Source organism: Homalodisca vitripennis, chromosome 5 (assembly GCF_021130785.1).
Source record: "Homalodisca vitripennis isolate AUS2020 chromosome 5, UT_GWSS_2.1, whole genome shotgun sequence".
NCBI classification, from domain to species: Eukaryota; Metazoa; Arthropoda; class Insecta; order Hemiptera; family Cicadellidae; genus Homalodisca; species Homalodisca vitripennis.
Window position 1 is genome coordinate 74,714,878 of NC_060211.1, and position 72,089 is coordinate 74,786,966.

The window sequence follows — 72,089 nt, forward strand, 5'->3', positions numbered from 1 at the left end:
GGGCTGAGTGAAAGTTATTGTGTGTATCAAATATATACATATGGTAGCGAACGCCTAAAATGATGAAAGCCACTTGGGCTGGAGGTAAAAGTAAACTTTAAATGCCTGGTAGTCAAAGTGTTAAAAGACGCATAATTAAAAAAATAGGAATTTTAACAAAATGTCTGTAAAAGGGTATAAATTCTTGTCTTCTAAAATCAATATTTTTACTTGTTCTTGAATTTTAAATAATATAATATGACCCAGTTTACATTTATAAACTTATTATGTACACCTCAAATTTTCTCTATGAAGTGTCATTTTGAGATTTTAGAAATGAGCAATTCAGTCAAACTCTTGTTATAGTAGATTAGTAACTTCACACACACTCAGTGAGGTTATTTACTTAAGCAAACACCAACTGATCTGATTGCAGACATGAATGAGTGCAAAGATTTCTAGATATTCCAAAAGGTAGTATTTTAATCTCACCATGAGAGTAAAGCGTCTTTCAACAAGATAGTAAACAGCGGTGTTGTAGTTTAAGTGCTAGAAGCCCAATTACGTCCAGTTCCTGTTCACTGTTTTATGTGTCCTTGTGCCACAAAGACAATTTAGTACGTTTGGTGGAGCGGTAAATAAACCTATTTGAACCTAAGTGGATCTCCATAAACCAGTAACAATTTTATAGTAAATCCTAATTTTACACAATCCTACTTTTTAAAGTATTTTTTATAAATTCGTTATCACGGAAAATTTTATAAAAACTTTGTTTTGAAGAGGTTAAATTAAAAACGTAATTTAAAACCACTTTTATGTTGAATTAAAACAATATTTATATTGTATTATCCACCGTAAAATGCTGAAAACCTTTTGTCAGATCATTTGGTTTAATATTTGTCTGAGATTAGGTAAAGCATTAAATTTGATCAAATTCTTTCATTAAAATTAACCATAAAAAATCGAATTGAATCTAAACAGTAGACCAAGTTTGGACAAACTATTCCTTATGTATTACATTATTTCATATCAGAGAAGTTAAAAATTAAAACGTTTTGATTTTGATGTGAGAGATTTCTAAGAAGAACACAGTTAATGCTAATCAAACATTGTACGTAGGCCTCCAAACCCCTATTCGGAATATACTCATAACGCATTTACTCAAAATTTCACCAAGAATTTATTCTATAAAAATTAGAAATTCCCTTAAAAACAAAAAAACTATTACAAATAACCGGTTTACAAACGGAATCTCATATTCAAACCGGTTCAAGTATAATGCTACACCAAAAGAACTAAATTAATCTGCGCGTCACTTGTGCCTGACATTAGATAAACCATTAACATGAGCTGGAGTACGAGTAATTAGTCTGCTAGCGCAAGTAACCACAGCACCTCTGTTTACTGCCTTCCTGGAGCTCGTTTTACTCCATGAGATTAGTAAACATATATGATCGAGTAATATTTCTACCATATGCCGTGTCTATCAGTAATCCCGGACATTTACGTCTACAACCAAACAATCGATGTATGCCTAAATAACCGTATTACTTTGCCGAGCGTGTATGAAGCTACTGAGATCCGAGAACTGAATTGCTCTGTATAAGAAGACAACGTTTTTATCAAAATCGATAGAGCAGGGGTTCTCAACCGGTGGGTCGAGACCCCAGGGGGGTCGCGGGACGGGTCTGGGGGAGTCGCGAGATAGGTGATAAATGAAAAAAAACTAAAAAACTCAGGCCATATATACCATGTTAGCGGCGAATATCAAATGAAGCGACCATGTACTTATTTAGAATCTGAGTTGAGTCCGCTTTTTAAATACAATAAATATATTTAATCAATTTACAATTAATCATTACTATTTTAAAATACAACTATAATTAAAAAAAAGGAACAAATGGAGCTCTAAATGACTCAACATCGCTGCTAAAAAATGATGGTGCCTGCCGCGCCGCTTGTATCGTAACGTAGGCCTTATTGTTGTGAGACAAAATTTGTATATTCTAAAAAAGGCACACTACACAAAATACAGTGCAAAAAAATACATTTTTTTAAAAGTCCAGCAGAATGACTTAATGAGAAACTTGAGCTTGCTTTGAATTAACTAACTGTAGAATGTCTGGGGTTGATTTTTGTCAAACACAAAATAATATCATTTTCCAGTGCCAAACGATTTCTTGATTTGGTTTTTTAAATTCACCATTGTGGAAAATCCTTTTTCACAATTGTAAGAAGTAGAAAAAGGTATCAAAATCTTCAATGCTACTTTGGTCAATTCTGGGTTCCTTCTTTATACTTAACCAAAACTTGTCGGGACAAACATCGTCAAAAGTTAGTTTCAATGACTGATCACTTGATATATCTATCAGTTCATCGTGGAGGCCAGCATTCAATTCAGCTTTTTGAACAGCTTTTTCGGAAAATGGTTTTGTTATCCACACAGATCCACTTGTATCTTTAACAGGAATATAATCATTCAACTGCTTTATCAAGGCTTCAAGGTGTGATGATATGAGTAATGAGAGAGATGATGTGTCAATGGGTGTGTCACCAATACTTGAGACATACTCCTTGAGTTCTTGTGTAAGATGGAAATTTTCAAAGTCTTCATCTTTTATTCTTGTATTCCAAAGAGTAAGTTTTCTTACAAATGCATTTACTCGGTCTTGAGCATACAAAATAGTTGTTTCTGGTCCTTGTAGGGATGAGTTCAAAATGTTGAGATGAGAAAAAATATCAGCTAAGTAAGCAAGCTTTATTAATCATTTTTCATCGCTGAAAAAAATGGGAAAGTTCATGTTTACTGTCCATTAAAAAAAGCAACATTTCTGATCTCAATGAAAACAGCCTACTCAACACGTTACCCCGGGACAGCCATATCACTTCGGTGTGGAATAGCAAATGTTTGTGCAGGGCTCCTACCTATTCACACAAGTTTTCAAGTAATTTACTCTGCAATCGTCGACTCTTGACGTAGTTAACAACTTTGATAGCCTCAGCCAAAACTTGACGCAAGTCATCCGGCATTCCTTTAGCTGCCAAAGCTTGTCTATGTAAAAAACAATGCACCCAGTTTGCATTTGGCATTAACGTTTTCTACCTGGCAATCAATCCGCTGTTGTTACCCGAAAGGGCTCTTGCACCATCACTACAAATTGAAACAAATTTGTTCCAATCAATTTCAAATGGTTCAGTTGCCTCAATGAACACTTTAAAAAGACTTTTACCTGTGGCATGGTCTGGCAAAGATTTGCAAAATAATACATTTTCCTTAATAGAGTGACCGCAATCATACCTATTAAAACGCAAAAACTGAGCACAGTTAGCAATGTCAGTTGATTCGTCGCATTGAATCGAAAAAAACGTGCTTTCTTTTATTTGCATCTTTAGCTGGTTCTGAACATCTTTCACCATGTCTGATATTCGTCGTGACACAGTGTCATTTGATAGTGGGAATTTTTTAGCTTGTCAGCGTCTTGAGGATTAATCATATTTGAAACCATATCGATTGCGGCAGGAAGAATTCATTCCTCAGCAATGGTATGTGTCTTCCCCACTTTAGCAATCTTTAGTGCTACCTCGTACGAAGCTTTGAGGGCATTTTTGCTAACATCAGTATGACTTTTAATATTTACCTGTTGACTGCGAAGGGACAGCAGTTTTCTCTGGAAAAACTCGACTGGTTTTGTCTTTCAGCGCAGAATGCTTAGTTTCAAGATGACGCTTCATTTTTGAAGGTTTCATGCTTTCAACTGATAAAACTTCACTACAAATAACACACTGAGGTTTGTTTTCAAGTTCAGTAAAACCAAACTGTAGATATGCATTATCATACTTTCGGCATTTTGGTTTTGAGACTTCGGAACTACTTTTGCTACATGAAGCTTCTCTTTTTAAAAACTTATCCATTATTAATACTAAAACTTTAGTGTTCAATTTGAAGATCAAAGTACGCACTATTTCTCAAGACGTCAGGCAGTCGACTGGCACAGTGGCTTGTCGGGGGACGAATTGCGCCGTGCGATGGCTGCGCGCGCAGCTCCATGTCAGGCTGTCTCCGCGGCTTTAAATACACCACGCGGCATTTCTGTAAATACACTGTGCAGTCTTTGCCTGCTTTGATATTGAAGAATTGAAAACGATTACAATTACTTTCGTTACATTTATTACCGGATCGTTTATTAATTATTAAGAAATTAGTGCTCACTAACGTGTTTATATCGTTTTGAATAGTGTTTTTTTAATGTTTTTTAAAACTAATTATTGCTGTCTTTTTGCATACAAAGGCTTACTTTACGATGAAGGGGGTCGCCAAAATTCTCAACCTAAAGAGGGGGTCGCAGCGTTGAAAAGGTTGAGAACCACTGCGATAGAGCAATTTCTCGAAACAAATAAATGCAACCTCAAATGCGTTAGTTTTGGTGTAGGTCAAAATGGAAGGGTATATAATCTGTAAAGTATATAAAAGGATATTGTTTTTAATCTTACCCTTTAATCAATACGCTTAAAACCAATTGTCAGACAACTATATAAGAAAAATGAGAGTCACCATTTTAACGGTCCGGATACGATTAGCTGAAAAGTACGATATGTGAAACAATTTGTATTTCATATATTTAACCCTTTTAATATCCTCCCATTTAAACATCCAAAAAAATAGTGCATGTTAAGATCAATTTTCTTCTTTGAGATAGTTATCTACGGATTGTAAGACAATTTAAGCACTTGACGCAAAAATATCAATTTAAATTTGCTGTAGGCTCATAGGCAAAACTGACTTAATTGCATATTAAATTTCCAGAACTATTAAATGTGTTATGTAAAATGTTTTAGTTTTTAACAACTTGTTAAGTTTTAACAAGCCATATTCATGTCCTCTTTTTACTGTTTGCATAAAATCATGAACGTCCATTAAAATAAATAAACATTTATTTCAAATTAAGATAGCAGTTTGTTTGTTCCTCGTTCTTCATATCTCACAGGAATTTTTCATTGAAAGCAAAATCACAAAAGAAATTAAATGAAAGTCACAAAATCATCACTTTCTTTCTCACCAGAGTCTACCAATTTTGTGAAAGCCAGTTAATTTTAGGCTCGTCCAATGTATACTGCTTCCAGGTCACTGGCCCTTTATTTTTCAGGAAAAACAATGTTACGTGTATATTTTGTTGGCCATCTGTAACCGAGAGTCAAGACAAAGTAGCGGAAGCATTCACACACACGAAAGCAATATCGGTATAATTAGTATCGACCATTCTACCTAGTAGACTCTATTATCACCATTTACAAATAATGTTAAAATATTCTTAGACCAAGCAGGATTCAAGTATAAAATTTGCATCACTTCACAACAAGTGGATAACTACCGAACAGTTCAATTGTAGTTGTGCAGTTCTGTTGTGTCATTTGCAAAGTTTTCTCGCTCCTTTTGTGTGTCTATGTGAAGAAAACTACAGAAGAAAATGTGTGTCGTTCTTTGCCTATTGTTACCAGAACAATGTTTCACAACTACGGTTTTCTTTTCTTCGGTAGCCGTATTGATGAATCACAGTTTCCTTTTCAATGTATATAGAAATATGTTTTCTAAACATTTTACAGTGTTATTGTGTTATTCTGAGAATCTGGAAAACAAACCCCAGTGTTGTATACGTAAGTGGTGATGCGATATTTCACTTAAACGCCAAAAAATCGTTTTCTTAAAAAAATAGCAAAAATAAACCTTCCAATTTACTTGTATAGTGGATCCAAACTAACCAAACAATATAAATCAAAGCAACATCCAAGGGAGTTTCTAATTACTCCTATCTTGCTTTTTAAGTTATCTTACAACTTCTATTCCTTCGGCTAGCTGACCAGCATCATAAATCATATTCTCTTTCTTCTTCAGATAGTAACAATTTCCTTTAAATAAACATGGGTAAGCAAAAAAATTTTATTTGGAGTTGCATATATATTGCAATATATTTATTTGACTCTTACAGTTGAAATAAATTTGAAATGGATCAGTAATGAGGCATTAAATCTATGACATCTATGTTATTGGGTTTATTGATTGAAGTACGAATAGGAGGGAAATAAAATTATCCATTCTTCATGTTTTACTAAATATTAGTGGCACACATATCTCTGATTTGTGTCTACAGTTATTCCAATTCATTTCTAAAATAATCAGTTGAAAACATAATTGATTTTCCCTCGTAGTGGAATTTTGGAGAGTGAGTAAGACAAGCTGTTTATTGAAATATAACTACATTGTTTTATATTTCGAAAACGTGTACGCAAATTGTTTAACAATTAAAACTTTTTACAATAATATAATATGTACATATACATAAAATTGGGGGAATGCCCGTGGGAAGTGTCATGAAACTCTTAAAGAAAATCCTAGGTCAAAATTCATATTATTCTAAAGGTCTTTATTATTAGAACATAATGCCGGAAACGCCACATCATAAGATTTGTACATTATAAATTACGATTGTTTAAAAGAAGATCAATATTGAAACATTAAATGACCACCAATTTGTTTAGAAACCACTTTATGTTAAAATAGAATCCTTTGAGTACACACCCTTTAAGTTCCATATTGGAATAAGATCGGAAAACAGCAATATTCGATTGTAATAATAAGGTCCTTACCAAGTTATTAGGGATATTATAAATGTATAACAACTATTTAGTGGTAGTTAACCAAATTTATCTGATAGGTATCGTCATATCGTCATAACCCTTGTCACTCGATAGATTTCCTTGTGCGGTGTAAACCGGAACAATAAGAAGATACTCGTGATACCGCCTGAGTACTCTGAAGAATTATAATCTATTGATCGGATTGTTGCTTTCAAATAGCAGCTGTTTTAAATAATATGTGAAAACCATTTTTGGCCAAGAGTCGTTAGAGAGTGGTGAAAATAAAAATAAGCATTAGTTGGACTTTAGGTTTTACATAAATTATAGAAAGATAACCTCGTATATTTGTAGCTTTTTTCCTCCAAATTCTTCCAAATAAAATGGCTCAGTGACTGGAAGGGCTAATGAAATTGCATGACTAGTCTTACGACGTTAGTGGGTAAAATGTAAATTCTGAACCGTTTCTACCTCTTTTTCTTTACTTTACGGAATGACTAAATTTCAGCCAACAGTGTACAAGTCTTTCATCTCACTCTATCAAGGTACAAAAGTCCTCATAAATCTTATATATTTGCTCGTTATATACAGATAATCTTTTCAATGGTTTTATGAATTGGTTAAAGGTAATCAAATCAGAATGTAAAACCTTTACGTCATTTAAAAGCTCTTTAGTGAATCTACTCCTCCCCGCTCTCCATAATTGGTTCAAATTAAATTCTTTCTACTTTGACCACATGAATAGAAATTCATATCCAATACGTAACCAAAAAAGATGTATGATCTATGCTGACAGTATACTAAACCTCGATCTTTCTCCTAACGGTATCTGTCCCATGAGTCAAAGTAAATGAAATCAATATTCTCCTTGCCATTGTGATGCAACCTTTTACATCGAAGATAAATAAATGCTATTGTTAACGACCCACTCAGCTACAGCTACACCATGTTCACACTCGTATCATCATTCAGGTATATGGCAAGATGATTACAAATGGTGGAACAGCTTCATGTATTTGAATATTAGGAAGCTTTTGATATGTTTTAATTATGTTTCACACACATAACTGTATTATACATCATCCACACTGTTTTCATGGATAACAAAATACAATGTAAGCACTCCATACAGTTTTACAAATTTACTAAAAGTTTACAAAATTTCCTCCATAAGGGATCTTCTAATTTAGCGCCTTAAAATGTAAATACATATATTTACTTAGTTCCCCCCTTGTTGATCATTATAAAAATCGCTATCTACACTTAAAGAAGCTGATATAGATGGAAAATCACGAACAAGTGAAATTATTCGAAAGAATCATGGAGTTTTAATGGTGTTTTAACGGCAAACAACGTATGTCCCTCCCAGTGACGTAATCATACTAAAATTTAGCTTTTTTTCAGGATATTCTCATAGTACCTTGAAGTGAACCTATGAGTGATGTCAGAGTACTTCTGAACTACCAACTGTTTACAAAAAAAGCTGTCGTGAGGACGGAACTGTTGGAGCGCTACAAGCCGGGGGTTACAAGCCGCCAACAACATTCCGGCTCTTTAATTATACAAGTGGCGGGATAAATGTAGTAGTAGAAGGAATACCTTGAAATACGTTTTATTTGAAAAGGTAAATGTGTATTTACTTTGAACCATTCACATTACACACATGAAGCATTATTTACATAATTAAGTACGCTCTATTACTCCATTTTGCCATTGCCGATTTTTAGTAACATTTTAAAATCATGAATATATTTAATCGTTTACAGTTTCTAATATGCGCTTCAAATGTGAATATTTTTTACAAAATAGAATTATGTCACTTCTGTCTCATCCAGAAGAAAGGTAAATTTCACTTGTGGCTATCACCTCGAAATGTCAAACCGAAGATGTGTCATTACTTAAAACTTTTAATTTCCACAATACTACTACAACTGTAACACTGTGAAGGTTGGCATTTTCATATACTTGTTTAATTCTACATTTTTAAAAACTCCCTCATCTTGAAACCTTAAAAGAAAACACACGTTATAAGAACATGCATTTTTTTGTAAAAATGTGGACTTTATTTACTTAGAATCACTTCAAATTACGAATTTAAAGGTTTTCATTGTAAAATATTTAATTGAATAGTGCTTAAAATATTAATATTAAAAATATTAATATTAAATTTTAATATTTAATATTAAATATTAAAATATTGAAATTTAGAATTTTTTAAGATTTAAAAAAATTTGTGTTAATCATTCATTTTCATTCATCAATGGTGGGATTTACTTAAAAGTTTTGGATTATGAAAGCATACTCGGCAAAAAATACAAAAAACTATAAAATTCTCAGATCAGATTTATATTAGTATTAGTTAATAAATGTCAATTTTTACTTATGTTGTTAATAAAATTTTATAAAATTAGAATGGTATAATCTAGATACATTTTAATGCTTCAGAATAGCTATAGAACTTGTTCAATCAATGAATAAGTAATGTCTAATAAGGTTACTAATGCGGCAAATTTTTATCTGAAAATCTCAAAAGATGTAAAACATCCTTTGTAAATGGCCTAATAATAACACTAAAATGTATTTTTCTTTTAACCGGCACTATTTTAAACCCGAAATATTGACATAAAGGCAAAAAACTAAAGTTTTTTGTATCATTTTGGGATTATATAGAGAATAAGTCAAAATCTGTTTCTATACAAATGGGAATAGTCGCCGTCTTAAAAAAAAGAAACAATGTTTTAGTATTAACTGGCTGAAGAACTCATCCAAGCTAAGTGCAGGTACTGTCTCTTTAGTATGGACTTACTAACAACGACAGTATTGTATTCACAAACTCGCGTTATAATTATGACCACAAAAATACATATATTTTATCATTCATCAATGGTGGGATTTACTTATAAGTTTTGGATTATGAGAGCATAGTCGGCAAAAAAAATACAAAAAAGCTATAAAATTCTCAGATCAGATTTATATCAGTATCCTTCACAATCCAGTACTTGTGTAAAAGTGCGACTATCAATTTTTATTTACAATTATTTCTCATATCATCGTGAAAGTATATGATATACTTCAATTTTCAAAAAAAAAATTAATAACATTGATCACTTTAATTAGATTGGAACGTACTCTTTAAACTTAATATAAAACAATCATCCAAGCTATAGATAGTTATTCTTGGGTTATTAGTCTAAATATTTCTTATTATCACATTATTAAGGGCATTAATATTTTACAACAAAATATGGAATCAATGTTTTTTATATTGTATTTCTTTAAGTAAAACTCATGTAAATTATAAGTAACCCAAACTTTTTGCATTAATATTGTACGGCAAATGAGTTATATTACAAACTAATTAATATTATTTCGAAATTTATTGTAGTAAAAACCTTTAATAGAGGGATTCTGTAGAAACTTTTAAAGAGCCAACTTTACTAACGTTCATATCTATAGTAGTTAAAGACATTAAGAGTTTTTCAGTTTCTTTTATTTGGTAAAAAGTTGTATAGAACTTTTCGTTAAAGACATTCATAAAAAATAATCGTTTTGTGAATCCGCCTAGTGAAGCTTTAATATGATTGTATGTCTATTTACAATCTCCTCAGATTCCCCTACGATGGCCATTAAGAAATATTTCTATTTTAAAACATCTCGCTTCACTACAGTAGGTTTAAACAATAAATTTAGCAAGTAGCCTGTAACTTATTAACTGATGCTGCTTATTTTTATAATAAAGTTACTTTACGGTTTGAATTACAAAAATTGTTCATTGCCAAAAATCTATTCCTCCTTACATAGATTCACCTTTTTATGACGAAAATGAATCTTAATAATGTAGTGAAAGTAAACCATAACAACTTCTTAAATGTTTAAAATGTATTTTTTGTATAATGTATTATTTTGAAATAAAAACTATAATTCTATAAATTAATGAAATCTTTTAAATTTTTGTAATCGTTTATCATAACCATAACACCATCCCTATGAAGCTACAATCGAATATTAGCTTCATAAAATAAAAGAAAGATGAGTAGTTATTGGTTAGTAAAAACAAAAGTCAACTAGCTAGCTCAAATTCAAGACTTTACTAACTTTAGCTACTTAAACTGCAACTTAAAAAAACACCAATTCTTTTTACTATTTTGTTTCCATCCATTAGTGCACATTTTTACTTAATTGTTTTTTAAAGTATTTAATAATGCTTTGAAGTATTTATGTAATAAATTACAACTATACAGATCAAAAACTTTAAGGTCATTGAAGTTAATAAAATTACACAAAATGCACAGAACTGCCATAACTGGTCAATTATTTTCTACTTGCAAAATATAGACAATGATAGCTTTTTAATCACAATAACAAGCAACATCTAAGGAATAAAATTATTCAATTAAATATACAACATTACACAAGTGTTTTAATGTAATCTATCAAAGGAACAAGATTCAGCATTGTTTAAAATCCCACATTAGTATAGTGGGGAAATGGACTAAATGGACCTATTAAATCATTGAAGTATTGTTATGAAATGCTTGAACAATTAATTCAACATGGTGAAACAACATCCATTTCTATATAATTAATTATTTATCTAATAATTTGAGAGGTGATGTAAGTTTCTTAATGGATTGTTACCTTGTTTTAATGTTAGCTGTATATATTCAGCTTAGCAGTTACCCGCGGCTTTGCACGCTATTTCTATTATTTCCTTGTAACAGGTACGTCATAGAAACGTATAATTTCCTTTTTTACGGGCAAACTTTTTTAGACGCTACAAGCTACAGAAGAATATATTTTTTCACTCCATAAAAATGTTTAGACTTAATAATACCATTCAAGCAGTGAGTTTGTCTCTAAGCCATTATTCATATATGTAAATATTGGTAGAAGGCCAAGGTCATTTATAAAACGAATGGAAAAATATAACCTAAATATTTTCAGATTTTAACTAAATATTTCTGATATTATTAAACACTAACACTTTTTTGGGAACAGCAAACGGGGAATGTAGCCGTTGTGTGTAGCCAATCCTCAGACACCGAGAGAGTGATGGTTGTACTAGCCTGCCCCTCACATCTCACTGGCCACCAACTTCATTGTCAGCTTAACATTACTAATAACAATATTAGGAAACAGGTATTAATTTATAAATATAGTATATCATGTTTAAGCTACTAATATAACATATTTATAATAGCTGAAACTATTTTACACCACAAAAATAACTAGAAATAGAGAAAACTAATTAAGATTAAGTGTTTACAGTAACTACTTCGAATAATTGAACTTTATTGGTGATTAGAAGGGTTATAAAAAACCATGAAAGGCGATTTTTTTTCATAAAAAAATTTTAAAAAGGGCGATTTCACTCTAAATCATTACTGATAGACCAGGATTTTTCTTAATGAGTATAAAATAGGATTAAAGCTTTTCTGTCAAACATTACAAGCAAGCAAATAATTTTAAATTGTAATCAAATTTATTTTTTTTCTATTACTGCAATAGTACACTTTTAATATACTTAACTATATTATTAATACTAGTCTGACTTTCCCTCTTTCAATTTAATTATATTATTTGTAAGTGTTTTAGCGATAGTTTACTTTTTTGTCCCGATAAAAAGAATATATAACTTCCGTAAAACTGACAAGTTACTGTAACCAAATATAGTCAGATTTAAATTCATTTACGCTGTAACTCATTTATGGTTCCACAGTTGAGTTTATGTTGTTGCACTGACCAAGAATATAAACACACAAGTGGGTTTTGGAATCCAGATTAGAATTAAAAGTTTTTTTGCGGTCAGCGAGGTTTCTGGTGCTATACGTAATGTTAAATTTAATCCAAATAAAGAAAATATATGCATACCTAAGCTTAAAGAGACAACTTTAAAAATGTCCAAATAATTCTACTTCCATCACTAGTATTCTGTTTCTAATACAAGGGGAAGAGTTTTCCATCCTTTTGGTATTTTCTTTAACTACAGTAAAATTTTTAAGGAACAGAAACAATTTCGGTAACCTTATATGAGAAAGATTTAGCCTACAGCTTTGTTCATCAGGGTGGGTTTTAGAACACCCCTAAAATAGTATTTTTAATAAATTAGATAGTTTATTCGGCACTGGTACAATCTATAATACCATTACATAATACCTTTTTCTTTGCAATCTACATAACACTACTGATCATGCACTTTATAATTATTTAGTATTTTCAAACGTAAAAAATGTAAACAAATGTTTCTCCCACTTTGATGGACTTCAGTTTAACGTGACAACACCTGTTTAGAATTGAATTATTAAATACTCTGAGAAACATGTTCATTGTTTCTTACCTTCTAAATCTTCTGCAATTATTTCTTAACCATTTAACAAATATTTCAGCCACTATTTAACACTATTCCGGACATTAGTTTCCCTCGTCACTCACAGTTCGACCCGCGATAGTTCAACAAACTAGAATCATTCTTCTACAATCTTACTTAGTTACATACTCACGAACATCCACTCAGGCCCGAGCAAAATCAACCCTTTTTTAACCCTGGTCACTTTATTGTATTATATTATATTAAACACATATATATATATATAATATCATATATATATATATATATATATATATATATATATATATATATATATATATATATATATAAAATATCATATATATATATATATATGATACTTTACTCTGTGTAACTTGTGGATAGCTGTCCTTCAAATATTTATTTAAAGCGGTAAAAATTTGTTGAGATGGAATATTAAATGCGATAAAGATGCGTATGGAACAACAGCTTCTTTCCGTAGTTCAAAGATTTTGATATTCAAGACTTGCAGTTAAATATTTGTGTTTATAAACTTTGGGCAAATGATTAATAGTTTACTCTCATAAATATAGATGGAATATATGTAAGAGTGCTGAGGAACGATTCCAGTTTGATAATATTGGCTGGTTAAATAATGGCTGAACTTGCTCGGGCCTGAGTGGCTGTCCGTGAGTAATCGTCGCAAGGTTTAGTCTCTTAAAAGTTCTCTCAATAATATTCTTCTAACTAAAAACCTTTTTAACAACCAACGAGAGGAATTATAATGCGGTGAAACTAATAATTGTTAAAAACTAATTAAGTATTATATACTGTAAGTCATAAAATAATAATAAAGTGACCAGGGTTTAATAATGGCTGATTTTGCTCCGGTCTGAGTGGCTGTCCGTGAGTAATCGTCACAAGGTTTAGTCTTTTAAAAGCTCGCTCAAAAATATTTTTGTAACTAGCAACGCTTTTCATAACCAAAGAGATGAAATAACGTGGGCCGGAACTGTGAGTGACGGATGAAACTGATAATAGCTAAAAGCTAATAAAGTTCTACGAGTAAAAACTGTAAGTAATAAAATGTATTTACGCGATACTTCACTCTGTGGAACTTTTAGGTAACTGTCCTTATATATATAGCATGTTCCAAAATTTCAGACACACCTAAGAGCTCTTGGAAACATCATGCAGGTACAAGAGATACAGCAAAGATAAAAATGTACAAAGTTTAGCTTAATAACAAGACCAACAAATTAATGTGATCAACTGATTAATGGTTGCGTCGTTCACTCGTGCTTCACAATTTCATATATTTAAGACTGTACATCTATCTTATTAGTACCTATATTTAAACTTGTTTACGTTAAGTCTGCATGATATTTGTCATAGTTCTTAAACATTATAATTAAATATTTTTGAAAACCAGCAAGCAAATATTTTTGAAAAAATATGAAACGAAAGCCTTTTCTAGGGTTATAGATTTCCTTTCTGATAACACACTATGTGTGTACATTCCTTAACTTACTCTTTTTCAAAAGAGGCACTTTTTTGTACCCATGCATGTTATCATGGAACACTGGTCTGTGTGTGAATCATATCAGTTTGAATAATAGGAAGTGTCGACAAATTTATATGGTCACAGACATGATTAGTAGCGGCAAAATCTCTGAGACCCAAAGTCCAAACATGACAGTTCATCAGTCGTTGGTGGATACTCTGACTCTATAATACATCTTCTAGGGTATAAGAAGATCTTTATAAGACAAACGTTGACATTTGCATATTTAATTTAATTAAGGCAGTGACTGATATATTTTTATAGTTAAACTAATTTTACTATATTATATTACTGAAACTTTTAAAATCAAAAACTTAAACAGGTTGTATTTATAATTACATTTCTGTAGTGTTTTATTAATGTAAAATAACATTTCTGTTTGTTTTATGAAAATATAATTATATTAGTTTATTACATGGGTTTTCCAAAGCAGTAATCTCTGATTCCAGTTTGAAATGTAAAAGAACAGAAACAGCTACATCTGGAAGATGGATTAACTACGGAATTCAGCCAATGTAAGGTACCGGGATTGTTCAACAAATCACCGGCCGCTTATTGTTTGGCTGCTCGCCTCACATCGACCTGCAACAGATATAGGTTACTGCTTCTACTGCATGGATTCCGATTGTAGAAACTAGAATGTAATTTCTCTTAAAAGTGCCTCACGGTATCAAAATAAATAACTCACAACATTAGCTTAGTAAATCAATTTTTGAAAATGTAATTTTGAAGGTGTGACATATTAATACATTTAAAATACATCGTACAATGTAAAAAAAAAAAAAAAAAAAAAAAAAAAAACAGAGATACGCTTTCTTTTTTATATATATATATATATATATATATATATATATATATATATATATACAATTATTTTTACATTCAAAGAATGTTATCATTACCTACTGCAACAAAACCTCCTACACATCACATGTCGCGTATTAGGATAATACTATTCTTGAGATAGTATGTACGAGTAAAGTACATGTGTTATTTCGTTCTCGAGATGATATGCGCGGAAATAAATTGAGAGTTAATAATAAAAGTACATAACACATACACACATTTTTACATTTTTCAAAAGACAACATTTTAATAATACATCCACATTTTTGTTCATTGAGTTAGGTTTCATATAATAGTAGTGACCGAAAAATAAAAGTCTCAGGAAAGTAGATAGAGCACTAAAAGCAAGAGTTAGTGCTCAAATCTAATCCTATCACCGACTTTTAACATTGAATTTTCACTCTATCTTTTTCTTTTTATTGTATAAATGTACTATTCTTGTGGTAATATGTCACATGCTAAAATCTATTGTGACTTTACTCACCTTGTTTACAAATTTATTTACTATGCTACTTTTTTATTTCCATCATGGTCATCCATAAGACCTGTAAATATTTGCTATTTTCTACAGGTATTAAGAACAACTACACATCAAATTTAAACTAAACATCATTTAAGATTTATTGTTATTTTAATATCGTCGAATTAGCATTTTGAATTAATTGTGGTATGTTTAATTTATATGTAATATCCCTTTAGCTCTAAACTTAAACGTGATGTAGCTATTATATGTACATGTCACTATTATACATTCAGTTAAGAAAAAATTGAGATAAATTAGATTTCGATTCCAAAGATACAAAGAGAGCAGCAAACTTCTATAGTTAGTTTTACGTTAATTGTGTCCATGAAAGGTAGTCTAATCGGGGAAATATTAAATCAATGTCTTCAAATAAGTATTATTTTTTACTTTAAAATAGGGTAACCTTAGTAGAACCTTTCTGTCAAGTATTATCCTACAAACAGAAAGCCAGTGAGTAACTAAAATATAACCTTTATAGGGTGCTTCAAGTTTAATATGGCTCTTCCTTGCACGAGACGAACCTCTATTTCAGTATAAGTTTGCATTGACACACAATCCAAAAGCAAATTGGCCGTCAGCAAGTTCCATGGCTACTTCGCCATGCTGATGAGTTCCGAAAATATAACGAAAACAGGATCATACGCAAACTGGGTCATAAATCATTTCCCCATTTTGCAAGACACTTTTTCCAGGCGACAAGGCTTTGTCACAAAGAGGTCGGTTACCCTTTTGGGATCCGTTACTCCGTGTCGGCCAAAACGCTTTTTGTTTGTGTGTCAATGCAAACTTATTCTTTCAGGTAACGCTCTTGACATATTAGTGGATTTTCGCTGCAACACACACCTTACGACAGGATGTGGATGGTAAGAAAATACCTTTCTCCTAAAATATCCATCTTGCTTCTAGGGCGTTGAAACATCAATCAAGAATATAAAATAGGTTTGAACTTACAGCGATATCTTGTAAATATCCTTATGAAAGATTTAATATGATCTTTAAGTAACAATAAATATAAAATGATATAAAATATATACTGTTGGTCGATTCCAGGCTCCGAGCCAAAACAATAAGCGCTACGGGAGTTTGATTTACTGTACTGCTATATCTGTGCCAGATATAAGTAATTTCCGATAGCAAAAAGTAATGTATACGTCATGTAATCTAACAGTTATATATGTTATGTTAAGATATTTTCCTAATTTCAGATAAGTATTTTGACAGCAACATCACATCTTTATGTAAAGTTTCAGTAATGTTTAGTAATTAACACAAAATAGGTTTGAATTTTTTGTACTGTGTAGGCAATTCTTTAGAGTTTATATTCTAAGAATTTATTTTAAGTTAATTTTTTATATATAATAGCATTCTAAGCAACTTTTTAAGCATTTTTTACTACTTCTTATTATACAACTCTTATTATACTATTCTTATTAACGTTCCCTGTGTTATATAAATTATTACATTTCACATAGACATGTTGTTAACCAAACAAAAGTTTGCATTTTAAAATTGTGTTGAATAACTGTTTATATATTCCCATTTATTTTTCTATATTTAACAATAGAAGATTGCAAAGTAATAACATAATTTTTTCTTTATTATAAAAAAAATGTTTTTTTATTTGTATCGTTGAATTATACCAAAATTTATTAATATTTAAGCAAAATAATTAAGGCATTGTTAATCTACATTTTTGAATGACGCGACGATACGCTATAATAATTCCTTATCCTGATTGTATTTTCTCTTTTAAACGTCACAAAATAGACCAAATTCATATTTTTTTTAGCATAATCAGGTGAATTATTGTATTCTCATGCACTTTTCTGTCTATGTGAAAATATATTACTGCTCATATTCTGATAACCAGTCTTAAGATCAAGAATGTAATTTCATCCAGCTATTATTTTAGAAGTGTTAGGTGGAAAATTCTCCTTATTTCCAAAATAAAATCAAAACCCAAAAAATACTTTTAGCATTATCTTCGAATATCTTATATGGATTCAAAAATACAAAACGTAAAATAAAACTCGATATTCAAATTCAAAACACATATTATATTGCTTGAGGAACTAGAGAGCGCATTTAAGGTGTAATAACATAAGAATTTTGACAGTTAAGGATGTTTTTTATTTTTAATAAGTTTATTAACGAAACATTACAAAATTTACTATACTATTCATTGACTGAAATCCAAAATACGTAGTACCTATGTAATATGAATGTGTAAAGATCTGAGTATCTAAATGTAAGAAAGAGAATATTCAAAGGGTCTAAAATTTATTTAAGGATATTGTACCATAATTACTGCTGGGTGCAGCATAACTAACAACATTCCTTATTGGTAAATTATAGTTTCTATCTGTTATTCTGTATTTAATACAACCATTTGAGTCAAGCTTTATCATTAGCTATTTTATAAACATCTAGGTGTACAGTTTAATTGAAGAATTCGCTTCCTACCCTCCCAAGTCATCATTTTTCGATCGTCTTGTTCTAGAATTTAGGTCCTGTGTCAAAATCTGGATAACAGTATTCTTTTGAAATCGTTACCTACCTTGTGGTATTAGATATAAAGTACATCACTAAAGAATTTAGAATATGTTAATCCCTTTCGCTTGTTTTTCCTGTTGTTTTTTTACTTGATTTCCAAACTTTTATCTGACAAATACAATAATAATCCTGCCACTTATAACCATTGAAGGTTAAATTGTTTACTGAACATTATGTTGTATGTACATACATGTTTAAAATCATACAAGTAGGTACAAAGTCGATTCACCAGGAAATTCCGCCATTATATTAAACCTAGATTGAGGACTTGTCAACAAATCACCGGCTCCATGTTTGGCTACTCGCCTCAAAACGACCTGCAGCAATGTTACGTTTCAATGTGAGAGTTATTGCTCGTTCTATAATAGTTATAACCAACTACTATTAATTTAAAAGTTTTACTTTTAAGCCATTTGTTGCTAGTACACATGGGCCATTGGCCTTTGTGAGATGTTATCAAGCAAAATGGAGGGAGAGTCGATGCAGTGCACTAACACCTACTGATAAAAAGTGCTTCAGAAGACACAGGGAGGGTTCAACTGCACTACCCCTAACTCAGACTCAAAGTTTTATTATCTAAGATGCAAGGTCATTGGCTCTAGCAATAATTATCGGCTATCCTTATCACTTTTTTTACATATTACGACGTAGATCAATGATGAATTGCGTTAAAAATGTAGGCACTTTCTCTTATAAGTTATCTATGCATGAAAACATTGATTTAAAAAATTTCTAAATTAAATTTACGTTATTTTTATGTAAGCTTTTAGATTTTTATGACAGCATAGGGTCTCTACAGCACCAGTTTTTTACATTATATATTTTTTTTATTACATTAGAATTTGTCATTCCTAATTTTGAACTACTTATACAACCTTTACAGTAAAATTAATATTAAGTCTCAAGGAATTAAGTAAAGTTATTGGAAAGGAGGTTAGCAATTAAAGCTTGGTTTGAAGTTACAAGTAACTACTTAACATAGCCCTTTGGCTTCGGCAGTACACTGTAGATTGCTTTGATAGCTTATTGACATACTTTGGATATTAGCAGGTTCTATTGAACCTTCCTGTCATGGGTAATGGAAGTCTTAGGTAGCTCTTTCGAATATAGATGACACTTCTGCACAGATAGAAAATAACTTACTTTAGGTTAATATATTCAGTTTTATATCAACATAATCAGCAGAGAAGTGACTGTAATTAAATTAATAATTAAAAGAAACTCTATGTCTCATTAATTCTGAACTCATTACTCTTCTCCATGTTCATATTTTGGTACACTTTAAAGTGTATAGGGAACTTTGACCACCGTGATCTATTTACCTTAAAGTGTTATATGATTATTATATAAGACGCTACACCTCGTCAAATTAAGTTAGGGGCCGAGCATAGCGCCCACTATTTAAGAACTCTAAAAAAACCAAACCAGTCATATTTCTTGACGTAAAGCTAGGTAGTGTATGATAACCCATAGCTCATTATGACGTATATTTGTCAAAATGTAGATTCTTTAAGTTTCATTAATTTGAATTCCTCTTCCGTACTCTTTAATATTACGATGAAGCAGAGAACACAAAACACACTAAAATGTTCTCGACAGATGTTCTGACAGCACTCCTATTCGTGTAATTAAAATTAATTGCAGGTTTTATTGAATCAGAACTGTTTAGTATTCAGTTAAATTAATTGCAAAATGCAGTTTCGCACTAATTTATTTGTTTCCTGTGTTATTACATTGACGTCAAATCTTTGCAGCAGGTATGTCGTATAACTTGTTTTCTATTTCTTTGTCTTCGTTTTCGCCCGATATTTACCAAATTTGAGTTATGAGTTTTAATGTTTTACATTCTTATATCATACCAGGAATACACCACTCTATTTTGGTGACTTTGGCTTAGTGGATAAAATGCGCTTTTTCAAAACCAAAGTCTACTATAAATAGTCAATAGGATACTTTCAAAACTGTTAGAATTTATAAATGTAAACACTCTAGTAACGCCTACTTAGAAAATATTGTTCCATATGAAACATATATTTTTGATGTTATATCTTTGTGAAGAACCCCTGAAATCCTTCTTTTTCTTTTTTGTGTTCATGATCTTCACAGAGTACGAGTGTAGAAAATAATAAATTCAACTTAAACAGTAAGGCTAAAGTTTAAAAAGATGAAGTTTCCCGAAGAGATTAATAAAGATTTTTCAAAAGAATTTGAATTTTGTTTAGCCTAAAAAATTATAGATTTGTAATTATAGATCCAATATTGTCACTACCGTAAGGAGGGATTATATCACCATCTACGTCCCAATCAATTCATTATGGAAACAGCTGACTGTTCCAGCTTCTTCTACGTCCATGCGTACATAATATTATACGTCCTTGTACACATTTGCAAAAGTTTTGACACTAAGGGAGGTGACAGGTGATACAGTACTCACCATGTCTTACAAAATACGATACCAACTATCCTTAACTTAACTATGTAGACGGTGAAGGAAACTGTCTGATTTATTTTACGATAAAATAAATACATATTTTATCAATAAACTGTAATGTTAATGAAAATTCCCTATCCATTTTCTGAATTTTGTAAGGAAATATTAAACAAATACGCTATTCTTTATTAAATTTACATATGCTTCTTATAATACTAAATTCCAAATCTCCTCAAGAAATCTGATAACTTTAAGGACAGTCGTCACAGTAAGAAACCATTCTTGACTACTCTGCTTTAGTATTTCTTGCTCCATGATAACTTAATACTCTATCCCTTTAGAATATGGAAGTATTTGTTACGAAATAATACTATGTAACAAAGTAAGCGTACACATTTTTTCTGAAATATTAGCAGTTTAGAGTAGGCTTGCTTTACAGTAACGTTCTATTTCTGTCTGTGATTTTTTTATTTATTCGGCAATGCTAGTTGTTGATGGGATTGACCTTTTTGTTATACGATATGATCATTACCAAGTTAAATTCAATTATCTTGCAATGTAAATTATCTTGCTTTCTTACTAAACTTGAACAACCAAAATTTAGCTGCTTTATATAGCTTAGATCCAATTCCGGTGAGCTGATTCAAAATATATTTATTAAAGTGAACATAAAACTTACTCTTTTGAGGAAGTGGAGGGTTTGTTGATAAATTAAGCTCAGTAAAAAGTTCAATTTTTTTTAATAGTAAAGATAAGTTACGGTTTCTTTTATTTAAAACGAAAAAACATCGGTTTTCCTACGCTATGACACGCACCAACAGAGCATACAATCTCGTCTTTATTCTAAATATAACCTTTAACAAGACCGTTTTATAGTAAAGATGCAGTGCGGCTGTGACGATTTATTATTAATTCCTCAATAACATCGAAATACCAATTCTCTAAAGAAAATGAAGATTTTTTCCCGAAATTACACAGACTAATTTAGCAGACTGTTATGTCTTTTAAATTTTTAAGTTTTGCTGGTTTGTTCATAGCAAATGGGCCAATGAAATAATTTATTATCCATTATTTTATAACAACGTTATACCGATTCTATAGAAACAATGTATATACTTTTTACGTAATTGTACGCACTAACAGAGCATACTATTTCGTTTTCACTCTAAAAATGTCAATTCAACACAACAGTTCAACAAAATCTAATTTGAGCCGTGATGATTTCATTGCTCAATAACTATTTTATAATTATTCTCTAGAGAAACAGAAGTTTGTGTTTTAAACTCAGATCCAGCTGTCTCATTGTTTTATGCTTATATAATCAGAGGTATGAAAAATGTTTAGATCTGATTAGAGACTATAATCAAATCGGACTTTATTTATAAAACTTACAAGCTGCGTTTATTCTAATAAACTCCTTTATGTTTTCGCCACTATTTTTGGTAACTTTTGTATACTATAATTGTGTGTGCCTCTGTTTATTTGTGTTTTATAAAAATATACATTGTATTAGCCTGATTTAAAATGTATGAATTAAAATACAACTAACAACCTCTTCTTAAATAAAATCACTTTAAGATAAAAAATCTTTTTCACTAGAAGTTCAATCTGTCGCTCTGATAGATAGAGGTCAGTACACAGTCGTGACACAAGTATAAGTGACATTAATAAAAGTTAGTGTCACAGCGGAAATATTTTACTGACATCCACAATGTGGGGAATGTTGGGAAATAATGGTCGCAGTCCAGTATTGTTGTAGTAGCAAAACCAATGGTTTCGCCGCTGGCGAGGTAAATGTGATACTTGTATGGATAAAGACATCGATAAACAGTGATTTTATTTCAGAAAATGATATTTACATATTGATATAAATATAAATGGCTGTATGCGTGTTGAACACATGAAATTATATATTACTTATTATTATGAAATATATCATATTTACTTATTTACTCTTGACATATTTTATTTTATTTATTTATATATATTTACATAAATATATATATTTATGTATATAAAGTATACATAATTATCTAAAATAACGAAAATAATTCATTAGTTTTTACACTGGATACTCAATTGCAGTTAAACTAATACAAAAATATGTAAAGTATTTTTATACGGATCTCTCTGCAAATTTGTCACATATTAAAAATGTCGTATGGCTCAGTTTTGTATTGTACTTATCATACAATTCTTTCGTTGAGATCATGGTTAACCATAATACCAATGTGAACATGTTTACCAACACTCAGCCAAATCAAATAGAACAGCTAAATCAACATGCATCATCATTTATTAAATGATTTATACTGTTATTCACAATCTTGCCCATTTTTTTCTTTAAGTATAAAAATGTATCCAAAATATATTATAACATTTACGTGACTTTTGATACTCTCCCAACCAAGTACGTTAAACCTTGCTTTTTTAAAACAGTGCATAAAGAATGTATAAGTAATGTAGAATCATACAAACATTTACGATAAAAGGCATAAACATAACTGTAATTTGTAACTCACTATTTCATCGAGATGGGGCGGATGATTTCAATATCAGATATGATATATTGTTTGATATTTGTGCTAGTGACTGTATCATATATCCATTTATTTTCAAAAACACTTTCGGTTGATTTACTTATTGCATAATGAAGATAGATAAATAATTTTGTTGTGACTTTATCTTCATCATCCAAACCACGTAATATTTCCGTTCTCTATGGTAGTTGGTGAAGGCTACTGAACAATGTATACTATACATATAGTATACTATGCGTTACTATAGTATAGTTATAGTATAGTATACTATAACTATAGTATACTAGTTTTACAAATAAAATACACTAAAATTGTTTCTGCATTAATGAATATGAATGTTGAAAATAAAACTTTGATACTGCCCACATCAATATAATGCATGTAACACCTTATGGTATTAGGAAACACGTACAACTAGGTCAATAACAGGAGTAATCGCTTAAGCTGATGATGTAGTTGTCTTTGACGTCGTGGACAGATGGTGCAAATTTAGTGCGTGGTTTACACTTGAACTATATTTTAGGTGCAAATGCTCAATAATGGCTGCTCCACTTATTATTAAGAGTCGGAATAAACCCCACATAAAACCTAAACAGCAGTTACAATTTCACAAGTAAAAGAATTTTTACATTTAAATACGATTATTGTATTTTATTCATCATAAAATGCTTTCTTTTCGATATCAAAGAATGGAAAAAATATAATTGACTATATACTTAAAATGGATGTTTTATGCCATTTTCATTATCGGTAATCATCTCTTACAATCATTAAATTAAGAAACCAGTACAATCCCCATCTTAAATTCTTAGAACTTCACAGGCTTCACAGCTCAAAATCTATATTTTTCAGTCAAAATGTGTTAAAAGAAAACTAACTGAATATAATTGATCTCCACAGCGAGGTCGAACAATTTATAATATTTTAAATGTGTAAGCTAAGTTCCGAAGTTGTGTAAACCCAGAGAATTTAAATGATAGTTATAAGTATTAAAAGCTGGCTTACCATGGTTAATTCATATTTGTTGCTCTACTGTTTGATATTGTTTTATCTTAAACAAGAATGTATAATGTTATATATTAAAATGTAAGATGAATTGTTGTAAACAATGTTTGAATGTTTTTAAAAACGTGGATGGAACGTGTGTAACTGTCTAATGGTGTACTGTATGAGTGTGTATGTATTATCTATATAGACTTTCACGAGTTTGTTTTACTATGATATAACTATCTCTGAAATATCGCTCCGTATTTTTCTGTTAATGTTACGTAGCTCATAAATTCCTTCTTGCGTTGATACTATATATTTAGAGCTAAACTTCCTAATACCATGAGGGATATACTTATGAAATATATACTTTTTTGCATGTGTGAATTTTGTATAAACTACATTTTACATGAAACTTAAGAGTGATTGAACCACTGGTCAAAAATTTCAAAACTACTATATTAAATACCAAGAATTATTTTGTGTTAATTTATGTGTTACTTTAAGCATGCATGTTTATATCATACATACGGGATCTTAAATTTCCAAAGTATGGTCTACGATCCAATGTGTATTTTGTAAGCACAAAGATACTTTTTCTTAAACTTTATAGAGGAATTTCCCGATTGAGTCCGATACTAAACTGTAACACTTAGTATTTTTTGGAAGCAATATTCAAGTATAAATGTACAACAATATACAGTATGATGAGGATAGAGAGCAGAATTTTAATTGCAGTTGTTTATCCCGAACTGTGTGCTCAACCCTTTTTTTGTTATTTTTTATCGTTTTTTCCTTCTTTTTGTGTGAGGGACACTACAGGAAAGATTTGCACCGTTGTTATGAAACGCCTAATATTGTCGGAATAATGGTTGAAAATATCTAATCACTCTTTTCTTTTAGTGTCCTCAAAGTAAAATAATAATTTACAGTTTATATTCACCACAGATAATAATTACTTCCTAAGAATCAATGAACTCACTATTGAAGTAGAGAACTGTATTGCTGTTATGTTTATATTATAACATTATTAATATAAACAGTGTATATGTGTAGTGTGATAAATTTTCTTACTATATACCCAAAAACATCCGTACAGGTCTCAAAAAGATAACTTTTTTACAATAATAGTTTGTGCTATAATTTTAAATCCAAGCATCATAAAACTGTTCTAAACAAAACACGTGGCTTTATGATTAAGTTTTAATCTCCATCCATCTGGTATGTGGAATACAGATCAAAACGTCGCCCATATAATTCAGCTAGTGGCAACGACCTATTTGTTTTCATTGACAAGGAAGATGGTCTGGTGATCATCAATGTATTAGTTCCCTTAATGCTCTAAGATATCCAATAATTGAAAACCAAGCACTTTGCATCATCTATTTTATAGATTCATACACTTCAATTACAATCTGGAAGGCCAACCAGCCCATGTGTCGCATAATAGGGTGCATTAAGCTTCCAGATCATTGGCGATTTCTCGACGGTATCTTGGTGATATATGATTCATAGTATTGTCCAAAATCTGCCTTGATCTAGCTTCCCCCAAAGGCATTAAACGTTTAAAATTTAATATTCCTAAAGGAGCTTTCCCCTCTCTGGATAGCAGCAGCCACACGAGAAACACTCCATGAAGGGGCGTGCACCATCAAACCCGATCTTACCTGTGAAGAAAGGAAGTTACATCTAAATTTGTATTCAGTTATTCAAAGGCTGTAGTTTAATTCTGTTCTCGGTATATCCTAGGGGTAAATCAGGCATAAAAAATATACAGAGAAAATATTTTGACAATGCAGCTTATTAACGCATAGTCAATAAGTAAATGACGTATTTTTATGTATTAAAAGTAGTAGTGTATACCTCAAAGATTCCTACACAAAATTGGAATTGTTTGTAAAAATTTTTATTTTTTAATATTAATATATTAATAGAAATATATTAAAATATAAGAGATAAGGTGTCCAATCTAATTTTCATATTGATGACGATATCACAATCCGGAGTTACTCAGTGAACAGTTGTTAAATAATTACAATCCTCTAAAACTGTAATTTAACCATTTTAAATTAATGATGTATGAAGTATAAAAGATGATACTTTCACTAAGAAGGTCAAAATTATTAACTTTTCATATAAAATATTTTTAACATATTCATGAAAATCTTAAACATCAAGTATGGAATAAATAATTGTTTTGTATAAAAATAATACAACATGACCCTGTTTGCATTTATAAATTTATAAAAGGCACATCGAAGTGTCCCTTATGAATTGTCTTTTTGTGAAGTATGATATGTGCAATTCAGTCCAATTTTGCTATGAAAAACATGTAATTCATGCTGAATATGAATGCTCTTTAAAATATCGTGCTGCGGAAAGAACAGACTAATATATTGTTTTTGTTTTATATTAGTAATTTCAAACTCTCTCAGCAAGGTAATATATTTACTTAAGCAAAAACTGTATTATCGCAGACATTCAAAATAGTAGTAACTGTAATCTAAACTAACCATGAGAGTATAGCAAACTAAAACAAGATAGTAAGCATGGTGTTGTGGTTTGAATGTTTTTAAGCTTATTGAGTCCAGCTGCTGTTGACTGTTTTATGCGTCATTAGCAGGCATACGCTAGCCAAAGATTTTTGTGTATCATTTTTATGAATACCTATTTGAATTCACGTGGATCTGTTTAAACCAGATCTATTAACAAAGGACAACCTTACACAATTCTACTTTTAAAAATTATTTTCAGAATTAATACATTGGCTGGGAAAATTAAATAAAGACTTAATTTATATGTAAAGGTTGTAGGTTATCTGATAGTTTTACGTTTAAAAGCACTCTTATAAATTAATAAGGATTAGATTTTTATGATCCTCTTTAAAAAGTTAAATTGAATAGAATTATCAAAAGACAAAAATCAATTTTTATAAGGAATCATCGTGATATGAAATAAAACCAGACTATATTATGTTAATGGTGTTGTATAATTATCAGTTAAAATACTTTCTTTACCAAAGCATTTTCAAGTGTTTATTTTTAGAACAAGATTTGTTACTCAAGTTTCCTTTAGGTTAGTTATTCACCTAAGGAGAAACTTACTGTTTTTTTTTCTTTTTTTTTAACTATAGCAAACGTCTAGAAAAATGCTGTTCCTTTCACACAATATTTGTTTTAAAAATAATAAAAGAAGGGAATTTAATATCAAGCATATTATTAAATGTATTAAATTTTAATTAAATTCTAACCCATAGAATTTAGAGGTTTGCAAATCATGATAACATTTCAAGTCAGCACAAAAAGAATGCGAGATGAAGCCAATTTGTCAGAAGTCTAAAAACTAAAATCAGCAGTGATAATCAATCCGCGTTTGAAGAAGAACATTGTAAAATATGACAGCTGTCCATTTATCATGAACATAAAACGGTGTTCATGTGATACAATACGTTTCATTTCTCCTGTTATGATTTCATGGTGGATATAATTTACTTATACAATTAATTATTACAAATTGTTTTGTATAATATTTTCTTCTTTTATGCACATTTTCAATCCCCTAAACGTTCGTATACGAAAATCCTTTTATAGAATTCCTATGGAGGATTTCATGAGAGGAGAAAACATAGCTGTATTTTCAAAATTTCAAGGACTTTCCTCGTTGGTAAAATTCTAATTTAGTATTTCTTTTGATGGGAAAGCTTAGCTCGTATATCATATTTATATACCCAAAGAACACAGAATTTTTAAACATAAAATATATTATTATATTTCAGAAAAATGGATCATACTTTATCAAGAAATCACTTTGTTAAAACCATTGATTCTGATAATTTAACTTAATATGTTTAGTAATGGCATTAAGTAAATTTATCAAATTAGATACAAACTGTCATATACACTAATTATCTAACGTGTGAAACATGAATAAGTAGTTGACCTTGTTTAGCTAAATATTTTTCACCTGTTTAAAATTATTAGACTTCATTATCGGGGAAAGATAATGATTTTTTCAATAAGGGGAGGTTTTAGAAATAAAACAATCAAATAGTTTGAAACTCTAATATAAACCTTTAAATATGCACTTATTCAAATTCTTTCGCAGAGAGTTATGGTATAAAAAATTAAGACTACCTTTACAATAGTTACTCAGATTCACATACTTCAGGCACAATGGCACACCAAATGTACCTAATTAATCTCCGCGTCACTTGTGCTTGACATGACACAAACCATTAACACGAGCTGGAAGCTCGAGTAAATAGTCCGCTAGCGCAAGAAACCACGCACCTCTGTTTACTGCCTGCCTTCCCTGAACCTCATGTCCGTTTCATGAGCTTTAGTAACCATAAAGTGGATGGAGTAATATTTCTACCATTACTTTGGCGGAAGAAGTGTGAAACTACTTTTACTCGGGAACAATTTTGTACTATATAATACGTAATCTGATTTTCTCGGGATATTATTAGAAATATTTCTCCTAACAATTACATTCACCGTCAGCCAAGTTATGTTTGTTGGAGATTGAAATAGGAAGGTATCAAAATGGTTCAAAATATGAGACAATAATGTTTTTTTCAAATTCATAGTTTTTTTTTTCTAGCTTTCGTAAACCTAAAACCGACCAGAGCTCAGTCTAGTCAGAATACTAGATAAAGAAAAATTATCCTAAGGGTCTATATGGTTAGCTGAGTCATCGCATACTTTTCCCCCCCCACCCCCCCCCCCCCCCACCCCCCCCCCCCCCCACCCCCCCCCCCCCCCACCCCCCCCCCCCCCCACCCCCCCCCCCCCCCACCCCCCCCCCAGCTGAATGCGAATTATACTCTTTGGTCTATAGAACCTTCACCTAATAATTTCAAAACTGAAATAAAATAGCTTTAACTCGTGTTTTGATATCAATAATTTGTATCTTTTTTTCTGTTATAAAACTGTTCTTGAGTTTTTTCCTTACATGGCAAATATTTATTGACACTTACTGCAGTAATTAGTATCATTGCTGCATATCTTGTTGGATGGAACCCACAAGTCTGAAGACCCAGTATCGAACAGCACTCGGATCGTCTGCGGAGGAGTGCCTACATCCATTGTCCCGTAGTAGTACAGCTGAAGAAATATTATAATCATTGAAATATGAAGGAATAAGTAACATTACTAAATTGTACCTGTTCACTTATATGTGGTTCAATTAATTTATATAACAACACATTTTAAACCCCCCTATTTTGAAAGTAACATAGTGAACATTATGATGACACTAATGTGTTAATGGGGGTTGTTGGTTATACCTAATTACTTAATCAGCTGATTAACGTCAATGGTTTCGAGTAAGGTTTCGATATGATGATACGGTGTTTTATTATACCGCATCAATTCATGAGGGTATTTTGAAGATAGTATGAAACAACATTGTTTGATCTATATTCTCGTATTCATCAATGTAAAAACTATGTACTTATGTACATATGAATATGAATATGTTGCAATATGAATATGAGTATGTAAATAGTAGTCACTAGTTCCTATAATACATCTTTAAATTGGTGCAAGTGAAATAGTATAACCAATACGTTATGTAAAACCTCTTTACGGCACTAGAGCAACTACTGGAATTCGCCTTTCATTATTTGAAACTTCCCTTCCCGTAATGTAATAGACACAATTACCTATGTAATGTGTGATGTAAGAATTTACAAGAGGTGTAAGTCTTAATAATATTTTGACCAATATACAGAATAATTTCGGTACAAAAACTGCTTTAAACTAAGATGCTTTATTCTGTACTAGTGAAATGTTCTTGAAGTACGAGTGTTTTACAAATAAATAGTACAGTTTTACTGCAGGAACGTTTGCTGTACTAAGTCAAGATTAGTACAATTAATACTTACATCCTGAACATCTCTAAGTGCAATATCTGCGGTGCCCTTGATACTTCGTACATGGCCAGTGTAATTTTCGATGGAATTTCGATGAATTCTATTGTATCTCCTCAGTCCAAGATGCACCATTGTCGGATCACTGGAATAAGAAAGGCAATGAAATATAAATTTAGTTCGAAACGTTTCATATACATAACAATAATTAATACAACATACTATTTACTTTAGAAATTTAACTGAAATAATATGTTAAACGTTTATCACTAGAAATAAGAAAATACACGACAATACGAATTTTTGGGAGTTTAAGTTAATATAATTAACATAAAATAAACGATTTAAGTAAAGGGCTGTACTAATAAGTTTATACTTTGAACTAAAGAGTTAAAATTTTAGAATAAAGGGACTTTAAAATAATAATTAATTATTTATTTTCATTCTGTGATTTAACAGGTATAAACATAATATTGACTTCGGAAATAAATGACCCCATTTACAAGTATTTGTGGCCAGTATAAAATGTATATAATAACAACTACAGGTTAACAACAAAATATTTAACTTAACAAAAGCAGATTATAAATAAATTAAATAAGTCCAGCTTATAACCGTTGAAAGATTATCACTCTCTATGGCGTTAGGATTACTTACAAAATAGCAGCTTAAATTCTAAATATGAGTTTGTGGTTTATCTTAAAAATTCCTAATTTAATATATAAATACTTCTACAGTCAATTTTATATTAGGAATCAATTAACGTTTCATTAAAAAAATAACCAGAAGGACACTGTTGTCAAGTGTACAGTATTTAAACTAAGAGAATATTCATACAATTTACTTCTTGAGTGAATAGCTTAGTCTTTTCGTTAAAAAAAGCTTATTTAGGTTTCTAAACCCTTTCCCATCGTGTCTCAATTGATTAAAATACTCAGATACAATGTATTGGAAGAGACGTTTAAAAATACTTTTGGGTATTTAAATGTTTTATTTGATCCACTTCTTGTATTATGCAACAGATTTGTAGTTCCAGTATTACCACTTTAGACGTAAAATGATTTAAAGATTTTATATGTAAAAGGGTGATGAATTGGAGGAAATTTTATATTGCAGTATAATCAAAAAGAACAATCTCTGATTTTAAACAAATAATTATTCTTATAAAGTGATTTTGGATTTTCCTTATTTTCAAAATATTAGTCTTGTTAGCAACCACCCAATATTGTACTGCGTACTTGCTTTGGTTGTACAAGGGCAAAATAAAGAGATTTTATAGTTTATTTATTTCAGCATACATTTCTAAAGTAGTCAAATATACTTATTATTGATTTAGTTTTACTATTCAAAGTTACAGTTACTCAACATTTCGTCCAATACAACTCCCAGGTATTTAAAATATTGCAACTTTTCTATAGTTTAATAATTCAAGTGATTTTGAATACAATTACAAACATGGTATACAATGTCAAAAGGAAAATCTAAATGTAGATAACAGAAATTATACATTTAGTCTTAATGACATTAACTTGCATTTTTTTTCAAAACACCAATCTTTTAAATTATTTGTCTTCTGACAGGCGTTACCAGTATACGTGAATGAATACAATAACACAATGCTATCAGGAAGCGCACATATTTGACAGTAAAAACCCAATTTTAACAGGCCATTTATTAAAATTAAAAGTAGAATTGAGGCGGTCACCCAACTTTGAGGTACACCAACCTTAACTAAGTTACTAAACTAGTCCGAAATCTTGAACTGTTGGATGTTATTGTTCTTCGAAGCCAATTCAGGGTGTTAACTCTTATTTTGCGAGTTATAATTTTTTTAATAAAAAGTTGTGGTCTACAAAATCAAAATCTTTTTTAAAAACAATAAACAAACCTGATTACTGCTCATTCTTATCTAAACTACAATGGACTTTTTCAGATATTGCTAATATTGTTTCTTTGGTTGATTTTCCCTTCCTAAAAACAAACTGAAAAGGAATAAAAAATTGTTCTATCAAAAAAGGTTATTAGTGGAAGATTCATAATTTGATCAATTATTTTAGAAACAATTCGCAACAAGCTTATAGGGGGATTTACATGGCAGTTATTTCTTAAATACTGGAAAAAAGGTATTTAGTGTATGTTGTTTAGGTATAAATTCCTTGTTGCAAAACTTAGATGAATCATATATATGAAAAAAGAGGATATTTCATTTGTAATCTTTTTCGCAAAATATTCAGAACATATATCGACACCACATCGTTTCTTATTTTTTAAGGTTTTCATTGTATTATTTCTGTAGGCTTTTTTAAAGATGGAGCAAGGGCTAGACTGGAAATGAGATGGTTGGGATGTGTGAGTGGGCAGATGGATGACCTTGGTTCGCGATAAGATAAAAATTAATCGTCTCCCCTACTTGTCATGCTTCGAACACAATTTCACCGCTATCAAACTCAAATCTGTGTCCTCCTCCGTAGCTAATGGTTATAGTCTCGGCTCTCTAACTGAGAGATCACGGGTTCTAATCCCGGGGAGGTCCAATCAGGCAAAGACACGAATGATAGAGTACTTTGCAAATAAAAAATACCAGTGTAATAATAAATTAGAATACTTTGCAAAAATAAATACCAGTGTAATAAATCAGTGTACATCGAAGTCAGCATAGCTTGAAAGCTGAGGCTTAAAAGAGATAAAAAAAATCTCAAATCTGTCTTCAGTAATATGGTTTCTCGACCCACTCAGGTTCTTTATAATTTTTCAGCTCTGGGCATAGTCACCAATGGAGTTATTTAATTTTGTAGTGTAATAAGTTCGTTTAGTTAAATTAATATAACTTCTCAGTATATCTTTAAATGTTTTGTTAACGTTTAAATGTCAAGTCGTAGGGACATTTGTGCATAATTCATAAAAGTTTCTTCTTATTTTTAATTAATTTAATAGATTCCCATTAATTAAAGGTGTTGATAGATTTTGCTTTACTTATTTACAAGGAGCGGTAGAAGTATTATATGATTCAATACTTAAATATATTATCTGGGCTATCGTGTTTTAACATAAATTAACATCATTTCATGTATAACATTTCAACCAATAAGTTTATCAGAGCTTGTTTCTAAGCATATTTTAGTTTAATTTAAAACTTCTAATCAACGTGCTTTCTACTGACGCATCGATTCTGCCCATGGTTTTGTTTACGTCGTCACATTTCAACCTCATCTTTATGACATGTAAAATACCTATAGTTTGAGTAGTAAGAATCCTTTTACTTGTGATGTTTTCGTAATCACACACACACACACACATGTACATACAATATATAATGTATGTAATTACGAGACAACCTGTATATTACAGGATCAGATGTAAAGGAACTCAATCCACTAAAGCTATAGGCTTTAAACACACACACACACACACACACACACACACACACACACACACACACACACACACACACACACACACACACACACACACACACACACACACACACACACACACACACACACACACACACACACACACACACACACACACACACACACACACACACACACACACACACACACACACACACACACACACACACACACACACACACACACACACACACACACACACACACACACACACACACACACACACACACACACACACACACACACACACACACACATACAGGGTGTAACTGAAATACACCGACAAACTTCAGGAGGTTGTTCCTGAGGTCAAAACGAACCAAAAAGTTCCTATAAATGTATGTCCTAAAATGCATCGTTTTCCGTCTGTCCTCTGTTTGTGTTTATTACATTAAATTTTTTTTTCTAAACAACCATTAAAGGTACAAAGTTAAACTTTTCAACATATGCTAATCTAGTAAAGATTGTTAATTTTAAAAAAAATTTAAAATTTTTACTCAACAAAATTCAAAATGGCGGCTAGTTAAAATCTTTGATGGTAAATTTCTCAAAAACTACTTCCTGTATAAAAAATTTACTAGAATATAAAAAATATAAATTTATTTATAAAACGAACGGTACCTCATTTTTTGAAATCGCTCAAGAAATAAAAAAGTTATGGCATTTTTCTTAACCTAGTAACATATCACATTTACAAGTTTTTTTTCTTGTTTCAAAAAGTTAATGTAAGTATTTAGGCAGTATAAAAATAAAACGATATTTTGGGTTAAAAAACTTTAAACATGATAATTAGTATTAAATTTTAAAAACGACATTGTAACAAGCAATCTACATGACTCAACTTTCATGGTTTAAACAGCTGAATATGTTGTCATGTTGAGACACAGCTGATTAGAACAACAATGAATTCAGATAAGTAAGTCATTTCCTTGTTTATTTTTGACAAGATATGATCTGTTACTTTCACTTGTAGAAACATTATTAGTCGATAGTGCTCTTATTCTATTGAAGATGGCAGGTTACCCATTTAGCCATCAAGCTGACATGAATATTTATGTATGGAAAAGCTAACGGTAATAGTCGCCTAGCATCCCGCCTGTATTACGATAATCATTTCCAAATCGACAACAACCTACTCATTCAACATTTGCTGCTGTTTTCAACCGACTTCATGAGACTGACACTTTGTTACCTTCTACTGCAGACCGAGGTGTACAGAGACAGCGTAGAACTCCTGATTTGGAAGAAAACATCTTACAGCGAGTAGAGGAAGATCCAGGCGTAAGTACTAGGCAGTTAGGAGCAATACTCAACGTAGACCACATGACAGTATGGCGAGTTCTACATGAGCAGATGTTATATCCGTACCATTATCAGCGTGTACAAGCCCTTGGTCCAGCTGACTTTCCATTACGTTTACAGTTTTGCCAATGGTTTTTATCAGAAAGCTAACAACCCTGGTTTTACATCATTAGTTGTGTATACAGATGAAGCTTGTTTTAATCGAGATGGAATAACCAACTACCACAATATGCATCAAAGGGCTGATGAAAACCCACAAGCCATTCATGAAGGGAGACATCAACAGCAGTTTTAAAATAAATGTTTGGGCAGGCATCTTTGGAGACTGTTTATTAGGTCCTTTTGTATTACCTGAAATATTAAATGGTGAAAACTACAGACATTTCTTACAACACGAATTGCCTGAAATTTTAGATGATGTTCCCTTGGGTGTGAGAGAGCACTGTTGGTTCATGGATGATGGAGCTCCCGCGCATTTCAGACTAGATGTCAGGCAATTTCTGGACCAAACTTATGGGGAAAGATGGATAGGCAGAGGGGGACCTGTATCATGGCCGCCTCGGTCGCCAGATCTAAATCCAATCGATTTCTTCCTTTGGGGCCATTTGAAAACTCTAGTTTATGAAAGACCAGTTAATACCAGGGATGACCTTTTACAGCGTATCACTGCAGCCTGTAACACTGTAAGGAATACACCAGAAATACTTGAAAGAACTCGGCAATCAATGACCAGACGTGTTAATGCATGCATCGCATCAAATGGAAGGCATATTGAACATTTGTTGTAAAGTGATCCCTAATATTTTGAAATAAATGTTGCTCTGTTAAATTATTCCGTATTTCTTAATAATGACAGCTTAAAACTCTTTTGTTTAATGTGAGATATTTTTGTTGAATGTTCTAAACAATTGTAGGCTACTGTAGTTTTTTGAAACAAGAAAAAAACTTGTAAATGTGATATGTTACTAGGTTAAGAAAAATGCCATAACTTTTTTATTTCTTGAGCGATTTCAAAAAAATGAGGTACCGTTTCGTTTTATAAATAAATTTATATTTTTTTTATTATTCTAGTAAATTTTTTATACAGGAAGTAGTTTTTGAGAAATTCACCATCAAAGATTTTAACTAGCCGCCATTTTGAATTTTGTTGAGTAAAAATTTTCAATTTTTTTTAAATTGACAATCTTTACTAGATTAGCATATGTTGAAAAGTTTAACTTTGTAACTTTAATGGTTGTTTAGAAAAAAAAATTTAATGTAATAAACACAAACAGACGGGACAGACGGAAAACGATGCATTTTAGGACATACATTTATAGGAACTTTTTGGTTCGTTTTGACCTCAGGAACAACCTCCTGAAGTTTGTCGGTGTATTTCAGTTTGAGGAATTTTTTTCGAGGAAAAGAAAAGATTGTATATACGTGTTGAAAAAAATCCCTTCAAGGATTTTTTATAATTTTTGTAAATGTAAAGACAAAAACGTTCATATACGTATATGTTTGTAATAAAAAGAAGTTATTCATCTACCAGCATCTATGTGTGTTTTAAATAAAGCCGTAATTTACAATCTGCCACACCAAAAGATTAAAAATATTTTGGTATGAATATTATAATTTCCAATGGGATATTGTTAACAGATACAAAGTTAATATCTCGTTTCAACATGGTGGACATTAAATTTTGAAATTCCTGGCCGATATAAAGTTGCAGAAACTTAATAATATAGGGAATAAGGTCTTCTAGTTCTACAACTGAATCAATAGATTGGCACTTCGGAATCTCAGTGGAGAGCTGCTGAAATACATCTTTAATGTACGTTGCAGGATTGATTTTAGGAGTTAAGATCATTTGCTTCCTAAGGAAATATTATTTAGAATTCAAATTGTGTTTGGCGTGTAAATTTTAATATCTTGAACAAGAGATAATAAACAACGTGTAATTTACGTGAGTGTAATAGGAAAGCATACTGAATGGAATAAAATTTAAAGGGTTTTTAAGGTAATGATAAAGGCAATAAGAAACTTGTAGCAAGTATTAAGTGTACAGTGAATGATCATTAGTGTAGTGCAGATATGAAAGACAAAGTACTATCTAATTCTTGTTGCAGATTTAACGCCTGTTATTAAGCACGTCTTGGTTGTTTTTTGCCTGAAGTAGTTATTTTAGAAAAACTCTAATAGGGCAACAAAATGAAATACTAATACAGTAGTTAACTATAATGACCGTAAGTATACAGCCTTGGACTGAAGTAGGCTTATTTGACTTGTGAACATGTATATATTTTTGATCAGAGCATCACCGTAAAATCAACTTTTGTTCCAAAATAAAATAAAGCCCTATTATTATTCCTTACATCATGAGTGCGTTAACTGAAAAGCTATAAACTTTCGACTTTAAGATTACTCCACGCTGAACATTGCCGAACACTGTTTAAATATTACTGAAATCGTTTAAAATGAAATATTATAGAGAAATTCGAATTATTTCCGGTACTTATACAAATTTTTTACTCTCCACATGAGGACCCCAAAACACAGCTTACATCTGGAGTAGATAAAAATCTTGGAATCATTTTAGTGATTCAGAATGCTTAAACTGGAACTTTAGAATAATATATTCAGTTTTAAATAGTATTCTTAAAACTCCTTTTTCAGTAGGAAATTTTGTGTAAAGTCGAGGGTAACTGCTAGTATTAAATAAATATAATATCCTAATCATTTGTATTAGAATGTAGAAATTTAAAATACGCAAATGAGTATAAGTCCAAACAACATAATATGGTTTATTACAAAATTATCTTCAAGAATTAATAGTTAAATGTGTTTACTTTGTATTTATTATTTAGTTTTTAAAATATAACATTGTTTTGCCCAAGTATCAGGTTTTCATTGCTGAATATGTGACCATAAAGTTAAATTAAACCTTAAAGTTACATTTCCTTACATTTATGTCTTATATGTTCATGTATACATAACACTGTTAACATTCGCTAGAAATGTACAGTTTTTAAATCGTTGAAACTATTTTAAGGACATTGATCTATTCAACAATAATATTTACTTACCCGGCACTAGATGTGACTAGTCCCATAAGATACAACAGACTAATGCCTAAGGCTAAGTAATACATATTGATAAGGAGAGTGCGAGATTTGCAGACGTATTATCGGCTTATATTGTGAAACGTTATCAAACTCTTAGACAAGGGAGGCGAGGCCTTTACTCATTTCAGATAAGAAGTTAGCTTAATTGATTTTTAGTTAAGGAAAATTCTGGGAAGATATTACGATATAAGTGCGTGGATGTTGCAAAAATTTAATTTTAAACTGGAAAGTTTTATTTATTGACTATACGAACAAAAGTTTCTTATATTTACATTGGTAATCGTTCTTAAAGCGAATAATATTGTTTTAATGCAATGGTTTAGAATTACATTTAATGGTTTAAACAGGATAGGGAAAATATATACCAGAATAGATTTGAACCATTTAAGAAAATATTGAAAATATTTGGGAGAGCCATGTGCCACACAGTATTAGGCATCGTATTTTCCTTCTGATTTAGAGACAGCACACATTCAAGTCCTATTTCTGTGTACTATCATTACACACGCCAGTGGCGCAAGAGGACAGACTAAGGATACAAGGATATTATTCTCTGCTTTAACAATTTCACAATGTGTCTCCTGTCTATAGTAAGTTCAGATTTGGCTGACCGTTGGTCGTAACTCCTACAATGATTTGATTTCTTTATATACGTAGCGTACAGATTTTTCAGATAAGGCGAAATAAATTCTTAAAAATAATAAATGCAGTATAAATATTAGTACGAACGGAAGAATCAGATGTATGTATGTTCGAATTTAATGATTAAGCAAAGTTTTTGTATATACAACAAGTATATAATAAGAATAATAAGTTTTAGAAGTATGGACACTACTTTTCTATGTATAATATTGAGATTCCTTTCGATTAATCGTGAGAGAGAACTATTAATTCGAGTTTTGAGACTAAGGATATTCTTGATTTTAACATTCCAAGACAAAACAAGCTAGGTAGATAAATTTTGAAATGGACGTATTTAAATGTAGGTATACAGGGTGAGGCGGACCACTCATCCGCGATGTATAGCGGCTAAGCCGAGGTAGGTTACCTTCTTACAAAATCATATTTTGACTACAAAGAATTCCGGAAAAACACCTAAAAATATCCTAATGTGCCACTGAGAGGGGGGGAGGCGTAGGAGGCATGATTTATAGAGTTTCAAACGTAAACGTAGGTCGAACCATGCCTTAATTTACAGGTATCTATTCACTGTTCACTTAGGAAAATCGTTTTAATTTATATCGCTTCTAGTATGCAGGGTGGTCCAAAATGTCAAAGTGGTACGGTTTCACAGATGTTTACTATCACGTCGTTAAAATTTTTAGCCAATCAAAATTTCTATATAAGGTTACCACCGCAGTACTCTTTCTAAAAATATGTTACAGTTGTCACTTTTCAGTACATTTCTAATTTTTTTAATAGTTCCAATTTAGGACATTTAATGTTCGTAAAACCTATAAAGTTAACCTATAAAGTATGTTATGCGACACATGACTAAATTTTATATATACTTCTACAAACTTTGCCACAAAAAACTCTTTTATTATTAAGCAATCTATAATAACAAAATAAAATTATATTACAAAAAAATAAATTTGTTACAGTCTGTGTGTAGCATTAGCTTTAAAAACAACTAATATTATTACTTAAAACAAATGTCTAAATGGAAGAATGGCCTAAAAATCTTAATATCTCAAGAACTTCCAATCACGTTATATAGGACATTGATAGTAAAATAGTTTTCCCTTTTTTAAAGGAAATTTTGGAAAATGTACAACTACGCATAATGTTAAAGCAATGGGGATTCCAATGGAATATTTACTAAGAGTTTGTGTAATAAAACCTCAGTCTGTGTATCCATATGAGCTGCTATTAATATATTTAATAATTAAAAATAATTTGAGCATAGACACATTTTACTTTGTACTTTTTTGCAGACATATATTTAATTTGTACAAAAATTGTAAAATAAATACGAATTTCACAATACAGAATGTTCTAATCAAAGTCAATTCGTAAAACTTTAATTTATAATCTAATTGAAGTAGACAAGAGAGTTTTAACTGATAAATCTTATATGTGGTGCTTGAAAATCCATTAGTATGACTCAGATGACACTTCAAAACTTTATTTTACTAAAATTTAAAATTGATATATCAGCAAGTAGAATTTTGTACGGTATAGGATTTTATACTGCAAAACCCAATGGTTAAGGTTGTTTTTGACGAAAGTTTAACTTATTTAAGTTTAGTAATACTATAAGAAATATTCATTAAAGATTACTAAGGACCGTAATTCCACTAGATCGCGGTTTCTGTGACATTTAAAGTAATAGGGCGTTACTGCATTACAATATTACACGATTAATACGTTCTGTTCGGATGTTATTTATGTTGACAGTGTCAATTCATTAACTGTCAGAACACGTTTGTTCAATACGTAGGCTGTGTATTTAGTAAGCCTCTAACAAAGTGCTAGTAAACCGACATATGACTGGAACATAGATTATACAACATCTGGCCGAACATGTGCAGGCTGACACAGTATTAATGTATGCAACAAGATTCGTACAAGTCGGTCAAAATATTACGCTGCTCCAACAGTACATTCTAAAATGAACAAAAAAGTAACGTTTCTTTAGCTCTGCAAGGTTATTTATTGATGGATTTTAAATGTAAGTAATATAGACAAATTATTGAGAGTAAATATTTAAATCCCTTACAATTTTTATTTTTATCCGTCTACTTTTTTCAAACCATAGCATATAAAATTAAATCAGTTTTATTGTTATAATTCTACATAACAGTTCACTTAATTACTTTCCTTTCGTAGTAGGCTCAGGTACACAATTGAATGAGAGAATGACTCCAGGAGACGATGAGATTATCTCTTGACATATACTCACTATATTTTGTAGTCAGGTGTCTGTGATGTTAAAACGACGTAACGAGTTCATTTTTAGCTTTTTTGCTACCGGATTTTCTTGGATCTCTTCAGACAAACAAGACTCCAGGAAGATCCAGGAATCAACTCTGTGACAGCATCAGATTCCAGACGCTGAACTAAAAGGAAAGAATGAACCCTTCCCAACGTAGCAATGTTATGCTTAAGTACAAGTTGTTGCAGTAAAAGAAAAGTTATGTTTATGTTTGAACCATAAAGTGTTTCACTTCTAGTGGAACTTGTTCAATTATTTCAGGCCCACATGATAAATATTTTCAACCTATAAGTTACACAATAAGAATTAATACAATACGCTGTCTGGCGAGCAGTAACCCCTACTACCTGCAAGCTGTAATAAAATTGATACCATGTTATCTCCCTGTAAAACTAAATAAATCGAATCCAAACATGGCTTAAATGTTATACTTATCGGAACAACGAGTTTAATAAAAATGTATACATTTAATTTCAATATTAGCTTTTTTTATTTTAAAAGTAAATAAAATTGTGTTTGTACTCTTTTTATTTACATTAGTATAAAGATTAAAAATTCAATACAATGAACTAACTTTAATAAAAATGACAAAACAGGTAAATAAACATTGGAAGCACAATTAATGAACGGGTGCGAAAAAGCGCGTGTGGCAGTGCTTGGGTTGGCGATGGTGCGTAATCTTTCAGAGGCCATAGTCTACTGACAGAGCATAAGGCAATAATCAGTCCATAAGCCGCCGACACAACACTTTGATCAATGTCATCGCCAAAAGTAAGGTACTTTGATACAAGATGTTCATACGACATTCATAACCTAACCTGTCTGTTGATGTTAAACATTTAACGTAGGCTCTTATAAGCTCAGTATTTAATTGTTTCGTTTCTCAAATCTTTATATAATTATCTGAATTTATTACTACTCTTATTATCATTATATATCTTAAATATTATTTTTTGGAGTAATTTAAACGCTGAATTTAACATTTGGAATTGTTACGATAATGTTGTTGAAATGGAGTTACGTGAAATTTGATTGCTCAAACTAGCACTCAAGTGATAATTATGGCTCGGATTCGCCTGATTCAACAATCCCCTCCTTCCAAAACACATAGCTTCAAACAATAAGAGGAACAATCATTAATATCAGTTAAATAAAATATGTATTACTAAGAAAAAAAAGGTAATTGACGTTATAAATCGACAGAATACACTAATACTCGAGGAGCAGAGAACCAATTTGGATCGAATAAGCACGCAACCTGCTTTTTCTTGAAATCGATAAAAACTTTATCTAAGAAAGAAACCGATCGTCAGCCGTTTTAATTTCGAGGGCACATTGGTAGGGTATCAAAAGGGATAAAAACATAAAAATTTTGAAGATTATATTTTTCCTAGCTCGTTACACATAAAACCGACTGTGAGACACCTATAAATAATAGGTATATCATCGTCACACTACTTTAATATAAATAGGCAAAGTTGATAATTTCAGGGTCTGTGCATGGTTAGCTGACTCTGATTTTATATTTATTTTTATGTCTGAAGGTTGGTTTTAAGTGTAAAGCCAAGAGAAATGTGAATTGAGAACAAATTTTCTTTCGTTTCATATTTTTAGCTTTTTGATACCTTCACATTTTGACCCCCACTAAAATTATGATAACCGATTTATTTCTTAGAATAAATTCTTTAATCGATCTTAAGAAGCAACTAGGTTATGTACTTAAAAAATAAAAATAGGCTCTAGAATCCTGGAAAATAAATTCAGTGTGGAATAGGGGTATTTTAATACATACCCATCATCACAATACTAAAGATTTTTTCATCATGAGAACAGATAAAATAATAATAATAAATGGTATGTATTCATTAGTATTTCTCGTAAGAGTCGTCAGTAAATATATAATTTAAAGTTAATCATTGAAATACATTGTTATAATTAAAATTCATATTTATTTTCTATTCATTTCATTTGTATTGTGTTAAGTTTTATATGTTATTTTTGACATTAAACATAATAAAAAATCTTTATTTTCTGTATGTCATGTAATTGTCATACTATGTTTTGTTATATATTAGTTACATTTATACTTATTGTTGTATTTTTAAATATTTTGATACTACTAAGTATGATTACCTACTAATTTAAATTTTATCATCATGTATCTATAATACATGTACATTTGTTAAAAGAATTGCAATTGGTAAAGAAATAAAACTGATTATTAATTACGTGAATTCTATTTAAATTTAAGTAAACTCGCGTTAATGTTGTGCAGTTATTCTTGTTAAACAACGTTAAAACTTTAGTTACCTGATGGTGCTTCCCTTCACTTCGTACAAACGCAAAGAGTAAAATCCCTTTGAAGACATTGTCGTTTTAATAGGCCTTTTCAGTTTTAAAATAGTCTTATATAGAGAATCAGACATTACGAATTGATTATCTTTCTCGAACAATAGAACAAATAAATGAGTCCAACTCATCGGTTTGTTTCTACTAGTTCATTGTTAAAGAATATGTCACGGTCATAAAATCTAGTTTTACTGAGTGAAATTGTATTGAATAATTTCTCCTTCGTTTTGTATTAATACAAAGTGGGTTTGGTTTGCCAAATTAAAACTTTACCTAAACACAATAGAATATTTATTCATGCAAATGGTTTTAAATATTCTTCTGTTATATTTATGTAGATTATTGGGAATTAATTATTCAACACAAACAAGTAAATATTCTTTCGGCCGATACTAGTATTTTGGTCAATACCATTTTCATAAATGTAAATTTAATGTTATCCTTAGAAGGTAACCAAAATTTGTGTGGAAATGTTCAAAATGGGCAGGGTCGTAGTGCGTAAAAAGTCATTTCGAGTTCAATGAACACGAATGGCCTCACAAAAATAAAATTGTATAATCATTGGAATGTTTGTTTGTTTATGCATTAAGTATTCGATTCCAATAAGAATAATCTGGTAGAATGTATATTATTTTATGTTTAAATATAATGCTTCCATAATTGTGGTTTGGAATTGTGGAGTATAAAGTTTACAAACTGCGCTCATTTGCGGGTCTGAAGGTTTAATTTAAAAACTTTGTAACGCCTTCAATTTGGTGTCGTGTTTTACACACAGTTGTACACGACAGGTATTGCATACAACTTTTTACGGGCGCCATTGTTTGACGATAAATAACCTCCAATATCAGCCAAACAAACTTGTATTTAGTGACGACAAACGCATTCACTTTATTATTAGACTTCATACCGATTGTTTGCATTATAAAAGTGAGACATAAGAATCCATTTATTAAACTAATTCTGAACTCATAAATAAAGGAATTACGACACATTATTAAATGTGATAACGAAAATTGCATTTTACGTAGATGGAGGTAGGATTGTAAGCATCCAATCATTACAAGTAAATGTCATTACATAAAAGTGACTGTTATGTTTCAAGGGAATAAAGCTCGTTTAGTTACCATAATTTCGATACATTTTGACAGTTATTATACTGTTTCACTAATACTATTTGATAAATGAACAAGGACATATATATAAGCTATTTCATATTTGATTCAATTGTAGAAAATTTAACCATATATATCTATATCTGTACGAATCCGTAAATCCAGTTTAAGTATCTTGTTGATTGTTGATATATTTTTATTGATGTGTCAGAGAATCTGATTTTTATGTTATATTTGAGTTCGTTGCTTGTAAATTTAACTGTTTTAAGTTGAATATACTGTATACTAGCAGTTACCCGCGTCTTCGCACGCAATTTCGTACGTTTTGCAATCTGGTTCGATTGCGTTATATTTATGACGCCAATATTATGAGTTAGAAAATATGTCAAAAAATGTACATTTATAGCGATTTTAATGTAATCTGGCCTGAATAATTTTTGTGCTATCCTGTCAAAAGTCAACTATTATCTGTTTGTAATAGTATTTAGATTTATATTAAAATTGAGATAGTAACTTTGTCCTTTTTATCTGCATTATAGTATTGAACCAAGCACTGCAAACTTAATATATGCTAAAATGTACAGTTAGAACTATATTTGTAATGAAACTTTTCAGTTTCTTATCTGGACATTTTCTTATCCTGTGCTCAACAGCGGTTGCATAAAACGTTCAAATAAAAAGTGTTGTTACTATCAAGCTTACCCTGTGTTTTCAAGACTATAAATGTTACAAATTTATAATGATAGTTAAATTAATTAATCATAAGGTTGTGCTGACATAAAAAAATGTAGAGACCAGTGGAGCGTAGTCCGCAGGGATTTTCGAAATAATAAAAGCTTTATACTATATGTTAGCCAGGGACCCTAAGAACGTCCATCTAAAATTTCATGGTGATCGGTTCAAAAGTTTACTCATGAAAGCACAATAAAGCAAATTCACTTTTAAATTTATAATATTAATTAGGATTTTGAGAAAAATAATGTTTTGAATATGATTAGGTTATATTTTTCTTTTCTTTTTAACTGGATAGTTCATAAAATAGTTTAAAACTTACTTTATAATGAATCAGTTAATTCTAATTGAAGAAACAAAGAGTATTATATTTGGGTATGTAAAATGAAATATAAAAAAGCTTATAACAAGTTAAGCAACAGACCGACAGAGAAAATAAAACAAGTTTTCTGTTTATAGTTACTGTATTTTGGTGGAAACGTAGGAATAACTGAATGTAGATAGATTGAATTATTTGTTTAGTACGAAAGATGAAGGAACCTAATTTACATTTTTAAAGTACTATTATTTTTGTTCATTACTAAAAGAGGAAGCCATTTGAAAAAGGACACGTACAATAGGATATACATAATAATAAATTAATAATTAGTTAGGAAACCAGTATCTAGGCTAAATACAGTACTGACTTTTACTAATTTACTATTATCCTAGTGAACGTGTACCCTGTATTGTTCTTTATCTTAAAATTCATACAGCAACCATAGTTAATGCTGGGTCAGATTCGTAGAAAATTTAAGATATTATACCATTTCATGTATTCGAACTCGCAGCTTGTTGTGACTCATCAGGAAAGTATTGTATTGTTAGTACAATTTGGTATTTTTCGTAACTTTGGTACAGAAAATCCTAAGAAACAATTGCTCAAGATGGGAAGGGAACTGGAAGATCATAGTAAAAAACTCCTCTAGGTGTTTATAGCTTTGTGAGTGATCCGTCTAGAAATGTTTGTTAATGCCTTGTAAGTAGTGAAAACTAGAGCAGTGTGTGTAGGAAACAGTTATAACATGTAAAACCAATACAAAAAGTGAATACAAATATGTGAAAAGAGATAAAGCCAATTTGTCAGCTGTCTGAAAACAAACATCAGCAGTGAAAACCAATCGCGTGGAAACAACATTGTAAAAGGTAACAGCTTTCCATATATCATAAACATAAATTGGAGCGTTCGTGTCATTCATCATGTCTCCATTCCCCCCGGCATGATTTGCTTGCAGTTGTATAATTGTTAGACATTTGCCAATACTTCATTATTGCTTTATGTACAACAATGCTTATGAATACAATAATTTGGTTTGATTGTACAGAAATATTTTATAGTTCAGATTGCAAGGACATCTAGGAAAATGTCTCCTTCAATGAGGATGTATAATTTTCATTTCCTCTTTTAATTTCTCAACCCTTATTACTTATTTTAGAAGCAACGCTGCAAATTATTCTAAAATTCAGCGAACATAGAATGCAAACTCTATAAAATATATTATATAAATTATGAGCTGAGGATTACTACAGCCCAAAACTCGAGAAGCCCTAAAAATAATTGAACTCCGTTGAACTCAAGAATTAACCAACATACAGACGAAATTTTGCACTTGGATCCATTTATTCACACGAAACATTGAGTTCAATGATGGCGCATGTTACTTCATGGTATTTGGCTAAGCGCTATCACAAATATTTGAAATTGAACTTATGGGTAGCCACGATGGCAACGATAAAATGCAAGAATAAATAAACAAAACATTTTAACATGTTATAGGAATGCAAAAATACTAGCCAACCATAGAATATACCTATGGAGTGAACTTCATATTTTGCTTAAAATTGTATTTCTACATTGAAGTAATATGTTCTGATGGTGAATGATAGGCTGGCACATTATTTTTATACTGGAAATTTCTTCCGCGTTTTTGTCTGTTGACGCACAGAAGATCTGACGTGTGAAATAAGCTACAGAGTTGAAAATTTGCATCTGAGAATCCTATTAAAAGTGGTGTGGTGTACTTCTGTCTCAAATTATGCCTAATAAACTTACCAAAATCATACTCATAATTTTCTTACATAATAATCCTGATCACGCGTTTTTAAAGTTTTTCAAATATAAAAGTAAAACTCAATAATAACTTTGACATTTAAATAAAAATATATCATTCATAACGTGCCTAACCAGCTGACCAGGTTTATTATTATCGAAGATATTAGTCCTTGAACTATGAAAAATATGTAATATACCATCTTTCAGATAAATTAATAACGCTGTTAGTAGAAATAAACAAGGATACGTAATTAATCTAGTTTTAAATATGATTAGGTTTAGTTCGATATTGTTCCATAGTATAAATAATTAATTAATTACATCTTTAATAAAATTGTATTTTATGAACTTGAAGTCAATATTGTTAAGGAGATGCAATACAATCTGCAATGTTTTGATTTCAGTATAAGGGAATTCCTTTAAAGAACTCATCAAACCCTTCGTTTTAGTAGATTTTGCCAGTTCACGTATTAAACGAACATAATTCGCAAAGACATTTAAGCTAGGATTAACATCAACACAACAAATGCCGAATGAAGCCTCTCTATAATTTGTGCTTGACAGGGAAGCATAAAACAGTCGACAGGAGCTGAAATTATTAGGTTTGTAGCGCTAGTAAACCACGACACCACCATTACTGTCTTCTTGGACACCGCACCACCCTCTGCGTAACTTGTACCGGCCCTTGATGCATAAATCAGTCATCAGGTGCAAACTTTATTAGGGTTGTGGCACTAGTAAACCAGATTTTTGGACATTTATCATCGTTTATGATACAAAATTAGAGCACTATGTTTAGAATATTAGAATCTATAATCTTCATTAGTTGTCAAAAACCCTTAAGGCATAGGCTAAAACTTGTACATAAATAAAAGAATCTAGTATATATGTGGTGATTCCAAAGTAATTTTGGTAAACTCAACCTCAAAATCATGGATAACATTTTAAAGATTTACCTGCGTTAGACAGCTCAAACACATGTTTGACAGTCCAAAACGATCAGAGTAAACTCCGGCCATGTCACTGTACGGACCAATTTGCAGTGAATAACACGTCCCTCCAAACACCCACACACACGACATGTACTTACCTCACCAGCGATGACGATATACTGAGGGAAAATCAATGCGGGTACTTCCTGTGGCAGCATGGCTGCTTTGTACATAAATGACATTGTCAAGCTTGTTTCACATCTGATGAAGAGGGTGGATTCCAATTATCAAAACACAGTGTTTTAGTTTTTTAACATTAACGATGTAAAGTGTTCGAAAAACTGTTATCCTTGTATCCAATGTATATTCACGAACACTTACAAGCTCTCCCAAAACACTATCTCAAATTATTTATATGTTCATATTAATCTGCTGAGCTTAGAGGGTAATAAGTAGTACATTTTAAAAATAATTGTCTGTTGACATATGATATTTAGAGAATTCTCTGATTTAGAAATTAAAATTCTAAGTAAAATTGTGTCTTAACCGTAATAATATCTCAATAGTTTCTCAGTATTATTTAATTTTAATATAATAGTCTGCGAGGAGTATTTTAAAACAATCTTAAATGTAACTGTGTATCGAGCTATATACTATGTTATACCTGTATCTTAATATTATATAGCGACATTGATAAAAGCTAAAGATCTATTAAGATATATGTCTAAAAACACCAGAATAACCCAATTTCGGTATATAACTGTGGAATGAGTGTGAAAAAATCCTACAAATATATAAAACCATTTTTTATAGTTAGTAACACTACAAGTTTCAATCAAGCATATAAATTTCGTATAAAGTAAAAATAGACTACAAATCATAAAATTATAAAGTTTTGTTTCTTGGATTAATCAAATCTTTATATATTGTGTTAAAGATTTTATGGACACTAAAGTGATCTTGGAAACTATAAGAAATATAGCAAATATTAAAATTGACAAAGCTGTGCGTAATTACAAGACCATCAAATCGATCAAATCGACCAGTGACAGCTTTTATTTGTACACGTTGAACCGTTTTTTTTTACCTGAAATCTGCATGAACATTTTTCTAATCTTTAAATATTATATTTAACAGCTTTTCAAGGATAAAAGCAGGACGTGTTTGTTTACAGTAATTTATTTAATACAACGACCCATTTTTTTACTTAATTGAAATAAAGTAGATTGTTAATGACTTAAAACATGTTATATATGTTGTAATTTCCTTGGGGTTTTCATCAAACATTTATAAAAATCAGTTTTCGCATGTTTGTGTGAAGATAATTTTTATTGTATTATTCGTATAGTTGGTAAACCTGACTGATATTTCAATGCACATAGTATTAGAGGGAGCTGCCTAGTAAATCTGAAATTATCAGACAAATTCAGTATAAAAGTAACTATTTTTACATTTTTGTAATTGGTTACCAAAAAGCATGTTACTTTCATATTTTATCATATGTCATAATAAAACAACTAAATATCACCGTATAAAAGTAATGAAACAATTAATAAAATTGTAACGTACAGAGTTTATTCTAACTAAAAAAGAATATAATTCACCTTATTTTACTCTAACAAAAAGTACACTAGCCCGCATGTTAACAAGACTTGGTACCACTGGACATTTTTATTTAGGAATAAATCACCAACAAAGTTTAAATGCACAGAGTAACAGGCAGTGTTTCAATTGTTGTGGGATTTGCGTGATTGAACACATTTTGAAAAATAAAAGCGGCTTCAAAAAAAATTAAGTCTTTACGTTTACATTCATATTATGTAAATCAATTGAGCTATTTTATTACACTCTTTAATTCCCAGATCCCTTCAGTGTGCATACAATTTGGAACACACTGTATATAGAAGGGTATGCACTCACCCACATAATTAGTCTCTCGTCACTAACTTCTAGATATCACAGAAAGTTAAAATATAGCACATGTATACCTAAGGGCTTGAATAGAAAAACGCCATCATTTCCCTAAGATCAAACGTTTACAGGGGTTGGAATTCCCTAGAAGAACTATAGTTTGTTTTTCAACTTCCTAATGCCTTAGAAAGACGAATTTTGACGAGTCACCCTCTCTCAACAGACAGATAAAACGTTTTTATCTCGTAGGGGTTGAAATGAGTTTGTAATTCCTAGAAGAGCTATTGTTTTGTTTTTATACTTCCAAATATCCTACAACGATGAATTTTGACATGAATGTGCCTCTTCTTCTCAACAGGAAAATAAAACATGTTTTATAAAGATCAGCAACGTATAGGATTTGAAATGGAAATGAAACCCCTAAAATGTGTAAGGTTTTACAAATCCCAATGTCCTAGAAAAATGCATTTAACTTCTTAAACAAAAGGCTTATATAACTAAAACTTACTAACATAATATTCCATTCACTCTTCCATTCATACAGTCACGATTCAAAGCGTAACCCTGCCACCCACCACGATCCGGTCCAGGTATCTTCGTCTCAGCTCCACCACAAACCAATCCCGGCTCTCGATTTGTTTGACAGAGTCTGGAAAGGAGTTCCATAATCTACAGGTGGTCACGGTGAAGGATTGGTTATAGCTTGTGGATCTGTGTATTAGAATTCTGAGACTTGGCCCATCAGACCGAGTTTTCTGCCAAAACTGAAAGTTTTCAGATAAATATTATGGTGAATCTGTATTAATAATAGAGTATAATAATGACGATCTTAAATCGGATAATTTTAGAATTGATGACTGAATAAAAGATAGATTGGTTGTAGTGTCTAAAATTAGACACTTTTTGACTGAACAAGATTTTTCATATTATGTATTTATATGTTTTCTTGATTGGAATTATAATGCAAACGCTAATATTGTTCGGGAATATCTTGGACCTGATAAAGGTTGAAATAGCTGAAATTATAACCTTGTTGACTAATGTAGGCTCTAAGACCTATGTATATATTTTGTTATCTTGGCAATACGACATATTCGTCTATGGTGAAATATCATTAGTTCGAACCAGGAATAATCCTCACGTGATAAACCTGACATAAAAGCCACTGGCAAGTTAAATTCTTAACAATGAACACTGAAATAATATATACCTTAAACATGTCTACCTCCAATTCCTAATTATAATACTAACTTGTCATAGCTTGCCAGTGACTATTGTTGTGAACTATTTACTCTCTGTAAGTTTAACTTCAAACCCGTCTGTAATTGTGTCGAGCCTATAGAAGCTCTTCAGGAGGATGCGACGTCTCAGATTGTGTCTTGTTGCAGACTTCTGTGAGTGGCATTATTCCTCTGTTCAACACTTTTCTATCTACAACTCTTGGCCTTCTCAGCCACGTAAGTTATACTAGTTTTGGTTTACATTAAAGTAAAAATAACGTGATTATACAGTATAATCTCTAATTCATTAGTTCTCTGAGTTTAATTAGTGTTTACGTTATTCCTTTGTATAAACCATTCATTGACTTTATTTATTTATTTTATTCTCTTACTGTCAAATTGTACCGATTGTATTAAATAATAATCCTGGGGTAACTGGATTACCGGTGGAAGGAGTAGGCCCAGAAAAATGATAAGAACTGGACAGTACAAAAGAGGCTGCTATCAGCGAGGCGCGCATCGCAGATGGCAATGTTTGATAACGAAATTGAGAGGTGGGGTGAGGTAGACGTGCCGTACCTCCCGTCTCAGTTGATCGGAAGTTATAGTAACGAGTAGACTTTGAAAGTGCTTAGAGTTAATCTTTTGCTAATCGTCATCGAACCTGCTGGTAAGTGAACCTTTTAACTGGAGTCCAGTCAATATTCATTCTTAGTTATTTTGAATAGTTTTGGGGAAAGAAATATTGTAAAAATTAAATTTAATGGGAATTTAGGAACTTGTCCTTTTGATCTGTGCAATATAAAACGTGTTGGTGCAGTGAGCAGATGTATATAAAATTTTATGTAAAAATACTAAAAGAGTTTTGTGGTTGTTACAGATGCTTTCAGCAATATTTTAATCCTCTAACACTGAAGAATTTTTATAATAAAATGTCTAACACTGAAAAGAAGTAATATTTAAAGTAAAGTACAGAAAATTAGTAACAAAATAAAATTGAATTTTGATGATAAATTAAAGTGAAGAATTGACAGATCAGATTAGAGTGTGAAAGTTTTGAATTTTGAAAATTGAATAAAAGACAAGCTGTAAGAACTTTGTACATTTTTGGAGTGACAAATATATTACAAGTTTAAATTTAAAGCTATCAAGAAGTTTTTATTTTAATTTTAAATCCAGTAATTATTTTCAAGAAGAAGTTTTATTTTAGTTTGAACCTTATTTATTTCAGAAGATTTTCGTTTTACTTTTTTTTGAACCTTCACAAACATTTAAATTTCAAAGCTAACCCCTCATGTGCCAATAAAACGGTACAAAATGATTGAGTTTTATTATTTATTTTCGCTATAATAAATAAGGGAATAGTTGTGGCGAGCAGGTCCATGTCATATGATTTTAGATTACGTGCTTATCATTGGCGTACATAAAATTGTTTGACCCAAATGGGAACAATCGCCTGATTCTATGTAATCGTTTATAGTGCAGCTTATCGATTAGAGAGTACGAATATAAACGAAATTAATCTAAAAAATGAAAATAGATCTTATACTTAAACAATGTTGTAAACATTACACGAAAATTAAATGTTGAAAACATCTTTTTACCTATATTTTCCAAAATAGAAATATTATAAGGACATAATATAATGGAATTATGAAACAAATTATTTTTTTAATAATTTCATTTCATGTGTTTTATTTCATAATTGCTTATTATGTCATCGAACAATTCCTTATTAAAGGACAATTAAACTACAAATAGTAACACAAATAGTCTTATAATATTTGACACAATTCAATATAGAATAAATAATCGAAGGTAATCATTTGGATATTTGATTTTTAGAAATGTAATAATTCATTATAATTTTAAATATTTATTAGCAAGCACTAAACTACGTTTTACAGTGGTATACATTTTAAGTAGCCATTTACTGAGAGTTTAGAATTTTCGTATAAAAACCTTTGAATTGTTAAATTCTATGATCATGAAAATATATTTATCATATATATATATATATATATATATATATATATATATATATATACACACGCTACAGTTCAATATATTTTAAGTTCATTGAAACTACTAAATATATTATGAAGTTCTTGGTTGAAACTCATATGGCTGGAAAGAAATGCATTTATTTAAAAGTACACAGTGTTCTAAAATCCTATAATATCATTAGTATCAGAGATTTAAACATTAACCAAAGTATAACAAAGTAAAGATGTGATTAGTTTTATGCCTTACTAAGCTATTTACTTTATGAAACGCCACTGCATACATATGTATTAAAAAAAGTATATTTTAAAATACTTCATAATTAATAGAAAGTTTTGAATAATGGTGGTAATAAGGATTTTGCTGTCAAGGGAAGCAAAACCTTATGTCTCATGAAAGGTAAATTTGCTTTCAAATGCATATTCGAACATGTTGGCTGAATGGCAAGAAACCTCATTAAAATTGCATTGGCCCATATAGTATTGTTTAGATTCATAAATTGCAAAGCTTATTTTGATAATTAATTATTAAAAACAGAATGGATTTTGTTTACGTGTTTACAGTGATAAATATCACCAATACTTACATCACTGAAATTTGTTAGCAAGATAATTTGCCTTAGAATAATATAACAATAACAAAGCAATGTTTACATATTTTCAGAAAACTTACTTTCATATATGGTGTAATGGAAATTATGAATTATCAATATGATCTAAGACCACCGAAAAGAGGAAACACTGGAAATAGCTTTCCTTACATAAGCACACAAAGGGAGAGAGCTTAGCAAAAAAACATAAAAGAGCGGGACAACTATAATTGAACAATTGAACTTCTACTCTGTAGTTCCTTCCTTATAGTGTAGTGTTGTACTTTTATAATTGAATTCTGTTTCTTTTGAGAAATATAATAGTGATAAAAGTGCCTACTAGCCATAGTGATCTGTACTAAATATACCATTACTGTCCTCGTTGTCTTAGGATAATTCTGCTACAACTTCTAGGCCTCTGGGTTACTACACGTTACCAAATATACAGTTAAATTTTACTTGGCTGAAAAATAGAAGGCCATGACCTACAGGGTCACGTAAACTACGGCTAGTAATTATTAGACGTGTCTTAAACGCACTGGCTTGAAGGAGATTGCTGGATTCTGCAGAGAAAGGAAATAATTTTGTGGTTTTAATTTAATGTATTTGCTTTTACTGTGAATTTGTAAGAGATTTGAAGAGCAAAGAATAAACGAGCTGGTCATGTAAAGTGAAATAAATATTTCTTTCTATCAATGAACCGCAATGCTTATTTAATAAAAAGAGTCATGTAAAAACGTTTTTAAATGGAAAACAATACATTTAAGAACCTTGGTGATTTGAATCATGGTTTTTAGACGATCCCTTGATGTGTAACAAATGCTTATAATAATCAATGATGGTTATCTTATGGTTATAACTAGTAATTTATACTAAATAAAGTCTTGAAATGTTGTATGGAGTGACATACGGACAAGATTGTCTACGGAATTATGTTACAATGGTCCATGAGCCTAAAGCTAATTTAAATAAGCACTCAGTTTTGTTTTTCTTGAAATCGGCAGTACACTTTCTTTAAGAAGGAAACCAATACTAAGAGACACTATTTTTGGTGGATGTCTAAATAGGATGATATAAAAAGGGTTAAACATATGAAACATACACTCTTTAAAACATTTGTTTTTAGCTTGACACACTTAAAATATAAAATCATACGTAGAGAATGTTACTCAACGTTAAATAATCATTTAATTACTAAATGTCCCGACTTTAATCTTCTTTATCCAGTTGTCTGACGGTCGGTTTTAGGTGTATGAGATTAGTATGAAAAACTTTATAGTTTAGTATTTTTAACCATTGGGAGGGTATCAACTCCCATTCCGATCCACACCAAAATTAACAATTCTATCTTTAAACTTATTTATCATGGAAAATTCGTTTATCGTTTCTACAAAAAACCAGGTTGTATGCGTATACAGTACATATTTGATCTTGGCTCCTACAGTATTAATAATAATAATAATAATTCTTTATTGCAGTAAAACAATTAACAAAATTGCATTGCAAAGCGTCATTTCAACATTTTGATTTAAAAATCTATAAACTAAAACCTATCTTTTCATAGGAACAGTTAATTCCACATACTCATGTGTGAACCTAACAATATATTGTATTTTGCTTGTTTTGGATATCAGAAAAGGATAAATAGAATAATAATAATAAATATTAATTTCATTTTTTTAATTTTCATCCCAGCGGCCCATCGTAAACTCATCAACGGAAGTAAAATTCCTTTGACAACAAAAAGTGTCTTAATCGAGATTTGAATTTTTTGGGTTCATTAATTCGTTTGAGATCTCCAGGGAGCTTATTGATTAACTTGACACCCATTTGAGATGGCAAGTGTTCAAACATAGCCGTTCTATGCTGTTCTGTCCTGAAATTGTTCCTGCCTCTGGTTCTCGTACTGATGGACGTCCCTGCCCTGAACCAGTTCACATTTGAATCGGCAGTACAGGGTAACGTCGAGAATATAGAGGCTGGGTAAGGTTAGAAATCCAAGCTCCCTGAAGGCAATTTTACACGACTCTCTGGGTTTTTAATTTCGAAATTATTCGAACAGCTTTTTTTGTGTTCTAAATACTCTGTCAAATTTGTATTTAGAGCAGCTGCCCCATAGTCTCAAACCGAAGGTCAAATGTGGATGTACTATGCCAAAGTAGGCAGTTTTCAGTACATCAAACGAGCAGAATTTTGCTAGATTGCGTAAGACATAAGTGCCTGAGGCAACCTTGAGCAAACTCTGTCAATGTGATCGCTCCAGGTCAGTCCCCTGTCTAGGTTACATCCCCAGAAAATTGGTGGATTCGGCTTTCATCTAAGATAGCTTCATCCGCCATCACCATTGGTCTGTATTCGTCTTCTTGTTGACGGAGACAAAATTTTATTACGTTAGTTTTGGCATAGTTTAGTTTTTAGATTTATCTTTGAAAAGTGCTCGATGCATGCGTTTAGTTCAATAAAGGCTTTGATCTCAAGATCTTGTTTCGTACTTGATCTGATGCAGAGAGTCGTATCGTCCGCATATTGAATCACCTCTCCATTTTGAATTGATGAATTCAATCTGTTGACGTAAATGAGAAAAAGTATGGGCCCCAAAATTGAACCGCTGGGGAACACCGTACTGCATTTTTACTTTGCCTGACAGGGTGTTCGCGATCTGCACACACTGCTCTCTGCCACTGAGGTATGACGAAAGCCATTTATGCGGCTGACCTTGAACACCACATGTCCATAACTGATGCAACAATGTCCCATGATGCACACAGTCAAAGGCCTTTGAAAGGTCGAGAAATATGCTTAGCACTTGTTCTCGCCTCTCCAAGCCATCAACAACACAGTCAAATGAGTTTTGTTACAGCATCAATCGTCGATTTGTTTTTCCTGAATCCGTACTGCTCAGGGTTAAGAATTTCAAACTGTTCAAGAAAAACCTTCAAGCCTTCTAATGAAAACCTTTTCGAAAATTTTGCTCATGACAGGAAGAATGGATACAGGACGGTAATTACTTGCGATGCAAGGATCATCCTTTTTAAAGATCGGAAACCACTCTTGCTGTCTTCAAAGCTGAAGGGAAAACGCCTTGGGCGAAGGACAGATTTATCAGTTTAGTAAGTGGTGTCAAAATGTGCTTGAAGCAACGCTTGATCAGCCACACGGACATTCCGTTGATGTCGCTGGACTTCTTCGGCTTGAGGTCTCTCAAGACGACTGCCATCTCCACCTCCCCCACAGGAAACAGAACCATGGGAAGAGACCGGTCTCACTACTAAATTTTCTACAAGATTGTCACAACTGAAAGATGTGCTTGGTACAGCCACAGTCGAAAAAAAATTATTAAATTCGCTAGCCACTAGAAGTGGGTCGTCTGTTAATTTACCGTTAATTTTTAGTTTCGGATTTGATTGTTTTGAGTTATTTGTTTGTGATGTAACGCTTTTTATCACTTCCCACGCACTTTTTGAAAAATTTTCTGCGTTCTCCAATTTTTGTTTCAATATCTCGTGCTTTAGCGGCTTTTATTTCCTTGCTATAATTTTGTTTAAATGTTCTATAAAAATTTTTGAAGTTTTCGTTATTTGATTTTCAATAAATTGAATGGTAAAATTTGAGCCTTTCTCTCAAGTAGAGAATATTACTCAGGATCCAGGCATTACTCTTCCTATGAGATCGCTCCTTTATCTTTCTATATGGGCAAGTAATATTTAGGTAATAATTAAGGCAGTCATTGAATGCTTCCTCTTACGTGTTCAAAAACATCCACAAATGACCAAGATTCTCTTTGGAGGAATCTGTTGAGAATTTTAATGTTTTTCATTTTTAAATCTCTTTTAAATTTTGCTGAAGAGGGTTCGTATTTAGGATTGAATTGTTTGATTACAGTCTCCTGTGCGAAATGGTCAGAGATGGCCGCGTCGAGAACAGTAACAGAGACGCCCGGAAAGTTTGTGATGACGTTGTCGATGGCCGTACTCGACCTGGCAGTCACTCGAGGTTGGTGTGTTCACGGACCAGACTAAGTCAAAAGAAGTAAGAACATCGCGACACCGCTGGGTTTGAGGGTTGGTGTGGTCTAATACATCAATGTTGAAATCACCAGTAATTATGAATTTCAATGCCTTGGAACGTAAACAAATTGAGAAGGGACTCGAATTGTTCAAAAAAATGTTGTGAAGCATCCGTTCGGGGATCTATATACGCCAATAATTACAAGTTTTCCAGAAAAATTTAGACTGATTTGTATACCTTCCGCTTCAAAGTCCAACTCACTAGTGCGGCCAACTCTGAAAGGGTTGGAATATCAGTTTCGATTTGACAAAAATTGCCACACCTCCCGCTTTGTATTGCGTTCGATTAAATATCGTTGCCAATTGATAATTGTCAATTCTGAACAGAGCAGCATTTTCAGGTGTGAAACCATGCTCAGAGATAATGAAAATATCAGGTTGCAGTTCATCTGCCATGAGCGATAGCTCCTCAATTAACTTAGCACACGTAGAGCACAGTAATACATGTATTTACGCGTGTATCCATTATTTTGGAAATGTCCGGGATTACTGATAGACACGGCATATGGTAGAAATATTACTCGATCCAGTATATGTTTACTGAACTCATGGAGTAAAGCGAGCTCCAGGAAGGCAGTAAACAGAGGTGTTGTGGTGACTTGCACTAGCAGACTAATTACTCGTGCTCCAGCTGGTATGGTTTACGTATGTCATGTCAGGCACAAGTGACGTGGAGATTAATTTTGTTCATTTGTGAAGCATTTTACTTGAACCGGTTTGAATATGAGATTCCGTTTGTGAATCGGTTATTTGTAATAGTGTTTTTGTTGTTAAGGGAATTCCTAATTTTTATAGAATAAATTCTTTGTGAAATTTTGAATAAATGCGTTATGAGTATATTCCGAATAGGGTTTTGGAGGCCTACATACAATGTTTAATTAGCTTTAATTGTGTGCTTCTTAGAAATCTCACATCAAAATCAAAACGTTTTAGTTTTTAACTTCTGTGACAGTGGAGTATGAAATACATGTGACACATATAGTAAAAATAGTTTGGCCAAATTTGATCTACTGTTTAGATTAATTTCGATTGTTATATGGTTAATTAAAATGAAAGAATTTTATAAACATTTATACTTTAACTAATCTTACAAAAATATTAACACAAATGCTCAGAATCAATGTTATGAAAAAATGTTTTCAGCATTTTAAGGTGGATAATACAATATAAATATTATTTAATTCAACATAAAAGTGGGTTTAAATTACGTTTTGCATGTAACCTCTTTGAAACTATGTTTTTATCAAATTTTCCCAGTTAACGTATTCATCTAAAATAGTTTAAAAAAGTAGGGTTGTGTAAAAATTAGGGTTTAATGTAAAATTATTACTGGTTTATGGAGATCCACTTAGGTTCAAATAAGTTTAATTACCGCTCCACCAAACGTGCTAAATTAGTCTTTGCGGCACAGGCACACATAAAACAGTAAACAGGAGCTGGACGTAATTGGGCTTCTAGCACTTAAACTACAACACCGCTGTTTACTATCTTGTTGAAAGACGCTTTACTTTCATGGTGAGATTAAAATTACTACTACTTGGAGTTTATAGACATATCTGCGCATATTTATGTCTACAACCAAGTCAGTTGGTGTTTGCTTAAGTAAATAACCTCAATGAGCGTGTGTTAAGTTCATAATTTACTATAACAAGAGTTTGACTGAATTGCACAGTTCCCAAATCTCAAAATGAAACTTCATAAAAAAAATTTGAGATGTGTATAATACGTTCATAAATGCAAACTGGGTCATATTATATTATTTAAAATTCAAGAACAAGTAAAATTACTGATTTGAGAAGACAAGAATTTATACCCTTCTACAGACATTCTGTTAAAACTCCTATTTTTTTAATTATGCATCTTTTAAAAGTACTTATGAAAAGGATTATAATTATTTAACAACTGTTCACTGAGTAATTTGCTGATGTTCTGATTTAATTTTCCAGAATAGAATTGAAATTGACACCTTAAGCTTTATTTGTAGTCAATGTTTCAATATATTGTTTGAGATGTGTTGATATAAAAAAAATAAATTTTACAAAAAACTCTCTTTTATGTAACATATTTAAGCATGTATTTGCTTACAAAACATTGAGGTGTAAACGAATATTTTCAGCAAAAAAAACATACGTGACTTACTTATTAGCTCTAGGAAAACAAAATGCGCTGGAAAAAAATTGCCTTCTGTATACTTTTTTGTCTGCCTATCCTCAGGAAGTCTAGAGGACGAATTTATCTACAGATTTTGAATAACTTAATGAGAAGGCTTACATGTAAATTAATTCCTACACAGGCAAGATCGAGTTCGATGATGGTGCGTGCCCCTTCATGGGATGTTCTTCATCTGAATAGGATTCAGGGAGGCGGAAGATCTTCTAACAATATTAAAAGGCAAAGTTTTAGTTGTTTTGGGGGAAGCTAGGTCAAGGCAGATATCAGGTTATAGGATAAACCATATCCCACCAGGGTGCCGTCGCGCGTCGAGAAAACGCCAATGATCTCGAAGCTTAACACAACCTATTTCGAGACACATTGGCTGGTGTTCTTCTACATTGTTATTTTAGTGTATTATTAAATACAATATATACGACGTTTTTAAAATACTTGACGAGTATTAGGCGAACTATTAACTTGATAATCGCCAGAACAACTTTCTTATCAATACGTTGCACATATACAGGCAACGGCATGAAATGGTCGTAGTTAGAAAGTGTACCTTAAAAAAGTATAAAGATCATAGTTTACGTTTCAAGATGCTTGCGTTTAAAATTATTGCAAAAACGGCAATTGTTTGACAATTAGGTTATTGAGATATGTAAATAGTGTGCATTTTGGATACGGTACGTATACACAATTTTGTTTTTTTTTTTTGCAATACCATTGATAGAATATTACATACATGTAGCCTAATACTTACCTACTTCAATAGTAAGGTCGGAGATTCTTAGGAAGTGGTCAAGAGGAACTATGTATTACCATTTTATTTTAGTCCATAAAATAAAGAAAACAGTTGAAGTTTTGAAACATTGTTTTGAGAACAATAAGCATCGAATGGTGTACATTTTTCTTCTGTAGTGTTGCTCACACAAAAGGAAACAGAAACTTTGGAAATAACACAAAAGAGTTGAGCATGCAGTTCGGGATAAGCAACTACAATTGAACTTTTCCTCAATCCTCCTTTTGTTGCATATGTTTATACTTGCATCTTGATTGTTCGTACAAATTCAACATTTATTACTTAACAAAGAAATAAATAAAGGGGATTCAGACAGCATAGCCCAGAAATTACAGGAAATGCTGTTAAACTTATAACACTTAAAACTTTAATCCGGAACCAGATGTGAAGTAGTTAGAATAGCTATCTAAGTAATATATGCCAACATAGTAATTATCCTATTCCTCCTTAGAACATGAGGTATCTTCCGCAGAGATTTTTAATCTGTTATCCTTTCTGTTTGGAATACTATTTGATCGAGTGGAATCGATTTTCTTTGTGATTATCTGTGGATCCTGTGCTCCCAGACACCTATCAAGGCTAAAGCTTAAACAGCTAAATTAGCTTTTTAAATCCCCCCTACTAGCACATTTAAATAGCCTATTTATCTATGTTTATAGCCTAATGTTAGATCTGGACCTATGTGTTATTGATTTATTCCGTTTTAATTATTGCCATAGCAAGTTATTCTGTGTTCTTTGAAAATTTTATAGTAATAAACTTCTATTCGTAGCAAATTTAAAATATCTTTCACATTAAATTTACGTTTTTTTTATCTTGAAACCATTAGTGGAGTTATTACCCTAAATAATATTGTCAAATTTTAATACTTTGGAACTCGGTTAATTTATTGGCCTTTGGGTTTACAAAACTATTTTGGTAAAAGATTTTGTTCTTTTTTAAAAAAAGGTGTTTTATTATATTAATTTTTCTTTTGTTTTAGTATAGATTTGTAATCTTAACTATATTGTATGTATCACATTGCAAAAAAACTAGCAATCTGAAATCAAAAATATATATTTACAGGTCATACTAATCACTAATTTGGTTGAGTTTCAGCAAATTATGATATAGCTATACCACATCCATTCATATTCGTAAGCGGTTATGCGTCACTGGTTTTGCCGGTTATAGTTTAAGTATTTTAATTAAAGAACACTCTTTATAGTGGAGCCGAAAAATCTCAGGTTTTTACAGCGTTTAAATGTCTCAATATAGTATGAGAGGATCTAGTAAGTTAGAAAATGTATAGCATAATAATTGGAGTTTATCATAAATTAGACTTTCTTTGACATAAAAGTCCTGAAACAGTTTCTTTAAATTATTGGATTGTTTTATTTGTAAAATACATAATTGCTAGATAAACTATTTTCAACTTTAAAACATCTAATATTATAAAAATGTTAAGGTGGACCATATTGATGTACCTGACAGTGGAATTTAGATGTATATGTAAACTGTAATTAATTAACCAAGCTGTTGATTACCATAATTATCAGCTTGCCAAATTACTCATGTCTGAGCATAATTTACATATACGCTGGTCTGATATATATATATATATATATATATATATATATATATGTATTAATATGATAGGCATAGAATGAGCCCAATAGTCTAGGAACTGAGAACGAATTTGTTCAGAACACAACTTGGTTCTTCTCAAGATCGATGGGGGACTTTTTCCAAAAGAAAATATGGACCATAAACCGCGAAAATTTAGGTATAGGCAGATTTTGCTGTATTCAACAAAGAAACAACTAAAGGTGATTCAACGTGGTCAATAAAATTACATAAAATACTTATAAATTGTGCCATGGCTACAGCCCATTGCTTCTACTAACTGGTTAAGCTCCTCCGTATGACCTCTGACAGTCTTTGACTGAGATGTTTTATGATGATTCGGTACCAAGTTATATATATATATATATATATATATATATATATATATATATATATATATTTATTTATTGGGTTTATATATATATATATATATCTCAAACTGTGCAATTTGTATATTTGTTTTTATATTCAACAAATCCAATCGAAGATTATGAAAGCTTGTCTAGTTGTAAATGTGAGGCAGTGTATTATCTGACAATGACTCAAATTATAAATTTTATCTCGATACAATTAAAATCAACCGTCAGATACAGGAATAGTAGTTATATCATAAATATCCGCCAGGCAAATAGAAAGTATCACTTAACGGTTGTGCATATGGTTAGATGATGGTTTATCTTTTATTTACATGTCTGATCATTGGTTTTAAGTTTGTCTCAGAAAATATATTTAACCCTTTTGATACCTTCCACTTAGAACTCCGCCATAACTAGCGGGAACGACGATACATGTTTCTCAAGTGAAATTGTTCTCAAGAAAACTGCGTTGTATGCTTATAAAATGCATATATGGCTCTAGGCTCATGTGCTGTATTAGTTTAAGTGGTCATCACACTTAACAATATCCCCTTACAATATCCCCTATATCCCCTTACAATATAAATACACACGCAACAAAACACCACACGAACATCAGTGATTGAATCTCTAATAAGTGTCTTGTAAACATGTGGTATACACTGCCTGAGTATTAATATGAGAGAGTACGTTCATACTCATGACATTAAGAAGTGAAGCTCAAAATATAATTCTACAAGATAGAATTTATGCGCTATGAAACGTGAGCAGCAAAATACGAGGCAGTATGTCAGAGATAGTTATATGATAATAAAACAAACTCGTGAAAGTTGAGAGTAGATAGAACCCTACATCCTACATCAATCAGAAACTCCTGACATTTATTTAGAAAAAATTATAAAATTGATACCGCTACACATTTTTGAAAATAAACAATATTAACCAAGAAGGAAACATATACGAAGTAACAGTAAGTCATCTTTTAATGTTAATATCTGTCATCTAAATGTTCTACATGTCGAAAATTTTCTTGGATAATACAATTTTTAAATATTCCGGAATTGCTGTAGAGAGGTATCGTCAGTCAGTTTCGGCTTAAAATCAGTTGACTGAAGGTTGCACCTGTGTTGTGGAAACAGATTATAATGTTTACTTTGATCCAACTGTCTATTTTATTTGAAACGTTTTTTAGACATTAGTATTAAAACTACCCTAAAGAACATACAAGGGTTCTATTTCATTCAACAAGGGTAGTTTTTAGTTAATTTCAACAAATAAATAAACCAATATTATATATATGAAAAAGTATCCTAAAAGTTATAACACTAATTTAAATTTAAAAAATGTTCGTGAAAATGTTGTTTGAAATGAAGTATACCAGTTTTGATTTCGGGTGCTTGTGTTAAAGGTGCAGTCTTTATACATTACTCGTAAGTAAATAATCTTATTACAAAATTTACTTTTATTTAACAAACAAATCTCATCTTAAAATTTTTAAGAAAGTTAAAATATTTAAAAAGAGGTTTGCTATGATGAGGAAACAATCTTAATGACTAATATAATTCTTATGCAATACAAGTCAATGGTTACTTGGATCTTAACATTTATAAAAGAATCTAATACATACTTCAGAATTTCTCACTATAACAAACCAACGAATGACATCATATTAAGGACATGTTAGATTTTACTTTACAAAAACGGATATATTTTCATTCATCTCTAAGGTACTCATTCCCATTGCGATACCAAAGTACAGCTGATTGCATAGCGGCAAATGAAAAAGAAGTAACGTATATTACTGGCCTTGACGAAGAGACTGGGAGCTTTTGTCTATCTCTGTACATGCAAGATATCTCATGAAAGTATTGACTTATAGTCTTAACATTGGGTATAAAGCTTCATTTAATTATAGGCAGCACTTGACTTTGATTGTGGTGCATGCTATTCAACTTGATTTGTCAATGCACAGTTTTAAATTGCTCAATGGAATTCACAATATTGCACAATAAATAAATTTAAAAAAAATGTTCTACACTCATATATCATTGGCATACGTAGTAAAAATAGTAATATAGTAAAACATGATACCTATTACAATACAATTAAGCTAAAAGTTTTAAATTTTTGTATACAAACTCAGTTTTATACGTGTCACTTGGTGTAGTTTACTTCACTTTATTTTAGAGATATCATTAATTATTGTTGAAAACGTTTGAAATAGAGGGAACCCATTATTGTGAAGAGTTAAATTGAAAATACGGTAGCGTACTTATACATATTTTGTGTCGCCTTTGCAATTTTAACTAATCGCTGCTTGTGGTTCTTTGTGCAAATTATGTGTGTTTTAGTCCAACTTTTAATAAACATACATCAATGGGATTAGTTTAGATGTTGTGTTTGAAACATTGACAGCTCCTAGTTTAGCCTGCCTTTAAAAGTTAGTTTGCTGGGGAAATGGTAAATTCAATTTGTTTGGAAGTAGAATAACAACTATATTGAAAATTACCACCTAACTCATACGTTAATTAAAAATGTGAATTGTTTTGCCTCTTTCTTTCACCTACATATTCATCTGTCCTTTAAAAACGCAAGGGTTATAATTTTGGAGAAAATTGCAAACATGAATGTTTTTGTGATTAATGCTTTTAGCACATCTTGAATGCGAAATTGCCTTTCTTATTATATGAAAAATTTAACATAATTTACATTGGGGATATTCAGAACGGGAAACGAATAAAAATAATTAAGAATACTGCATTAAAGAATACTGCATTTTTTCCAATTTTCACTAATTCCTGTTTACTTGATTAGAATTGAAGACTAGATTGATTAGGTTGACTGTTTTCAATTATAATTGAAAATATTAACTATATTGGTCATGTAGTGAAGACAGATATGTACTGTGTATATTTTTGATTGAGAAATAAAAAATTGTTATATTTTTTAAGAATAATAAATACAGCTTAAAAAAATTCATGTGAGTTTATAAACAGTGCACTTATCCAATTAAATGTCTAAAGTTTTGTTCTCCTGTATTATTTTCAGTTATTGTTGATCGAAATATTTCTGATATAATTTGCATGATTGAACGTACATTTGGTTTAAAACATAATCAGAAATTCAATTAGAAGAAACAAATATCAAATACAAAAATGTGATAAGGATTGTTTTCAAGTTCATTATATACTTAGACGTTTTATATACAACAGCGGTCTAGACAACCATACACATGCAACCATGCAACTAGACACAATAAGTGTTCGCAAAAAAACATTTAAATCACAATTACAATATTTTTTATATTTCTGGAATCAAATTGAATATAAACAACTCATATCATATTTTGACAATCTTTATGATTGAATCTAGTAAATATTAAAAAAGGTAATTTTGGCAATGTATTGCATGAAATATATTATTTTTTAACACTATTTAGCTCAAATTCTTATCAGTTATTAAAGCGTTATGTAAAGACGGGATATAGTACGATATTTACTAATGCTGTCAGAGTCTATCTAAGTATCAAAAATGTTAATAAATTATGTAAAAAGTTAATAATTAGATGTAATAAATATTTATAACTTAGGTCAACAATCAAACAAATGTCCATATTGATATTGAAATTTGAAACGCAATTGTCTGAAATACTAGTAAAATCACCGTTTATGTATATGTTTACGTATACAAGTGTTAAAAACCAAACATATACCTCGCCATCGACGAGAGACCATTGGTTTTTGCTACAACAATACTCGGACTGAGACCATTATTTCCCAACATTTCCCACATTGTGGATGTCAGTGAAATATTTTCGCTGTGACACTGACTTTTATTAATGTCACTTACATGATTGTGTGGCACGAGTGCGTTCTGACCACTATCTATCAGAGCGACAGATTTCTTTTACTAGTGAAAGAGAGTTTTTATCTTAATGTGTCTTTATTAACGAAGAGATTGTAACTTATATTTTACTTAATTACACACTTGTTCTTAATTATATTATAATTAATTCTTAAATAGTATATCTTATTTCGAGAGAAACTACATTTTTTGCTGACAAAGTTGTACTAATATATACTCTAATATGCAGGACGATTCAATAAGAACTTTTATAATTAGTTTAAGTCTATTAAAAAATTAAAGTGTTGGTTTTAGTGTTGTTTTAAAAGGAAACACATCGCGTTATGCAGTTCGCTAGTGCAGAATCATGCCGCAACAAGCGCTAGCGGCAGTTACGTTAAAGACGTTGTGTTTGAAGAATCCCAGTCGGCCACAACGCTTCACGTACCAAGAACGCTAAAAATCCTCCTAATAGATTCAATTGTATGAGTGGCATACAGTTTTTGTGAAAACGGGGTGCTCAGTATAACATAAAAAATCGTCAGGTCGTCCAAATTCAGATGATGTCGTTGAGCAAGTGAGACAAAGTTTTATAAACATCCCTACGAAATCAACCCGGCGGCGTGGCGCAGCGTAAATATTGTGAGCTGCAATTACCAAATACGACGTTTTTGGCGTTTATTGAGAAAACCTCTGCATTTGAAACCGTACGGATTGTAGCTTCTGTGCGTATATTTTAAATCGATTGGATGATGGTTTCTTTGACAACATAATATTTTTTGACGAGTAAACTTTTAAATTAAGTGGCTGTAGGATTTGGGACAGTGAAAATTCACACGAAAAATTACAACATACTTCGATTACCCCTAATCTGAACGTGGGTGTGTTGTGTGTTGATCAAGAAGAAAATGTACGGTTTTTTCAATAGAGAACCATCAACGGGATAATATACCTGGATATGTACCTTTACACCACCGACCGATGAGGATCACCTAAAACGAAATGTTAACTTCAAGCAAGATGGCGCAACACCAAACTATCTGAATGACGTCCAGGAATTTCTCAATGACTGCTTTCCAGACAAAGAGATAGCCCGTGGTGTGCCAATTCCGTGGCTCCCTCGTTCCTCAAACCTGACACCGCTAGATATTTTGTTCTGCGACTTCATCAAGGATAAGTTGTATCTACCCCTTTTACCTACTACTCTACTAGAACTTATAGCAAGAAACTAAACCGCTGCTAACCACGTGACACCTGCAAGGCTAGTGCGAATTTGGGAAGAAATTGACTAACGATGAGATTTATACAGGATAACAAACGGAAGCCACACATACCATATTTAGTATAATTTAAAGAAACTTGATATTTTTTTCTTTAAAATAATACTAAATCCATAACTGTACCTTTTTTAAATAAATTTATATGAATTTTCAAGGTTGTAAACTCCTTTTAGAAACACCCTGTATAACATACTAACAATTTATAATATACTCTTCGACCGTAATAGGACTAGAATCTATTGTTTAATCTAATATATACAAATACAATTTTTTCAGACCTTATATAGGTTTTTAAATTCTTTAGTGCTTAAATAAAACACAGTTTCAATTCTTCTGGTGCTGAGAAAACCGTTTCTTAGTCAGGTGTCCATTAATCTGATTGATGGGGGTATTGGAAGCCACTGGAAGTCGAAAAGAGATTTTTTGGTGTCTGTGGTGCGTTTGACTTTTTGAAGGCTTTCGACTGCGTTAATCACAATATTTCTCTTAACAAGTAGGAATCTTACGGTGTGCGGGAGCTCCTCTGGCATGGATTAACTCGTACCTGGCAGATAACAGTCGGTCGAAATATTAAATATGACTTCATCGAAAAAATATCTGAAGTATGGGATCCCCCAGGGCTCAGGATTCGTTTCTTTGTTGTGTCCGATTCATGTAAATAAGGCTAGTTCATCGTTATAATACGGAAATCTCGTATACCGATGACGTGACTCCCTTTTTAATTAACCCATCGATTGATTCTTAGAAATGCTGCAGTTTATTTAACTGGACAGCTGCATCCAACATATTAATGAATTAAACTTTTAAAATGAACAAAATTTAAGTAAAGTTTCTTAAATTCCGAGTTAGATAGTGTTTCCCCTACTGTGGCAAGGCCGTAAAGATGGACGACAAAACTGTCGGGGAGACCGACTCAGACAAGTTCTTTGGAATTTACCTGGATAGAAATATCACTAGGAACAACCACGTGGACAGTGTTTGTGAAACATTTTTGACGGGTATAATTGTCTTGCGGAACCTATCCAAGTTCTGGACGAGACAAGTATTGTAGGTAACTTATTTTTATCTTAGTTATACATACATCTCAATGGGATTCCACTTTGGGGAGGGTGTTCAGACACTGCATTCTCAAGGCCATTTAGACTGGAAAAAAAGAGCTGTTCAGATCAATAAAAATAATTTGAAACCCAAAGAGTCGTACAAGCCAACTTTCAGAGAGCTGGGACAGTTGGACTTACCCTGATTCTATATACTCGAAGGTTCTCTATACTACACACACTCATGATATTAGAGGCAGGGATAACTTAAGAATTAGAAAACACAAAAATGTAGTTTTTACACGCTTGCCCTTTCAGGCCGGTATTTTTAATCAACTGTCTTCCTGTAATTCTGAAGAGGGCTCATACGCCGAATGCGTTCAAAACTCGGTAGTAACGTCAATTGGCTTTTGCAGTCTTCTACTCGGTGGGAGAACTTATTTACTAGCAACTAAAAGATGGGTGTACTCATATATCTGGCCCAAAATATATCGTTGAAAAAGGAGGAATATGTGCATAAACGTTAAGATATGTTTGACTGATTGGGTGAAGAAGTGGCAAACTTTTTTGTGCTGAGTGAAACATTGAATACAACATAAATGTTGTCTTATCAGTGAAGAACTTTGAATTTGACTTTTCAAATAATTTTTTAGTAGGATTATTTTGTGCACATGTAACTAATAATATAGTTTGGCTGAAATTGTAAACATAATATAAGATTTGCTAAAACATTATAAACAGATTTTTATATAAAAATGACGATGTTCAGTAAAACACTTTTTCTAGTATTTGTATGTCAAGAAAGTCAAATTTGCCAGCCGAATATAATAAACATCCAGCAATCATAATGGTAATAACGGAGAGTTATATAAATACATAAACAAAGGAGAATAAAAATATATATGCATGTTACAACAGTGAGGATGTAGTATACTGTATAATTCAGACTTCGTTCTTAACAAAAACTTAAATCTCATTTCGAGACTGGTACGTTGTTCTAAAACAATGAATTTTAAGTCATAGCAGACGTAAACGGATCTTTACTATTAAACACTCAACTCTGAATTATACAAATGTAGAAAAGTTAGTAATAATATTTAGTTGTTGAGTCTAATCTCGTAATAGAAACTTCCGTTGTCTCTAGAGAATCACCGTTACGTTGTTAGTGAGCAATGAATATTAAATCAGCGCAACCGAAATTGGCACTTTCCTGTGGAACAGCTAGCTTTAGATTGCTCAGATTTAGCTATAAGAAACAATAGTCTACTTCATTATTGAGAAACCGTTCCTTAAAAATAAGAATCTCCTTTATATTGATTACTAATTGTATAACAGAAATTTCCATTCTCTGAGGAACTGGCATTACGTTTACACCGAAAGTTCGGATACAATATAATATTTAAGGATTCGTGGATCTTATTAATTAATTTAAATTACAATTCACTTATTTAGAATAAAGTAGTTTATTCATAAAAATAAACTAAAATTTTACACTTCTCAATTAGTAGTTTAGTAATCAAAAATAACGAATATAAATTAAATATAATAAAACCACTCCCACACAATTTTTTCGGTTTCTAATAAATGTGTGCCCACCTCAATTTAATATACGTTTTGGATTAATTGTATATCGATTATTCTTTTTTAAGACTAGTCACTGAGTTTTATTAATAGAAGTTAATTATTTTCTTGAAAGTTCCTACGGAGGAAAAACAACAATTTATTAGCTACGACAATCGTACGAGGTTTATAGCAGATTTGTATAAAAGGGTAAATACAAATTTTGAACTACTTTCCATCAAATAATGGGGCGTCTACAAACAATCAAAAGTGAGACACAATATACAAATCGATAATATTGTTCAGTAATGACTTACTCTGTGAGTTGCAACACAATCAAGATGGCCAGTAATAAAATGGTAAAATGCGAAGATTCCGATAGACACAAGCTACAAATTCAAGACTTCCGCCCGGACGCGCAAGTTGTAACAGGGCAACAAACTACAAACTACCAAACCAGTTAAAAGCTGCCGCTTCCAACCCCCGCACCGCGGTCGCGGGACGGCCGAGATCACGACAGCGACCAACTAACTACTAATAGTTTAATTTGTACACTCCCTCACGAGAGGCTAGTTTCATTTAGTAAAGACAAATTTTAAGACACACCGCATTATGTTTATACTGTATAGAGTAAATCGGTGTAGTAGCCGAGGATCTCTCCTTACTGCAGACAACGGTCCTTGCAAAACTAGGCATATGTAAAAAAGCAGCTTAGACAATGATTATGGATAACTATGTGTGTGTTTAATTTTTTGTTTTAAAGAACATCAATTCCATCAACTACCTCCATTATATTACAATGGTTATTGTAATGTAATGTGTGTATTGCATGAAGAAACGAAGAAGACAAATTCATTCACCGTATACAGAGTGAAAGGGGATTTTTTTCGTATTTTGTAAGAACTCCTTCTTCGTAAAACACATTGAATCTGAAAAAACTGTGTACAGTTACATTAAAATGATAGCCCATGGAAAAACTAAGTAATGGTTATTTGTATCATTTAGGTATTGATCCTCTAGGATTATCTAAGGGCTAGGAACGCTTATGTCAACTCACTGGTAATTATCTTTTGTGTTAGACGTACCATATATAAGTCTGGTAAGGACGCTATTGTGTTTAATTCTGGTTTCCTTTACCTGCCAGTACAACAGAACTGGTGTATCAGTCTTATTGGTATCTGTATAATAAGAGTAAAAACACTTTCTTGTTGAATTAACTTAATATTATACTACGTATTAAATTCAATTTCATTATAAAAAAATTGTGGATTTATTTAAAATTAAATTTCCCACATGGATACATTGACTATTTTATCAAATTTAACTATAACAGTTTAATTATCAAGTTTAATGTGGCAGAATTTGTTTTTTTTTTATTAGAATGCTAGTTATAAATTCCCTATGCAATCAAGAGGACAGATAATTTTTCAATAAAATTCATTGGTTACAATAACG

General features: G+C 31.3%; 1 protein-coding gene across 2 annotated transcripts; it reads right to left on the reverse strand.

Moving 5' to 3' along the window:
* Positions 1-29,309: 29,309 nt before the first annotated feature.
* Positions 29,310-43,428, reverse strand: LOC124362381 (procardosin-A-like). 2 transcript variants are annotated; one of them, XM_046816820.1, is made up of 3 exons: positions 43,300-43,428; positions 30,248-30,377; positions 29,310-29,465 (listed from the first exon to the last, which is right to left on the reverse strand). In XM_046816820.1, exons 1-3 carry the CDS (start codon positions 43,413-43,415, stop codon positions 29,325-29,327), a joined length of 387 nt encoding a protein of 128 aa, XP_046672776.1. In that variant the 5' UTR covers positions 43,416-43,428; the 3' UTR covers positions 29,310-29,324. The 2 variants fall into 2 exon arrangements, with proteins under 2 accessions (XP_046672776.1, XP_046672777.1); XM_046816821.1 differs by lacking the exon at positions 43,300-43,428 and adding an exon at positions 38,013-38,110.
* Positions 43,429-72,089: the final 28,661 nt, after the last annotated feature.

Bases quoted from the DNA above. Each gene is read 5' to 3' on its own strand.
- LOC124362381 (XM_046816820.1), bottom strand. From the start codon at position 43,415: ATGTCTGATTCTCTATATAAGACTATTTTAAAACTGAAAAGGCCTATT. The intron at 30,378-43,299 runs GTAACTAAAGTT...TTCTTATTCCAG, and splicing joins GTGAAGGGAAGCACCATCAG to TGATCCGACAATGGTGCATC. The intron at 29,466-30,247 runs GTAAGTATTAAT...ATATTTCTTCAG, and splicing joins CACTTAGAGATGTTCAGGAT to CTGTACTACTACGGGACAAT.